The 72,089-nt window shown below is 39.9% G+C and overlaps 1 protein-coding gene and 1 long non-coding RNA gene across 3 annotated transcripts in view; both read right to left on the bottom strand.

Annotated features, from left to right (window-relative positions):
- VAV3 (vav guanine nucleotide exchange factor 3) overlaps window positions 1–10,110 on the bottom strand; it is a 362,499-nt gene extending 352,389 nt beyond the window's left edge. Inside the window, exon 1 of the mRNA XM_058716351.1 lies at window positions 9,793–10,110. Coding sequence (XP_058572334.1) covers window positions 9,793–9,996 — 204 coding nt within the window. The 5' untranslated portion in view covers window positions 9,997–10,110. The remainder of the gene's footprint in view (window positions 1–9,792) is intronic.
- Window positions 10,111–21,350: 11,240 nt separating this feature from the next.
- Window positions 21,351–40,550, bottom strand: LOC131504274 (uncharacterized). Of its 2 annotated transcripts, none has more exons than XR_009257895.1 (5): window positions 40,450–40,550; window positions 39,313–39,405; window positions 38,154–38,446; window positions 37,416–37,485; window positions 21,351–22,040 (listed from the first exon to the last, which is right to left on the bottom strand). It is a non-coding gene; the product is annotated as an uncharacterized LOC131504274 (long non-coding RNA). The 2 variants fall into 2 exon arrangements; XR_009257896.1 differs by lacking the exon at window positions 21,351–22,040 and adding an exon at window positions 35,936–37,097.
- Window positions 40,551–72,089: the final 31,539 nt, after the last annotated feature.

The raw sequence follows: 72,089 nt of genomic DNA, 5'->3' as shown, positions 1-72,089 counted from the left end.
CCACAAAACCAATCTGAGAACATTCCTCCAAGCAAAGGCTACAAAAAAAACAATGGAGGGGGGTGTCGGTTCACTGCAATTCACATTCATATGTACCAATAGCCTTACTAAAGGAATTCAGTTTGCTTTTAAACATTCTAATTCTAATCTTGTCTTCACCACAAGACTGTTCAACAACTACCTGTTAGAATAAGTTACTAAACTCTTAGCCTTGAAGAGTAGCTACCTCATGAAGATAAGTGATTGTTTCACATTGGTGTGACAAGGAGATATTTCATGGAAGGTGTAAACACTCTGCCTTGTATGTTTCTGCAGAAGTAGTAGTGACAATCATAGTAAAAATCATTCAAATTTATTGAGTATTTGTTATGTGCCAGTCACAGAGCTAATTCATTCATTCAGCCCTTACAGCCACAGTAGGGGGGCAGGTTCCTGTATTATGCCTCTTTTAGAAATGAGGAAGCAGAAGAACAGACAGGTCTAGACACTTTCTTTAAGTCACTCAGGTGGTAACTCATGAAACAATGTTATCTGTTGTTAGTAATGTCACTCAATGAACACCCGTTTTGGTTTTTTTTTTTCAATGTTTATTATTTAGTTTTGAGAGAAAGAGAGAGAGAGAGAGAGAGAGAGAGAGAGAGAGAGAGAGAGAGAGAGAGAGAGAGAGCGCTCATGGGTGGGGGAGGGTTAGAGAGAGAAGGAGACACAGAATCAGAACGAGGCTCCAGGCTCTGAGCCGTCAGCACAGAGCCCAACACGAGGCTCAAACCCACGGACCGTGAGATCATGACTTGAGCTGAAGTCAGACGCTTAACTGACTGAGCCACCCAGGTGCCCCACACGTTTTTGATTTTTAATGACACAGTGCCAAGTACATCTTATTAAAGATGTATACATATATTTGAAAAGGTAGTAAACAAAGTCATCATTTCCCATCCATCCATGAATTTACTTTATGCCTATTTGGGTGTATCATGTATGAGTCCTGGTGTCAATTTCTAGAGATGTACATAAATGAATAAGCCTATGGCAGCCTCAAGCAGGTCACAGCCTGGAAAGGGCCACAAAATACTCCAAGATGGTACAAGGAGGGCTATGCTCCACCTGTGTACACTATACAGTGGGGCACAAAGCAGCAGATGATCAGCCAGGGGGACTCTTGAATGGAATCTTCAATCACACAAATAAGGGCATTTCAAGCAGAGAAATGGGCACATGCAGTAACCCAGGACATTTAACAGCACAGTTCATTTGAGAAGCCACAAAAAGTTTACAAGTACAGAGTGGAAGAAAACTTTGAGAGGTGGAGCAGGATTAGACGACAGGTCCTTGCATGCTTACTAAGGAATCTGGATTTTATCCCATTGTCCATAAGGAATCATTGGACAGTTATAAGGAGGTTGACTGACCACTTGCCCCAGTAGTTCAGGTAAACCCTAGGAAACCTCGGTCACTCTCCATCATCACACCCAATATCCAAGCAAGCTTTTGCAGCTCTACCTTGAAAATACATTCTGAATCAAATGAGGGAAATAACAGCACATGTGCATTCAAATGGAAAGGTTCAGCAGAGAACTGAAGATGTAGGAAAGTATGGGGACAGAGTGATGAAGGGACTGACCATGGCTGTGGGAACGCTGATAATCTGCCCATAGAACATGAGAGAAAGCCCCATCTATAGGCACAGATGCAAGAACCTGAGAATCTGAGGAAGCGATCCTCTGTTTTCTCAGTTGAGCAGGAAGCAAGGTCACCAGAAGAGAGGGAAAAGTGGAGACAAAGGTGAACGGGTTTCCACAAGAAAAGGTACCAAGGAGGTGGGAGGATGGGCAAAATGGGTGAAAGGGAGTGGGAGATACAGACTTGCACTTGTGAAAGGAGTAAGTCACAGGGATGAGATGAGAGGTATAGTATAGGGAATATAGTCAATGGCATTGTAATAATGTTGTATGGTGACAGATGGTGGGTACACTTGTGGCAAGCACAGCATAGTGTACAGACTTGTCCAATTACTATGCTGTACACATGAAATTAATTTTGTCAACTACAATTAAAAGAAGGAAAAAAAAAAAAAGGTACAAGTGGTCATCTGGGTGAGTCTAAAAGTGAATGGTCTAGGGCAGTTCCCAAACTTTTTGGTCCCAGGATGTTATTACACTGGCCATTATTGATCAGCCTCAGCAGCTTCTGTTCGTGGGGGTCACATCTATCAACATTTAACATATTAGAATCTTCAACTGAGAAATCTTTAAAGTATCTACAAGCCCATAATCCATGGTCCACCTCAGCAATGACATCAGTGGCGTCATGCAGCCTTTGAAAAACTCCACTATACACCTGCGAGAAAATTAGAGAAAAGGCAAATCATGTCTTAATTATAAAAAAGACGTTTAACCTTACGGAACTCCTAGAGTTATCTATGGCCCTGCCAGGAGTCCCCAGACCGTCCTTTGAGAACATCTGGTCTAGAGCACTGGGTAAAGCTGGGTAGCCTAGGTGCCTGCTGTGGTTAGGGATGATGAATTTAAAGTGAGAATAGTCTGAGTGATACAGGTTTTTCCTCCATCAGATCCAGCAGCCAAGTTGCAGGCAGGAGTAAGTGGAGAGCTGGATTTAACCAGGGTTGCACTTTACTCAAATGAGTATTGCAAATCAAGAGAAACTGGTATCATAATGGCTGCAGTATTTAAAATCAGGAGGAAGGAAATGAAGACATGAAGGCAGGGAAGAGGTGGCAGGAGCTCAAAAGTTTGTTGGAGTTTAGGTATTAGAATAAGCCAGAAAGAAAAGAGTAGTAGTAGAATATGACACTTGACACTGAGAATACAAAAGGTAACTATTAATAGTTTCTAACTCATCATTTAAAATTGAATGTACTCCCTCTCCCTCTGAAATCTGTACCTCCTCTATATTACCCTCCCTCCCAAATCCCCCCAGAAAGAGAGGCTCATCCTAGATACTCCTGACTCTCACTGCATTGAAGAGTCCCCAAAGCCTTGTCCATTCCAACTCTCCATCATGTCCATCTTTTTGTCCTTCTCTAGCCTTCCTGTCCTGCCCTTTCTCTGCCACGGCATTCACCGGCCCCTCCCTCCCCTGACTGAACTTCAGCAGCAGCCCTGTTCATGCCCAGTTCTGCTCCATCAAGCTCACCCTTCACTCTGCTGGGGGTGAACTTTGCACAATGAAGTTCATCATGTGATTGTCCGCACTCCATCCATGAAATGATTGTACCAACAGAGGTGGAGGTGTCAAACAGGCAGGTACAGGCTATGTGAATTTGGAGTCCATCGAGGTACGAAAAGTAGGTAACACTACAGTGACGTGACAGGATACAGGAAAGAGAATATGAACAAAGACAATGAAAGAGGCAACTCAAATTTCCTCAGAATGTTTAAAGAGAAACCAGCAAAGGAAACAGGAGATATTAAGTCATGAGAGAATGAGGAAATGTGTAGTGTGGTGGTAATCAAGGGAGTTTCAGAAGCAGCAGAAAAGGCCATGTTAAATGCCATAGAGAGTTTTAGAAAAATAATTTTGAAAAGGGTTGTATTTGAAAATGAGGAAATTGGTATCCACACTGAATCAAAACTGCATTACTAACATGATATAATTTTCCCCACCAAAAAAACAAAAAACAAAAACAAACAAAAAAAAAACACCAAACTACTTTCCCATTTTCCTCACCCTGGTAGGCATGGGATTACACCTCACCACCAATAATGTCTCAGCATTTTAATCCTTTATCTCAGGCTCTGGTTCCTAGAGAGCCCAGGTTAAGCCATCAAGTATCCTACAGAACCAGTCCTTAAGATGCCTTAATATGCCTTAACATTGGTATCAAGTTTAGCATTATGCTGACAGATTATCCAAAAGAATAATCTAACAAATGGCAAAGAGGTTAGGGACTTCTGTGAAGCCATGACATTATTTTGAACTGATTGACCAAAACCGTAATAGAGCACAGCACTCTTTTTGGACAACGAACGCCATTTTTCCTCCCTTCAGTATAACCCAATCATCTTCACACAGCACCATCTGGGGGGAGTATAGGCATGTGTTTGGAATGTACACCTTAATGCTAAAACTAACATAATCATGGTTTTTCAAACTATGTACAGTTATGTATAGCAAAAATAGAGTTCTCTTTGCCTTTTTTGAAAAAGTAGGAACAGCATTAAAACCCAACTGCAGGTTAATAGCCTGGAAGGAAATCCTGGGGACAATACTAGTATACTCTTTTAGAAATGCTGTATCACCAACACTTGATGCTCAAAGATTAAAAAAAAAAAAAGAAAAAAAAAGAAAAAAGAAAACTAACAATGACTGAGAGGAAATGGGGATATGGTATTCAGAAGAGGAGCAATCAGTGAAAATTTTTAGGAACACAATAAGTTTTATATTTTCTTATACACATTTTTTCACACATACATATACAAGACTTCCATATGATAAAATTTATCTAAATCTAAAAGAGCTCTTTTAATAGGTATAGAATTAAAATTCTACTGGACAAGAAAATAACCCTCTAGATCTCTTTTCCCTAAAAGCCACCACCGTAGCAACAATACTCCTGGAGAGGGGTATAGCCCTCTGTACTGATCATCTCCTCCTACCTGTTCTTCTCCAATGGGGTGTTTGCCCATCACACACCAAATCTGTTTCTCTCAAATCACCAAAATATTTCATTTGACAGTCCATCTTCCATCCTTGTTTTACTTCATCTATCAGCAGCATTGACATGTCTGCTCACTCTGTCTCCCAGAAACACTTTATTTGCTTGGTTTCCTGAAACCACACTCTGCCGACTTCCCTCCTGCCTCATGGCCATTCTCTCTCAGCTCCTTTTTGGTTCTCATCTTTCTACCCTTGACACACGGGTAGGCCCAATAGCTTATTCCTTTGACCTCTTCTTTCTAAACACTACTTTTTGGGTGATTTCATCCAATCTCATGATTTTGAATACCACCTATACCCGACTCCAAAATTCACGTCTACATTCCCAACTTCTCCACTGCCTGCTCAGTCTCTCCACCTACATGTCTACAGGGCATTTCAAACATAACTAACTCCAAGTCTCCCCCCTCCTCGAACATCCACCCAGAGCCATCCTAGCTCTAGTTTTCCCCATCTCAGTAATAGCAACTCCCTCTTTCCAATTTCTTAAACCAAAATTCTGGAGTCATTCTTGGCTCCTCCCTTCTCATACACATAATCTGGTTCCATCAATAAACTCCTAGGGCACCTGAATGGCTCAGTTAAGTGTTCAACAGTTAAGTGTTCAACTCTTGATTTCGGCTCCAGTCATGTTCTCATGGTCATGAGACTGAACCCTGCACCAGGCTCTCTGTTAAGTATGGAGCCTGCTTAAGATTCTTTCTCTGCCCCTCTCCCCCACCCACACTCTAAGATAAATAAACATTAAAAAAATAAAATAAACTACTGCCCCTCCCTTCAGAATATATCCAGAACTTAATTATTTGTCACCATCTGCCCTGCTATCACTCTGGTCAGAGTTGCCGTCATCTCTTGCTAAAGTGACTATATGAACCTGACGGCTTCCATTCTTGCTGTTCTACAGCACAGTGGCCGGAGTGACCCTGTTCAAAGGTAAGTCAGGTCAGGGGACTTCCCACTTCACTCAGAGTGAAAGTCAAAGTCCTTACAATGTCACATTAGGCTTAAAAAGCTGGCTCCTATTTTCTCTGACCTCATCGTGACCACTCTTTCCCACACTCTCCTCCAGTCACAATGGCCTTGCTTTTCCTCCAGTATACCCACCATTTAATTGACCTCGGGACCTTTGCACTTGGTATTCCCTTGCCAGGCATATTCTTCTTTCAAAACATCCATATTCCTATATTCCTTCATTCTCTTCAGGTCCCTGCTCACCTGTTACCCCCTCAGAGAAGCCTTTCTTGACTACCTTCTAAAAAAAAAAAAAAAAAAAAAAAATCAAATTATATTTTGCTCTAGTCCCTTACTTGGTTGAAATCTCTTCATATGACATATTACATAGCCATTTCATTTTTTATTGTCCATCTCCCCCACTAAAATATAAATCCTTTCAGGGCGGGGATTTTGTGGTGTTTGTTTATTGCTCCAAGCCAGTATCTACAACAGTTCCTAGGACACAGAACCAGGTATTTGTTGAAAGAACCCTGGAAGCCTGAATAATTCATTTTAAGACAATTCAAAGTCTACCCATACAGGGGCGCCTGGGTGGCACAGTCGGTTAAGCGGCCGACTTCAGCCAGGTCACGATCTCGCGGTCCGTGAGTTCGAGCCCCGCGTCGGGCTCTGTGCTGACAGCTCGGAGCCTGGAGCCTGTTTCCAATTCTGTGTCTCCCTCTCTCTCTGCCCCTCCCCCGTTCATGCTCTGTCTCTCTCTGTCCCAAAAATAAATAAAAAACGTTGGAAAAAAAAAAATTAAAAAAAAAAAAAAACAAAGTCTACCCATACCATACACAAATGGTCAGTAAATTCAAATATATTATCATCCCAAGACATAGAATAAAGAAAAATTTTAAGTTACAAAACAGTAGGATTAAGATAATCTCATTGATAGATCTCGGGGCCCCTGGGGGCTCAGTCAATTAAGCATCCAACCCTTGGTTTCAGCTCAGGTCATGATCTCATGGTTTGTGAATTCAATCCCCACATCAGGCACAGAGCCTGCTCGGGATTCTCTCTTTCCCTCTGCTCCCTCCCCTGTGTTCTCTCTCTAAAACAAAGAAAAATGAAAAATATATACATATATTTATATGTATTTTTGAACTGAAAAAGATCCTCCTCCTCCTCCTAATATAGCAAGACTAAAAAGACGGGTAGCACAGCCAGGAAGAACAATTGGAGACTGGGATCCCATTTATATTCTATTTTGAAGGATTATTAATTTAAGACCTCAAGATTCAAACATATAATTGAGCAGTTATTTGCAGGGTTTTTTAATGCAAACAAGGCAGAAGGCTAACAAGAGAATGGAAGAAATCGCACTCATTGGAGATAAATACTCTTATCAAAAGGGGCTACTCACTGTATAGCCTGTTACAGGATAATTAAAAACAGCCAATAAGCAAAACATCAACAGACTAAAATTCCCTTTGTCAACATCTGTTCATCACAGTCTCAAATGTGACAAAACTCTGAGGTGAGACTTTATAGTTATTTCCTGGCTTGGAAGATCATGTGCTATAAAGAAATTCAAATTAATATCATCTTCAACAGAACCTAAATCAGGTGGACAGAAGGACTCGTAGACACTAGTAATGGCAAAAGCCTTTATAGTAATGACATCTCTAAATTCAGAAGAATAAAGTCTGATGGGATGCAGGTCAGGATTTCACTGGGTTACCAGGTTATTTACCATACCATGAATACTGCTGATGGGGTAGGAGCCTTAGAACCAGAAATAGAGAGGTCTGCCCAAAGGGGTTTATGGACCTTACAATTGTTTTAAATTTTTCATTGTAACCTTCTAACTCTTTATATGACAATAGCAAAAAAACAAGAAAATGTTTTAATTTTACTACTAGTGAACACCTATAGGTGAGCACTGTAGGCATGTTAAATAGATCACCTTGTTTAATGAAACCGTTAATAAGTGTCACTTAAGGATTTAACAACAATCTGTATAATACAGACTCAGCTGTTCAGCCACCTTCTCTCTCTGCAAAGTGGTCAAGAACCAAGAAGGAAGCCACAACAGACATCACCATATTCAGGCAGTAGCCTCCCAGGGTTCACTTTTGAGAAAAGCCCTCACTCGCAGGACATTACAGAGGAAACTGCATTGAATTTGGAACCAGAAAGCTCAGGGCTGGACAGACTTAAGAATCCAAAAGCAAAATAGCCTAAGGAAAGCCATTTAGCTGTTTACCTCATTATAACCCAGTAGCTTATCTGATAGCACAGTGCTGTAATTCCTTTACAGGGCAAGGATCCCGATGTGTTCACTGTGGTACCCCCAGTAGGGATTTCAGTTCTCAGAGCATCATCTGTGCTCCATTTTCATTAGTGATACTTACAATGATTATCCTCAGTCACCAAAAATTTATATTACAAATATATTCTACAAAGACCAAAATTACATTTGAAAATATTTTCATCCATTGTTAACAATCAAATAAAGGTTAGAAGATCAAAAGAGGGAGATTCTCAGCTGCCCAGAGAGATTGATTATGGAGAACAACTTATTGAACAGCCCCTGAGGGTTCCAGGAAACTGAAGTTTCAGGAAGTGCACACAATACTGTATTCCCCGCTGGTGGGCCAAGCCATCCTGACCCACACTGCCTCCTGAGGCTACTGGCCAGGTGGAAAATAGTGATCTGTAAACTCGATAGCCAAGTGCAGCTCCAGTAGAACTTTGCTCAGAATAACAACTTCCAGCTTAATGAAAATGTCTGTTAACCCCTTAACAGGATATCCAGAATTGAGACAACTTTGAAGAGGTCCACAGAGTTAGCAATCACCACCCAGGATTATGGGAAAGTATGAAATAATTTATCCACTTCTGAAATCATATGGTTCTCACCACTTACAAGCCTGTTTTGTCTTGGGGACTGCTAACCAGCTGACTGAAGGCAGATAGGATAGGCGAGGAATATAGAATTTGGGGTGCAGAGGGCCCCTGATGAAACACCGACATCAAGAAGAAGAGATGAATGTGTGTGCTCTAACTTTAAATCCACAATTATTTAATCTTATGAGTCAATTATACTGTAAAAGGCACTGTTCTAGTTGCTAAGTGGTTGAGACTATCATTCAGGAATAGTGATAAAATGTCATGGAAGGGGGCTCCTCCTCCCTGTTAAGTTGAACGTGGTTTTTTATATAATGGGAAAAAGCAAAGAGATGTGCTGAACCGTGTTCAAGATCTGTACGCATGGAAACTTTCTGACGGGACCAAAAAAAAACTACTATTCCTCTGAGCCGTGACTTTTGAGTGGACTCGGACGCATGCAGCCTTCCAGAGTTGTTTTTAACCCCTCGAAGAGGCACCGCCAGGCAAAGCTCCAGCCACAGGAGCCAAGCGTGCACCAACCACACCACCTCAGCAAGCACCGAACGAAGGAAAAGCAGAAGGTCTTAGCGAAACCTGTTTCCTGTCGCCGCTGAGAGGCTGGACTCGCTCCTTCTCACATGGCTTCGGAGAAGCTGTAAACACAACCTCTCTGGCCAGCTGGCCACAAGCTCCGGGGGCTTTCGGGAGCAACCGCTGCACGGTGCTCCCTTTTCCTCCCTTTGACCAGTGTCATTCCCGTACAGATAACGGTACCGGAACGCCCTCCACTTCCTAGAGTCATCATTTATGTCATGGTTCCTCTTTCAAGAAAACATGGGGACGGCACGCAAAGCAAAAGAACAGAATTTAAGAGCAAAATCACCCCCATCATCTCCCTGTATCCCTCTCCATTGTTACTATAAAAGAGCTGGAGCAAATTCCTTTTGTTGTCCTACACGCACACACACACACGCACACACACACACACACACAAAAGTAGGTGAAGGGCACCCTAAGACAGTTTATTTTTTCCCGCCTCGCAGAAAGCCTTTACGAAATCCTCATTACCGTCTCCGGACGCAAGACTTCAGCATTCAGCTGAAGACCTAAACCACCCAAACCATTCCAGGCCAAGGTACAAAAAGCTGAAGCGGTTCCCAAAGCAGAAGGCTGGGAGGCAGGGCAAGCTGAGCGCACCTAGACGTTTGCATTTACACAAAGAAATTAGCCGGATGATTAATGGGAGATGCCGGCTGGAGGCGGAGGCGCCCGCGCCGGCTTCCTTACCTGGGACATCTGCGGCCTCAGGTTGATCTCCTTCAGGTTGATGGAGTGCGCCCGGAGGTTGTTGAGCAGCTGGCAGAGCAGGACTCCATCGCGAAGGGTCTGCGCCAGGTCAAACACCTGCGCCGAGTCCCAGGTCACCCGGTGGTTGGCCGGCAGCACCTTGCAGTGGATGAGCCACTGCGCGCACTGCTTCCAGGGCTCCATGCCCGACGGCTCCGGGACACGGCCCGGCCGGGGCAGGCGGCGAGGATGGGGCCGCCGCCGCCGCGGTTCCTCCGCGCCCCGCCGACGCCAGCCGCGGCCCGCCGCTGCCCTGCGGGGGTGCGGGGAAGCAGGCGCCGCGGCGGGCGGGTCGGGGGCTCCGCGCGGGGCTCGGCTCCAGTCCCGGCCCGGCTCCTCCGCCGCCCAGCCGCCGCTGCAGCTAGACCCGCGCGCTCTCCGTGCGCCCCGGCCGGCTCGGCGGCGGCGGCGGCGCACAGGCTTCCGACTCGCGAGCCCGGCGCCGGGCGACTGAGCATGCCCAGCGCGCCGGCCGCTCTTGCTGCCGTCTGCGAGTCCCAAGAGGCGCGGTGGGAGAGCGCCGCCGCCCCGGCCTGGGGTCTGTGCCCGCGGCGGGAAGGGGGGGGCGCCCAGCGCCCCCTACCACTAAGAGCCCGCAGGTGTCCAGGGAGTTTTCCCTCGGGCTGGCTTCCCGGTTTGGGGAGAGTGGGGCTGAACACTAATACAGAGGGGTCTCCTACTGAGACCCCTCGATGGCGACAGCAAATTTTTTAAAGGGTCCGAGGGGAGTAAAGGATTGTGGCCCCTGGACTCCCCAGAGAAACGAAAAAAGGGCCCAAAGCATCTTGAGAGCGCAGTGCTTAAAGTTTTAGAGATCGTCACCCCCTCACCCCTTTCTGTTCTAGCCCCTGAATTCTCTTCCTAGAGATAATTACTGTTTCTCCAAGTTAGTTGCTGGTAAGGATGTTTTGGCACCTTGAAAGTGTGTGGGGAAACGCCTGCGGGAACCTGCCCCTAACCCCTGAGCCTATTTCGATGCCAGGTGTTTTTCACTTAGACGGTTTCCCTCTAAGACTCGTAACTGCTCCTCGTCGCAATCCTAACGCTTTTCTGATCGCAAAGAAACCTTCGGGGGAGAAATAGGCGGGTGAGACGCCCCCGGAGCGCAGGCGGCCACACTGCGCATGCGCCGGTGAGCCAGGCCCAGGTGGCTGGGAGAGCAATTAGCATCAGTCCTCAGCTGCGCGGGTCGGGCTAAGATCTGAGACCCTTAGCAAAGTTGTACTGTGTCCCCCCGAAACTCACAGCTGACTCAAGCAGAGCAGTCACATTTCTTAAATCCTCTGGGGACTCCTAACTGGGCCCCGTTTACTCCCGCTGCCCCTCAAAACCAAAAACAGTGTTTAAACTATTCATGGCAAGATACCACCACATTGAAATCTTACTGTTTTATATAAATGTGGTTGGGGCTCACCCTTTCGAGACGTATCCTTTGGAAATTTAAAAATAAAAAGTAATGAAACCCAATAGGTGGGATTTTAGATTTTTTTTTCTATTGTATTACATTTCCGTAGCTCAAATTTCTATTATGAACCATATTAATTTTATAAAAAAGGTCAAAATGCTTTTTAAAGCATATCTGATCTGTTAAGGACAGGGACTGTGTCCTTTTCCATTAGCCTGTGAAAATCGTAGCACACTGTGTACGCTGAGCATTAAACAATAAATCAGCCTGAGGATTTCCTTTCCTCACATGCATCCTTCCCCAGCAGTTTCCCCTTGTGTTCAACCCAGATTACATCAATGGCACCATGTTTCCTAAACTACAATTTTGGCAAATAAATCATACTAAGCTTTACATATCTTTAGAAACAAAACCAACACATCTGAATCACCATGTAATACACAATCTTGAATAAAGAGAAATTAAAATGAAAAAGAAGTTGCACTTGAAAAAGAATAACAAGGTATAAATTCCATTTCAGGTAGCAATGGATCATTCTTGGGTTTTGTAGGATATTTCCAAAGCCCAGGTAATATACACTATACCAAGAGGCAGACCTGGGTTTAGAGTTTGAGCTCGGCTGGTTTCTAGCAACATGACCTTGAGAAAATTACCAAATTCCTCTAACCTTCAGTTTCCACGTATGTAAAAGGGGAAAAATAATACCTCATAGTGTTGGCAGAATCTAATGATACAACGCCTTGCTCTTCAAAATGCAGTCCATGGGCCAGCAGCAGCACCACTCAGGAACTCGTTAGATATGTAAACTCTTGAGCTCTACCCCCAGACCAAATGAATCAAAGCCTACCTTTTAACAAGATCCCCAGGTGCTACATATTTACGTTAAAGTCTGAGAAGCACTGATATAATGCATAAAACGTGTGCTGCCTAACACTTAGAGCTCCATAGTCATTAACCAATAGCCTTGAGTTCACAGATAGGCAGCAATGACCAAACAAGTTCTATTTAACTTTTTTTTACAATTAATATATACTGTATCATAATATATAATATGACTTCAAAATATAAAACCAGAGAGTAGAGAGAAGGGCAAGAGGAAAAGATATGGAAGGCCTAGAAGGTAAGGAGGCTAGAGAAATAGAGTTACTCAAGCAAACAAGGGGCTAAGTGGCAAAATGTGAATCATGTGGAACTCATTAAAGTGTCAGAAATTGGGCAAGAACAAAAATGACAATGGGCTTTTTTGAGCTGTCAGCCAAATTCCTTTTCCTTTAAAATCTTACCACCTAGTGACAGTGAAAGCTGGGAGATAAGGACTAAATTCCATCAGTGGCACTCTTTGCTAGTCCAGCGCCCCAGCTTTCGAGTGAAGGCCATTCTTGCACGTGTAACTTGTGACTAGGACTCAGCGGACCCACTGCCCTGAGGCCTGCATTAGTTCCTGAGGCACATCCACACTCTACCATTTACTGAATGCCAAGCCCTCTGTTGGCCACTTCACAAACATTAACTGCAAGTTAGATGTTCCCCTTTCCTAACAGATGAAGAAAGGATATCAAAGGCATTAAGCACCCTTCTTCTGGGTTACTAAGCTCTCAAAACAGGGTGAATTTGGGCTCCACATCTGTGTTGTTTCTATTCAAAGCTGCTCCCCATTATAATAATCACTTTAGTGAATTTAATTACTAGTTTAAATCTCTCCCTACTAGACTGAAACACCTTGAAGGTAAGGGTGGTGACTTATTCATCTCCACATTCCCAGAACTAACCTTGGTGATTGGCATACCATAAGCGCTCAATAAATATTAGTTGAGTAAGTGAGTAATGAGTGAACAAATGAGCCATGTTGCCTCTTTCTACTCTCTCTGTCCTCTCTTCCTGGTAGTGAAAAGATCAGGAAACATTCATGGTGTTACTATCAGGCCACATGAAGAGAAGGTCTGCTCCATCCTGTGTGTCTCGCTAGCCTTTCTGGGCCCTCCAGCATATCAGGCGCCCTTTCTTCTCTCTCGCATTGCTCTGAACTTTGGATCTTTGCTTCAGCCTTACTTAGTATAAAAATGGGAAACAGTATGGGTGGCATCTGAGCTTCAGGAAAGACAAGACAGCAATAGATGAAGGATATCACACTCCAGGTCTCTTTCCACGTTCAAAATTACCCCATAATCAGAAAGTAAGGATTAGAGAATTCACTAGGTTATGCATCAGTCCTAACATACCACAGAACTATAAAGTAAAGGAGATGGGAGCCACATAAAGTCATTTCTTGCTACAATCTGTGCTGTCACTCAGTCTTTGCCAATTTTTTTCTTTTTATTCTTTCAACTGTTAAGTTTACAAAAGCACTAAGATCTACCACCAAGAAATTCTGAAACCTAAATTTCTTATTCCTTATTTTATTTGTTTTGTATCACAGAAGTGAATCACTGATGCTATAAAGCATATCAAAGGTAAATCGATTTGCAGTGCTTAGGTGACTCAGTTGGTTAAGCGTCCAACTTCGACTCAGGTCATGATCTGTGATCTGTGAGTTCGAGCCCCACATTGGACTCTGTGCTAACAGATCGGAGCCTGGAGCCTGCTTTGGATTCTGTGTCTCCCTCTCTCTTTGCTCCTCCACCACTCACACTCTGTCTCTCCCTCTCTTGAAAATAAATAAACATTAAAAAAAAAGATAAAATCTATTCATGAAAGCATTAAAAAGGCAAAAACAGAAATAATGTAGACTACAAACTGAATTCCAGACTCTGTCTGTTGGGTTAATTTTCTTCAGCTACAATCAAATGTAGTTTTGTTTCACAAACATTAGGGATGTAGGCTTTAAGTTTCTAGTAATGATAATGTTTTAAAATAAACACCAAAGAACCACTGCAAAGATAGGATGGGTTAGAGTGACATTTCTATAACAACCATTCTTCTAATAAATATGAATGTAGGTATTCAAATAAGTGTTTAAATATTTTTAGGTATAACTGAGCAAGATCTCATTAGGATCATAGGATTTTCTTTTCTCTTCTAACATGTTTAAGCCCTGGTAATAATAATTACAACAACAACAACAACAACCATGATGTTGATGATGAAGATAACAATGATGATAATGGCCCTTATTCAAACTGTCACTTAGCATCTAACAAAAGAAATTTACGTGAGATAATTTATGACACAGATAGGCTCCATAGAAGCAGCCTAAAAAGGAGCATAAGAACATGACTCAAAGTCTTTGTGTTACAAGGGATAGACCAATAAAATGCTAATTAGCTAACTCATGTCCAAATAAATGAAAATATAAGTGTTCTCACTCTCTCCACTGTGGATACACACACACACACTCACACAATGAAGCTCCAAAGGTTTAATTCACCAAATGAACCTCACCTCAGCTGCATCTTCTGGTTCACATCAAACATGCTGCAGCCCTCACGCCCTGGTTAGACAACAGTCCACTGTGGAACATTAGCAGTAACATGTGTACACATTATGTTTTAAATATGACTGAGAAGGCTGGACTTGCAGGGGAAAGCTCACTAGCTAAAATAGCTATGTGATCAATTAGGGGCCTTGATCTAATTTGTGGAACATTTCAATTTTATTTGGGTGTTGATATAAATAAATTGTCAAAGAAAGAGCTCTTCATACTGAGATGGTGAATATCAAAATCCAATGTGGGAAGCCTGTGGTGTCCCTTTTTCCAAAAAACCCTTATTCATATCACGATCATAATACTGAGTTAGTTGTAGAATAATTATCTAAGTGTCTGACATCACAACTACCAGCACCTTCCCTGAACCTCCACCCTGCTCCTCTTATGAGCTCCTCAGGAACAGGGAATAAATATATCTAATTCATGTCATATCTCCGGTGCCTAGCACTTAGTAGGGGATGGGTGGATGGACGAATGAATGGATGGATGGGTGGGATGGATAAATGAAATGAATAGGATATAAACCACATGATGATAGTAATTCTGAGAAAGGAGAAAGCAAGGCTAAAAGTTCCATTTGCCATTTCCACATGTCACCCAGATTTATTCCAGCCACCAACAATGTCCTTGGGAAAATAAAGCAATACTGCAGGACTGACTGACTTTACCCACGTGAAGAGACTACAGGAATACTAGAAAGTGTCCCATTCCCCATTCCAAATAATTCAGAACACCTATTTCATTTATTTTTGTTTGAATGTTTTTTAACAATTAAAATCCATTGTCACACAATTAGGAACTACCTGAGAAAGCTAATATATTTACTGATGCCTGATATAGCAACAGCTACTATTTATTGAGTTCTTAGAAGCACTGACAGCTAGCTATTGAACTATGTGCTTTCTATGCTTCGTTTTATTTGATTATCGTAATCTCTCTAAGACAGGTGCTATTATTTATTTCATCTTATAGATGAGGAAACCAACACTAAAGAAGCTCAACTGTCTTTCCTAAATTCAAGCAGCCAGTAAGGGGCAGAACCAGTGTGAGAACCCAAACACTGTGATGCTAAGTTACACACATATCACTGTGATGCCATTCTCCCTCCCTGGAGACTGAAGGTACAGAGAGATTCCCAAGAGCAGACTCCAAAAAGATGGCTTTATACACAGCCAAGTTTGAATGCTCCATGCCTATGCAAACCCAGTAACAAAGTACAGTTTCAATATTTACATAAATGAAATTCCCTTCTATTGCCATTCAAATATCAGGAAAAGAAGCGAAATCTGTTTGATACAGTAATGTTGTTTTAATTCTTTATTTGTTTTTTTAAAATATTCCAATTTTGGGGGTGCCTGGGTGGCTCATTCGGTTAAGCATCTGACTCTTGTTGGCTCAGGTCATGATCTCATGGTTTTGTGAGTTCGAGTCTCACATCAGGCTCCATGCTGGCAGGGCAGAGCCTGCTTGGGATTCTCTGTCTCCCTCTCTCTCTGGCCCTCCCTCACGCCGTCTCTATCTCTCAGAATAAATTAACTTAAAAAATAAATAAATAAAATATTCTGATTAATGTGTTTTAAAGTTTGTTAAGTATTCATTTATTCTTTTCAGATGTAAGGCTTTTGTTTTATTTTGTTGTGTTGTGCTATGTTCCAGAATGACATGAGGTTTTTTTGTTTTTGTTTTAATCTGGGGGGGGGGGTGGGGAGAGGGGTGAGAGGGAGATTTAGAGAATCTTAAGCAGGCTCCATGCTCAGCATAGAGCCCCACACAGGGTTCAATCCCACAACCCTCGAATCATGACCTGAGCTGAAATCAAGAATCAGATGGTCAATCAACTGAAACATCCAGGGACCCCAACATGTGATTTTGAAGTTTAGAAGGTTTAGAAAACTATCTTTTTTGATCATCAGACCCACAATGACAATGCGGGAGTGATTTAACAAGAAAGCTAGCCAGTTTTGTGGGAAACTGACATGAGAATGCTAAAAAGCACCAAAATAAAAATCTAATGTGCCTTATTAACCTCACACATGTGCACCCAGACAGACATTCTCCCATTTATGTATTTTCACAGACTGTTTATGCTCTACTTTGCAATCCTGGCATTAGGTTACCTGTAAAATCACACACTTGTTTTTATTGCACACACAAATACAAAGGGAGTCTCACTGTCAGCACTAGAAGAACACCATGTATCCGGCCAGAATGAAAATACAATAACCATTTCTGTTTCAAACTGTTTGGTTTGTTGCTGGCCAAACTTTTAAGTTATTCTCACAGAAATTTCCTAGATTTAGGAAATAATTCATGTGTTCTTCCTGCTTTCTTCTCTCTTCTCTCTGACATTTCTCAGGAACTAAAATTTAGGGCTGTTTAGATCATAATATAGAATTAGGGTGTAAGAAAGAAAGGGATAAATCTAAGGAAGACTGCTCTGAGAGAACAACGATAATTGAGATTATTTTAAAGAGAGAGGAGGATGAAATGGTAGACCTAAAAAAAATAGGAAAATTATTTTCATGTTTCCAAAAAATGAAAAACTATGATTCACCAACAATGAAGCAACAGAAAGAGAAATCAAGGAATCAATCCCATTTACAATTGCACCAAAACCCATAAAATACCTAGGAATAAATCTAACCAAAGAGGTGAAAAATCTATACACTGGAAACTGTAGAAAGCTTATGAAAGAAATTGAAGAAGACACAAAAAAATGGAAAAAGATTCCATGCTCCTGAATAGGAAGAACAAATATTGTTAAAATGCCGATACTACCCAAAGCAATCTACATATTCAATGTAAACCCTATCAAAATAATACCAGCATTCTTCACAGAGCTAGAACAAATAATCCTAAAATTTGTATGGAACCAGAAAAGACCCCGAATAGCCAAAGCAATCTTGAGAAAGAAAACCAAAGCAGGAGTCATCACAATCCCGAACTTCAAGGTATACTACAAAGCTGTAATCATCAAGACAGTATTGTCCTGGCACAAGGACAGACACTCAGATCAATGGAACAGAATAGAGAACCCAGAAATGGACCCACAAATGTATGGCCAACTAATCTTTGACAAAGCAGGAAAGAATATCCAAGTGGTGCTGGGAAAACTGGACAGCGACATGCAGAAGAATGAACCTGGACCACTTTCTTACACCATACACAAAAATAAATTCAAAATGGATGTAAGACCTAAACGTAAGACAGGAAGCCATCAAAATCCTAAAGGAGAAAGCAGGCAAAAACTTCTTTGATCTTGGCCGCAGCAACTTCTTACTCAACATGTCTCCAGAGGCAAGGGAAACAAAAGCAAAAATGAAATACTGGGACCTCATCAAAATAAAAAGCGTCTGCACAGTGAAGGAAATAATCAGCAAAACTAAAAGGCAACGGACAGAGTGGGAGAAGATATTTGCAAACAACATATCAGATAAAGGGTTAGTATCCAAAATCTATAAAGAACTTATCAAACTCAACACCCTTAAAAACAAATAATCCAGTGAAGAAATGGGCAAAAGACATGAATAGACACTTCTCCAAAGACATCCAGATGGCCAACCGACACATGAAAAAATGCTCTACATGACTCATCATCAGGGAAATACAAATCAAAACCACCATGAGATACCACCTCACACCTGTCAGAATGGCTAACATTAACAACTCAGGCAACAACAGGTGTCGGTGAGGATGCAGAGAAAGAGGATCTCTTTTGCACTGTTGGTGGCAATGCAAGCTGGTGCAGCCACTTGCAGTATGGAGGTTCCTCAAAAAATTAAAAATAGAACTGCCTTACAACCAAGCAATTGCACTACTAGTATTTATCCAAGGGATACAGATGTGCTGTTTTGAAGGGACACATACACCCCCATGTTTATAGCAGCACTATCCACAATAGCCAATGTATGGAAAGAGCCCAAATGTCCATTGATAGATGAATGGATAAAGAAGATGTGGTATATATATATATATATATATATATATATATATACACACACACACACACACACACACACACACACACAATGGAGTATTACTTGGCAATCAAAAAGAATGAAATCTTGCCATTTGCAACTACATGGATGGAACTGGAGGGTATTATGCTAAGTGAAATTAGTCAGAGAAAGACAAATATTATATGACTTCACTCATGAGAACTTTAAAAGACAAAACAGATGAACATAAGGGAAGGGAAACAAAAGTAATATAAAAACGGGGAGGGGACAAAACATAAGAGACTCAAATATGGAGAACAAACAGAGGGTTACTGGAGGGATTGTGGGAGGGGGGATGGGCTAAATGGGTAAGGGTCATTAAGGCATCTACTCCTGAAATCATTGTTGCACTATATGTTAATTTGATGTAAATTAAAAAAATAAAAAATAAATGAAAAACTATGGTCCATTACCAAAAACATCTGCCAATATATCAAATCTGATTTACTTCCTCATTTAACAAATGTTTAGCACTTCCTAAGTGCCAAACTCTCTTCTAAAGTTCATGTGGAATTACAGAGTAAAAGTAAAACGGGATCCCCTACTAAATCTCTGTGAAAATTTAGTTACCGTTGTAAGACAAGGATATGAAAGATGGCACAAAGATCCAGGATGTTTCTATGCAGTGGTGGTGTTTTTATATTTAATGTTAACTGCTTATGACAGTTAGTAGTTAGTAAAATAACAAACAGGTACAGAACTGGAAGGATTGCTAGATAGGCAGAACACAGAATACCTTTCTCTTGAGGTCTGCCCCAGGCCTAGAAGAGCAGCCAGCTAAATGAAGTCTATTCTCTTCTGGAATCCTGGTATCTCCACATTTGTGGCCCCTTCCCTCCCTCTTCTTAATCACTGCAAGTGCCCAGGACAGAAATAACTTCTGGGGTGTCCCCAGGCCCCAAAAGAGTTAACACTGATGCAACTTAATAAAGCAAAAAGAGCTGAAAGCATTAATTAGAAACTCCAAAATATTGAACATCCTGACTAACCAAGGTAATTCACAGTGAACCCCCTCCCGCCCCCCACCCCAAGTATCCGCATGAATCTCCCACACTGCCCTGCGTCTCTGCTAAGTGGTTCAGTTTTCTCACCAAACAATGGGAGAGGAGCTGCCATAGGCTGCTAGCGAAGACAGGTGATCAATACGAGCACAAGGGCTGTGGTCTCCCAGCCTGTTTCCATCACATTGATGGTGAACTGAGTTACTTGAATCAAAGCGAATGAGATTTGGCTGCTGGCTGTCTATCAGTGCCTTTCATTTTGATCTGTCCCTTATTTGAAAGTGCCGGGGAGGATGTGGCTGCTGGCTGAAATCTCTCTTTACAGCTGCTTGCTGTGATGTGCATGTAGATGGTAGAAACTGTGGCCCCACACCTCTGTGGAAGCTACCAGTTTAATTTTTAGTTGAGGTGAAAAAGAGACAGATACTGCTGACCCAAAACCAGTGGTTCTCTGGCACTGGAATGAGGATCATCAGGAAGGTCTTTGCTTTGCAACCACATTCGATTTGGACATTCTGTATCAGATCTCTGCCTAATAAATTGCTTTTCTCATACTTATTACATCTCTCACATTCAGAGATTAAAAGCTTAACTGTTCTTTAATAATGTCTTATAATTATGTCTCAATAGTTATAATTCCATTATAGATTAAAAAGTTTTTTGCATCTCTAAAGAGCCAGAAACTAGTATCAGTGAGGAAATTCTCATGTAGCTTTTAAATAAAATCTAATTATTTGGGGAGTCAGCTTTAACTACCCTTTTTTGCATTTAAAGGTATAGGTAATACTTTGCTATTTGGGGAAACTGATCCAAACGAGATACAGGTTTAAAAATATTCTCTACTTTTGATCTGTCTTTCCCTCCAGGTTTTCTATACAAAAGTTCTCCACAATGTTCTCATACTCTGCAGATAAACTGGAGAAAATCCAAGCCTTGAATTTCACTTTTCAAAGGATCTTTCAGGAATGAGCTAAGCAATGGTCATTTTGCAACAGGATTAAAAACCAAATTGCCATCTCATTCCAGTTACACACTGTGGCAAATGAGAGCAGCTGTTAAATAAATGTTGCCAGTGTACTCAGATCCTACATCAGCCATGCAAGCCCTGCTGTGCTCCATGGCCACAAAACGTGGCTCTAAACTAAGCCAGGTCTGTAGCCAATGCATATGATGAATGGGTAGGAGGGTTCCGGCACATCCCTTTGCCCACATTAGATTCCTGCAAGCCCAGGTAAAGGGCCACCTCCTCAGAAAGGCCTTCCCTGATAATGAGGGACAACCCCATCCTCAAACCACCCCCACCAGTATAATTTCTACTTCGTCTGATAGTTATTTTTATTGGTCTTAAGAAGAATCCTTAAGGAAACAGTGTCTAGTTCATCTGGGAATTCCCAAGAGCTCACTAAATAGTGATGAATGAACAAATGAATGAGCAGTCTCTGACCTATCACTGTAGACATGCTACCTTTAGTCTTTAGCTACGAAAAGCTTTCATATTACTTACAGCATTCTTGTGCATATTTAACTTTCTGTTGCCTAGACTTTACCTTCTTGAAACAGTTTTCTCTAAAAGTTTTGAGTAGAGTGTAAGAAGCAGTCTAGAAGGGGTAAAGTGTGGGTGTAGAGGGGGTAGTGGTGACTGGAGACAGGGGACAAATATAACTCAGGAATGGTGTGATCCATTTGATTTTAAAACAAATTCATTCCAAAAGTGCTGAAGAAGATAAAGTATCTAGTACAACCATCGTGTTAAATGCTATCTATTTAGTTATCAATAAGCGATTACTATGAGCAAATAAAAATGTGACCTAAAACAAAAATATGTTCAATAAAAGTCTCAGAATTCTTCCTCAATAATCCTAAATCACACTTCACTTACAGAAGGTGTATAGTCTGTTTGTTTTTCAGAATGATTTTCTCCATAATGTCTGAACTATACATGATTTATGTGTGAGAGGTAAGTCCTTCCAGCTGTTGAAAATTAGCTTAGTCACCAGTCTAGTGAGACCAGCCATGAAATGCCCTGGTTATTGGCAATTTGTTATCTCTGAGCTCTTCAAATTAAGTCTGGTTGCAGGTCATTCCGAGAAGGGGTCAAATCACTTAGCAGAGCATGAGAAAGAGAGGACGTGTCAGACTACTCAATCAAATTCTTTCACTTCTTTCATTCTTTTTCATTCTTGGCCTTGGTTGTCTAAATTAATCTTCTGGGTTATAAATGGTCATTGGCCATTTATGAGAGCAGAAGTCCTTCCTAACGGGTCCAGGATAATGTTATTTTAAACATATACTGGGCTTCAGATTGTGAGCCAGGAACTGAACTTCATGTTCTTACACAGCTTATTTTACTCACAGTAGACCTGCGGAGTAGATATATTACAGGTTAGAAAAAAAAAAAAAAAGGTTCAGAGAGCTAGAGCAATGTTTATAACAGCATGACGTCAATCCACAAAATCAGAATTTATAAGGGATATCTAGGAATCTGTTAAATCAGAATTTCTGCATTTTTCACTGCTGCTCCAGGATGATGATGATTGCCTTTTATTATGAAAAATTTTGAACCTATACCAAAGTGGAAGGGATAGTCACTACACATCCTGTCCCCATCACCAAGTTTCAACAGTTATCACCCAAAGGGGTGAGTATCTCTTCAATGTTTTAGACTCTGACCTGTGATTTCTAGGTCCCTTGGATGAAACAGCCAGATGCTTCTCTGAAAATAATAAAATTTGAGAATCAGTGGAGTTGTGTGACTCTCCCGTATTACATGGCTATGGAGCAGCAGAGATCAGAAGCAAATCTGAAATCAGAAGTTTCTTTCCATTCCATTCCATTCCATTCCATTCCATTCCATTCTGAAAACAGAAGTTTCTTTCCATTAAACCACAGCGGTATTCATCAAGTACCTAAGTGTTTATTGAGTTTCTTTACGTTTATATAGCACCAGACTGAGGACTAGAACATGTATAAAGAAGTGAATAATGTATAATGGAAATGATGAAATAGAAACATGTAGTAATTAAATCATATTGCGAAATGACCTGTGAGCAATGACCAAAATGAATTATACAGATAATAAACACATTATTGGAAATAGGAGAACAAAGAAACATGAAACCATTTAAAGAGTCTTTACACAAGAGGTAAGATTTTGTAGCAAGGAAGGGCTCTCCAAGTGAAGAATCACATGAGCAAAAAAGAAATTCAGAACAAACAAAGCTTTTTGGAGGAACAGGGAATGAGAAGCAGGCTGGCTGGTCCAGAGGGATGGTATCAGGAAGCCACATTGGATTGTTAGCAGGGCCACATCATGGAGGTTCTCAAAGGCAAGATAGAATAGGGATACCAGGAAGCCACCAGGAATTTTTGAAGAGAGAAATGTGAATCAAAGCAGGAACTTGGGATGGAAACTCTGACCTCGGTATGCCTGAAAATGATAGTTTTAGGAGGCCGGGTGTCCAGATAAGAAGTTACTGCACTGAACAAGCAGAAGACAAAAAAGACCCAGACTGAGAAACAACTATGGAGCATTTTATAGAATCAACTGGACTGGGGCGCCTGGGTGGCGCAGTCGGTTAAGCGTCCGACTTCAGCCAGGTCACGATCTCGTGGTCCGTGAGTTCGAGCCCCGCGTCAGGCTCTGGGCTGATGGCTCGGAGCCTGGAGCCTGTTTCCGATTCTGTGTCTCCCTCTCTCTCTGCCCCTCCCCCGTTCATGCTCTGTCTCTCTCTGTCCCAAAAATAAATAAAAAATGTTGAAAAAAAAAAAAAAAAGAATCAACTGGACTTGGTGGAGACAACAGGCAGGAATAAGTTAAAAATGCTCTGAGGCTTTGTAACTGGGGAGTTAGAAGAAATGAGGAATACCAAAATGAGTTTTACTGGAGACAGCGGAAGATTTTAAATTTGCGTTGGAGGAGAATTAGGGTAGGAAGCAGGGGCCGAGAGCATAGGGAACAGTTGAGAAAGCAGTAGATACAGGATCAAGGGAAAGACTCTTTGGAAACTAATAACAGAAATTACGAGGTTGGACAGCCCAGTGGAGCTGCCACTCTGTATTACCTGAATCCACGGCGGTGCCCACCAGAAGACCGGTTGGACATTAGTCCCTGTGAAGATGCCCTTTATTTATTTATTTAAAAAAAAATTTTTTTTAACGTTTATTTATTTTTGAGACAGAGAGAGACAGAGCATGAACGGGGGAGGGCCACAGAGAGAGGGAGACACAGAATCTGAAACAGGCTCCAGGCTCTGAGCTGTCAGCACAGAGCCCGACACGGGGCTCGAACCCACCAACTGCGAGATCGTGACCTGAGCCGAAGTCCGACGCTTAACCGACCAAGCCACCCAGGCGCCCCAAGATGCCCTTTATAACACTGCCCCCGAGTGAGGGGTAGAACCCCTGCTACAGCACTTCTAAGTGCCTTCCAGTTAGTCAGTTAGGGCCAATCCGGATTCAATATCTGATTTACAGAGCATAAAAATGTCTTATTAAATTTGGATGGTAGGGGTGCCTGGGTGGCTCAGTGGGTTGAGCATCCCACTTCAGCTCAGGTCATGATCTCGCGTTTGTGGGTTCGAGCCCCACATGGGGCTCTGTGCTGACAACTCAGAGCCTGGAGCCTACTTTGGGTTGTGTCTGCCGCTCTCTCTGCCCCTCCCCTGCTTGCACTCAGTCTCTCTCTCTCTCTCTCAAAAATAAAATAAAACGTAAAAGTTTTTTTTTTTTTAATTTGGACTGTAGAGGGAAAAAACACTAGTGAAAAATTATTGAAGCAACTTAACAGCAGACTTATACATGCTTCATAAAATATTCATTGAGGCCCATTCCATATGTCTTCTACAGGTGTGGTTTTATGGAAATGTAATCCCTCCTTCCCCAGGGATTATGAAATCTACAATGGGAGTATCTAGAGGCTGGTCTCAATTCCACTTTAGGGATTTACTTTCCTTATCTGAGTCCGTTTGTTCCCCTTCTAAGGTTCCAAATTGGTCTTTGATAATTAACTCATTTATTAAACAAATATTTATTGATCATCCATTTTTTTCTAATGCTAGAGATTCAGCGACAAATAAGACAGACAAAAATCTTTACATTGATGGACTTTATAATGATTTATAAAAGTGTGCATCCAAAATGAAGTATGCTATTCTTAACTGTACAAATTGTATTTGCTATTCTCACTATTGCCTTTTTGGCCATGTGCACATTTAAACTCTGTGTCCCCTCTCAAAGCCCTACTTCCCCTCTACCTGCTAGAAATAACATTATATCTAATGATTTCTAAAGCATCTACATGTAGTTACACTGCTATAGGGTCAGTAGCATCGCATCCCCAGTCCCCTGAGCATCCTCTCTTCTGTTAATACCAATGATACCAACTACCCCCTGACCCCTCATTGTTACCACACCTTGGTGCTTCTCTCCCTCCTCCTTCCCCCGATTAACCCCCTACCCTTCACCCTCCCACCCCTATGGTCCCATGACGTCTATGGTTGTCTCATGCTGTCACCTACTAGAACAAATAGTCTCTGAGACCTCAGTGGAGCACTACTAGGGAGAGTAACACCCACCAGCAAACCCTTGTCGTATTCTGAGCCCATAGGAGAGAATTTAAAATCAAAGTTTCTGGCTACAAACAACACAAAGAGTTTATTTGTTTATTTCTTCTAATATATAGGTTGCAGGGACTCAGAGAACTCGTCTCTACTTTAGCAGGGCTCTCTGGCATCATCCCCACTTTCCCACCCATGTATTAAAATCTACAGCAAACCATTCCATAGGCTTTTTTTTTTAAAGGTTTATTTATTTTGGGGAGACAGAGAGAGAGAGAGTGAAAGAGAGAGAGAGCAAGAGGGGGAGGGGCAGAGAGTGAGGGGGACAGAGAATCCAAAGTGGGCTCTTTACTGACAGCACAGAGCCCCATATGGGGCTCAAACTCACAAACCCGGAGATCATGACCTGGGCCAAAATTGGATGCTCAACCAACTGAGCCACCCAGGTCCCCATAGGCTCTTTTAAAAAAAAAACCAAAGAAGTAGTGTCACTTTTAATCAATTGGATTCTGTTTAGCCAGGAAAATAAATATTGCCAAAAAAAAAAGCACAGTACTTAGGATGTCTACCCACCCTGCTAATCCTTTAAAAAAAAGAATGTTTCATTTTAGTAAGGATGCATTTTTGAATCTTATAATTTTAGGAACAAGCATTTATATTTTTTCCTATTTTTCCTAATCATGAATGAGCTAATATTTTTGCCACTCACTTAAGGAAGATTCCCTGCTTAAGCTATCTAGATATATTTTCCTTTCTTCTAACCAACACTGATTAAAAAATCATAGAGTGTTTCTAATTAATAAATGATGAATAAAAATCCTAAAAAATATTACTGAAAAAAAACCACATTATTTTATGCTGAAAAAACAATAGGGCTAAAATCCAAGTCCAATCATTCTCAAATGAATGGTTTCAAAAGGAACAATATTTCCTTTCAAGAAGCACCCATGAGAAGTAAGTGGTTTGCTTCAAAGGCTCCGAAGGGAAAAGGATTGCCCACAGATCTTAGGTTTAATATGGAAAATAAATGTTGTTTTAGACTTCAAGTTTTGTTCTTTTTTTAATTTTTGAATAAGTTCAGAAGCTTAAATTTTTTATTAAAAATGTATATGGCAATTGTTACTATCTTATCTCATCTGTTGTTTTCTTTTTCTCTTATCTTTCATAAATTTTGTATGATGAGGAAGCAAATTCTCTGCTATTAACAATTCCTTTTAACAAGAAAGGGATATTATCAAATATAAGAGGAGGAAAGCAAATGATAGATTTAATTGTAGTGTGGACAGGAGAGATCTTGTGGTCAAGAAAAGTAACCGTTTAAAACATAAAATCATATGGTATCTGTCTTTCTCTGTATGACTTATTTCACTTAGCATCACACTCTCCAGTTCCATCCACGTTGCTACAAAAGGCCATATTTCATTCTTTCTCATTGCCACATAGTATTAAAAAAAAAAACAAAATCAGTTTTGCTGTTCCTGTGGCTTTACACCAGTTAGGCTCCCATCAATAACATGTTTTACATTAGAACTTATAAAGTTCACAGCCCAAGATAAAAAGGTTTTTTTCCCATAAAGAAAAACCAGTGCCCAAGTTCCCACCAACACATGCCAAAAGGATACTTTCATGTCAACATGGAATACTTTATCTTGATTTATTTCAAAGAACTTGTAACTTCAATTAAATAAGGAATAAATATTCAATTATGAAGTGTTTTAAACCCTGAGGCTTCCATGAAGAAGAAAAGTAATAAATTAATCTTGTAGAACCAAGATTACACATTACTGTCCTCTGACTCTACCTAATTATCTTAGAAGATAAAATGTATTTGAAATTCAACAGAGGATTATACAGAATTATCAGGAAATATAGAAAATCATTCATTAACATCCTCTTCAAGTAAAAGTGAATTTTGTAGAGTCTCTAAGTGAATAATTGTCTCATCAATGCTTAGTAAAATTTCATGCAAAACATCTAAAGTTCCTAGTCTCCAAAATGAAAAGAAAAACATTCTCCCTTAAAAATAAACTAGTTTCAGTCAATACTCATCCAAATCTGCTTACTTTTGAGAACAAACTATAACACAGTTGACATTTCTTTTCTACATTCAAAGAAACTATGAAGTGCAAAGTCATTATCCACAATCTATTCCTTCCTCTCCCATCAAAAAATGACCTGGTTAAAAAATACACACACACACACACACACACACACACGTGCACACACATACATACATATATGGTAAGTTTTCCCTAAAATGGCTCCTCTTATCAATTTCCCACTTCAGTCAAACTGCTGGTCATGACTGTAGCAAGTACGGTCCTAAATGCGTCATGGGCTTCACACACAGCCCGCCCATCCACACGCATCCACTTGCAGCCATGTTTTAAGTTCTAGAGAGCATCTGCTAAGCTATAGAAGCTCAGTGTCTGGGTAACACACTGAACCACTGGCAGAAAACCAGGGTTCTACCCCTAATTCCCCACATCTGCCCTTGTGCCCTAGGGCAATCTCTTGGGCTTTGGTTTTTCTTAACTGGTTAAGTGAGTTGGACTAGATTTTTTTCTAAAGTCTCTTCCAACTCAAAATTCTGATTCTAAAGGCACCCACACTCTCTCCCAGTCCATCAGATTCAAAACCATGAAAGATTTGACTGCATTGTGTTCATCTTAATTATCATCAAGCATTTTTGGATTGTTGGTTTTGTTTTTTCGTCTTACCTGGACCTTATCCTTTCAGGTGTGATCTGTAACCTTATTAATTCATTCTCCCACGGGATCAACTTCTCATCATGTTTCCTAGCCCTGAATCTCCAGGAATTCCTTATAACCTATCCTATTTAATACTCTTCATAAAAGACTATAATGTCACACATTTTGAGAAATAATTTGTCTCCAAATTGTCAATCCAATCTTATTTTTCACTTCTCCAATGCAATAGAGATCATCAGCTCATGTCACCCCCATGAAACTACTCCATTCCCACTTCCACCCCCAGCTTTGCCAAATTATTTATTCAAGTACTCAAGACCTAGTGTCTTTAACTAGTGTGAGGTCAAATAGCCCAGTGGTTACAAGTGCCTTTGCTGAAGTCAGATTGTGAACGTTCAACTCCCATGTCTGTCACTTGCTAGTTCTGTATCTTTGGATACATTATATAACCTCTCTGTACTTCGGTCTATGGAATGGGGATAAATTAGTATATACTGGATTGAGTTGCTGTGAGGTTACTAAATTAGTATGTATAAAATACCTAGACCAGTGCCTGGCACACGGGAGGTACTCTAAAAGTGTTAGCAATCACTACTACACCGGCTCTTTGCAGCGTACTTGGTCAGTAACATATACTTAGACACATATATTTAAAGTTCATTTATTTTGAGAGAGGGCAGGTGGAGGGAGAGAGAGAGAGAGAGAGAGAGAGAGAGAGAGAGAGAGAATCCCAAGTAGGCTCCTCACTGCAGCGCAGAGCCTGACACGGGGCTCAAATTCCCGAACCATGAGATCATGACCTGAGCTGAAACCAACAGTCAGACACTTAGCCTTTGACTGAGCCTACCCAGGCACCCCTAGGAACATATATTTAAACTGTCCTCTGCTGCTCACTTCTCTTTCTCTTGACTAATTACAGAGAAGGAGAGAGCAAGAGTGATGTCATTCTTATTTCCACTGTCTTCATGGGCATTGAGGACTGTTCAAACTCCCAGTATCCACACCCAGAGAGAGACGTATGAAACTACGGGAGGAAAGCCATGACGATTAAGGGGTTGAAAATGGAGGTTGTGAGGAAACACTAGTTAGGAAAAACTAGTTAAAAGAACAAGGACTAGGGGCGCCTGGGTGGCGCAGTCGGTTAAGCGTCCGACTTCAGCCAGGTCACGATCTCGCGGTCCGTGAGTTCGAGCCCCGCGTCAGGCTCTGGGCTGATAGCTCGGAGCCTGGAGCCTGTTTCCGATTCTGTGTCTCCCTCTCTCTCTGCCCCTCCCCCGTTCATGCTCTGTCTCTCTCTGTCCCAAAAATAAATAAAAAACGTTGAAAAAAAAATTAAAAAAAAAAAAAAAGAACAAGGACTAGTCATCCCCCCAAAAGGAAAGTTAAAGGTTATTTAAATAAAGATCTTTAGAATACAAAGAGCCTTTGAAACCCCACTGGGAATAGTTTGCTGTTCAACTACCGAATCTTCTTTCCTCCTTCGTTTCCCTTCCCATGACTGCTTTTGTGCTGTTTCTCATTCTGTTCCTCTCCACTGGCTTTACCTCCACCAAGTGTCAGATACTCACATGCACTATGTTCACTCCTAGTCTGAAAGGTGGATTTTATTAAGCTTTTCAGTAGAGCTTCTGACAACTAAATAAACTGCCCATAGTCACACAATCGAGCCAATAAGTAGCAGAACCAGAATTCAAACCGATGTCTGTCTGATGCCAAAACCCAAGAGCAGCCCATGACACATGCCATCACCCCAATTTGTTCTGCTGCCTTTTGTTTCCAGTTTTCCTAACTCCTCCAGCCTTGCATAGTAATAGGAACATAAAATATATTCACTAAGAGCTTGTTACTTCAAAAGAAAATAATGAGAGTTGGAAATACTGCAGTATTCAAGAAGGTGAAGTTGAGAAATCTTTTTTTGAATCGTCAACATTAATAAATCAACTAATTAACTAGTTAATTGGCTCTCCTATGTGTCAGGCAGATTAAGGAAGGGTCTCTCTAATAGGGGAGCATCTGGCCTGACAATTTTTTAAGTATGGTTTGGAACCAAAGCTTTTATGTTCATAAAAAATCCAAGTTGTACAACATTCTTTAGCCAATAAAATGCAATGGCTGAAGAGGTCACCAATTTATAAAATCACGTGAGCTCTATTAGGAGTTGACAGAGATAATTAGTAAAAAAAATGTCTTTTAATCTAAGTATTTTAATTGTCTTAACAAGAACAACAGAAAGCTGATGAATAATCTGTTTATGATAACCACTCATGCAAAGGCTAGTAGGTCTGTGAACTATAGTGCTGTCTCAGTAAATCAAATATTTATAACCTTTGTTCAAGTTTCAGGAAAATCTGTGTAACAGTTACAAAAACACATGCCAATCTGAGTAGGTCCCACCATTTTGTTTAATGACCACAAAATAAATAAAATGCAATGGAAACCTTGATGCTCTTTTATCATATGTGAAATTCTGAGTCCACTAACTTCTTTATATTTAAAAGAAGCCAGAAAACATCTCAACACAGGAGGTCCAGATAAAGTGAAAAGCTTCCTTTATTGCATCAATGTGTGTTGACTTGATCCTTTGACCCTCTGTAAAATTGAAATTAAATTAAACATACACTGTATAAACTCAGCAGAAACCTCCCAGGCCCTACAGATCCGACCCTGTAAAAAAAAAAAAAAAAAAATTTCCTTGAGTGGAACATAGAACAAAATATAACCATTTTATTGTTATATAATCAACAGGGGAAAGAAATCCAACAATGTCTTTTACTACCTTGGCTTTCAAGCATTTTCTTCCTGTACTGTTATTTTAATTTTATTTTACAAAAGTAATACATGATCAGTGCAGAAGAGTTCAAAAGATACAAAATATAAAATAACCAAGAATTCCATCCAAAGACCTTCTATTCCATTTAGGTATGTACTCTTTCCTTTTTGTGTGTGTGGTAAATATTTTTTTAATGTTTATTTTTGAGAGAGAGAGAAAGACAGCAGGGGAGGCGCATAAAGAGAAGGGGAAACACAGAATCTGCAGCAGGCCCCAGGCTCCAAGCTGTCAGCACAGAGCCTGATGCAGGGCTCGAACTCATGAGCTGCGAAATCATGACCTGATCCAAAGTTGGACATTTAACCGAATGAACCACCCAGGGGCCACATTTTTTAAAAATAAAAGTGCCACTTTGTTCTATACCCTATTGTATAACTTATTTTTTTCATTTAGCACTCTATTAAAGTTTTCTCAGATTTATATAACCTATAAATAATTTATATAATTATTCATTTCATAAACTCTCTTGATTCATTTAATAGGATATATACCAGTAGTTGCATTTTGTATTTTTAATGTATCTTATATGTGAATGTCTCAATAAGTTGTTTAGAAACACAATTAGCTTAGCAGCATCAAGATTCTCTGGTTATTTATAAATACTCCATCTGGCTTTTAAATCTGGGGGTATCCTCCTTTAAGCAAACCCACATATCATGAGATGGGAAAAAACCGTTATAGTCTGAACATCTAGAAGGAAAATATATTTTAAGTACAGCAGGCCAGCCTGGGGCAAAAGTACAAATAGAAGCCACACATCATATATCTAAATATTTACAAGTTATAAATCAGACTAACAAGCAGTTGAATAAAATATACTCTACACGTCTACCTTGATAAATGCACTTTGTTGATGATCTGGGAGTCTAGGTTAGAATTAAGAACTCTCAGACAATTTGGAGTTTCTCAACAAAATGTGAAGGCCCAGGAGATCTGGCCTGGCCCCTGTTCATGACCCATAGCCTATGGCCCACTTCTTCTCACACCCCTGGCTCTGTGCCATTCCACAGAGGCCTTACTCACATGGATATCTCAGTTCTGTCCACAAGTCTGCCCACACAGCTGACCCCTGACCATCCACCAGTCCTGGGAATGAGCATATCAGCAGCACATCAGCCCTCGAGAAGACAAAAGATGTGAGCCAAAGAGCCCGTGCAGGCCTTTGGAAGCAAGCCAGAGGGAGTTCTGGCAGGGTAGTTGGGGATCCTCGGTACCTGAAGCACAGTGTAAAAGAAGGGGATGCAGATTCCCCAGTGACACATCCCCTGGCTCTATGACTTCCTGCCCTTCATGTGGAATGCAGCCACAGAAGGGCCAGGATGGGCCTGTTAAGCACAGGGCCTAAGGCAAGCCCCACTTTTTTTTGAGAAGATTTCTTGATAAGTCCATTTGAAGTAGAAGCCAACACCCTAAAGGACAAAGTTTGGGGAGAAAAGAACTAACAGAGGGAGAATGATTAAAAGTCTTAGGGCAGAGCCAATGGGATTAGGTGATATATCACAAAACCTTCTGTTACTCACAAAATACTTGCTGGAAATGGGAATTTTTTTGCACCCAAATGGAAACCCATGAAAGAGTTTGACCCTAGTTGACTTAGGGATATATTAGATTGACTTAGAATAGGTCAAGAGGAAATAAGCTCTCTGGAACTTTCAAGCATCCTAAGGAAATCTGGGACCTCAAAGACCATGAAACAGTGGGCTGCAGGAGGGAGAATGTTGAACTGGTATTATCTGACCTAATGAGGGACATAGACATGCCACCTATACAAAAATCTGCTTTTGAATAAAGAAAGTATGAATGCTTTTTTACTTTGTGGCTATAATAATTCTGTGATTATTTTAAAATGGGATGGTTTAGTGCTTTTAAAGTGATTACATTTTAACGTGAGGATGCCATGTAAGTTACACGCAGAAATGTCAGAATCAGAGATAAAGAGGACTCTGAATTCCTTTGTGCTGCATTAAATCCAAACCTCGCTCTTCCTCTTCTCCCTTTAGGGTACTAAAACTTTTGCCAGCTGAAGCTAAGGTTTTCCAAAAAACTTCAAGAAGCAGTTTCCAAGATTTAAATCGAAGATAAAAAACCATCTGCATTCTCACGAAACCGGCTATCTCTAACAAGTTTTTAGGGATGCTCTTTCCTTTCCTAGAGCAGAGTCGTAAACCACAGAGTGAAGGGTTAGCTCCAGCAGCAAAGTGGGAAGCACAGTATGTTGTTCACTTTCTTTAATAGTACATTTTGATTGTGGCCATCACGGACATGAGTTTTATAGCACCGACGGCTGGGACTTGTTTCCATTTGTTTCTCAGCCTCCAAACACAGCTCCTGCAAAAGAGCTCTTAATAAATACTACTTATTACCAAAGGCAAAAAAAATACAGGACACATCAAGCTCCTGAGTCAAGACATCTCATTTCAAATACTGTTGTCACTAGCTTTGGGTTCTGACAATCACTCTGGACCATTCATGACTTCTACTAATTTATGTTGACTGTATTTTGCCTAAATGCTTTCCCACTGTGAGCATTCGGAGTTACTGAACATGTGCCATGTGCCCAGGCTCATTGTCTAGTGGAGGAGGCAGCCCAAAAGCATGATTATGAAAAAAGGAGTGTCAGGGCAGGGGTAGATTCAGATTGGTACAGAGGCACAGAAGAAGGGAGCAAGTAGCTGCTGGGGCAGAGGTGGGTGATGGATGGGGTTGGGGGTGGAGTGATGGGTGAAGAGGTGGGAAGAGAGGAAGGTGTGCACTTAGTGGGAAAGCAGATGGGTGGGCATTAAAGGAATAAAACAGTGGGGTGCCTGGGTGGCGCAGTTGATTGAGTGTCCAACTCTTGATTTTAGTTCAGGTCATGATCCCAGAGTCCTGGGATTGAGTTCTTAAGATTCTCTCTCTCTCTCTCTCTCTCTCTCTCTCTCTCTCTCAAATAAATAAAAATAAAAATAAAAAAGAATAAAACAGCATATACAAAAACTCAGAGGCCTAAGGATGTACAAGAAGATCAGAGACCATTAAGTTTTGTGGAGGGACAGAAATACTGTGTGTATGAAGTGAGCAGAAAGGATTGTGTGAAGCTAGTGGTTAGAAATGAGGGCAGAAGACACGGCCAGACTGTAAAAAGGTCTGCAGAGGAATCTGAAGACTCACAAGAAGGTTGTCCTCAAAGCCCATGCCTGACAGGTAAAACCACCTTAGAATGAGATTCTTTAGACATCTTGCTAATGAGACTTCTTAATAGAATTCAAGATTTATGCTTAATTTCATTTTCTAATGAATTGTGTTAGAACGAGTTTCCACAGCCCTTTCAGAGGAGCCGGCAAACTGCAGACTGTAAGACCTCACTACGCCTGGCTTCTTAGAGGAAGAAAGCTGAACAAACCAACTGTTAAAAAGACCTTTGTTAACTAACTCGGGAACATAGGGGAATTGATAACAGAGCTGGAGAGGCCCACAGCCAAGATCCTGGGAGAGACTCCAGGAAGGGCAGTCCTCTAATAGGTTGGGGGTTTTTTTTTGTTTTTTTTTTTTTCTTTTAGCATAAGGCCATACTTGCCCAAGGCAAAATTACTAATGCAAACAGTGAGCATGTGCGTGGGCACTCATGATAGATGGAGAAATTCAACATCAAGCATGTCTGTCTAAGCATCTTCAAGCTGTCTAAACTAACAGGATACAAAAAACTTATGCAGGCAGCCCTGGAGCACACAGGTTCTGACATGTCCCTATTCAGTTATGCTCATAAATGCCACCAGCAATCTTGAAATGGTCAAATATTAAATTTTGAGTTAAAGCCATAATTCACTAGCAAGTTTTATTCTTAGAGCAATTTGTTTATTTTTACTACCAAAAAGTTGAACCCTAGGTTACGAAGAAACTAAAGCTAGGGAAAGTTTTCACAGTAACGTTTAGAAATGCTTTGGAAAGAGATCAAGGTATCTCCACTTGCCTTTGGTGGACATTTGTGCCTGGGCAGCATTCACCTCCCTTTCATCTAAAGACTCCTTTAGTGCATGTCCTATATCCCATAGCACATGGTCTTGGTGGATGGTCAACAAAGGTGTCCTACCAAGGGTATGTGACAGACCAGTCTCCTTTCTGAAAACTAAGTATCTAGTAGAATAATAGAAAATAGCACTGGTTGGAGTTTTCTCCTTCCCTCTCCCTTCCTACTCCCTCTCCCTCTCTCTCCAGACAGTCCCTCTCTAGAGTATTCATGGTGTTACATTAGCCAGGTTTAGGTTCTTTGCTTGCAACCAAACAATCCTAAATCATACATTGTAGTCCATGCATCTCTGTAATCTTGTGATTCTAGTTTAATGGTCAGAAAGGCAACCGCAAGGGAAAGACTGTCAAGTCTTTGGGACAAAGACACCAAGTTTATAGCTTTATGCAAAGTTCATTAGAATTTCCGAGTTGCTTCAAAATGGTTTGAGAGGAGAAGGAGGCAGATGGTAAGGACTGGGTGTGGAATGGAAAGTTCTGCAAACATGTGCTAACAGAGGTTCTCTCGGGTGCTAATCCAGGTTTTGAGAAGCATTATGGGCAAACCACAGCAGGCATGTGGGGAGGGCAATACCATGGACCAGCTGAGTCACCACTGAGACCAAGGTAAGGGTAGCAGCAATAAGGTGGAGTCCATTCACCAAAGTGGCATTCTGGAATTATTCAGGACAATATCAGATGGATGAGGCAGAGTACCCTGGAGCAGCCACCCACAGCAACCAGAGGACGCGCGGCAGTATTTGCTGCAGCAAGTAGCAGCCGCTGAGGGCTACTGGAACCTTCCTGTCATTTGACATGGTATCCCCGCTGGCAATTTTTCCAGAGAATGGCAGAGTTCTAAGGCAAATGCAGGTGCCTTGGGTGGGTCAGGGGGGCTCTTCTGCATCACTGCTGTTGCCCTCCAGTGGCTAGGAGAGATTCCAACCTCAGGACTTTTCTGGTTCCTCCACAACCCACATGTTCAGGCTTACAAACAGCAAGATTTCCTTGCACCTCACATTCTAGATTTTTTCTCTATAAAGGGAAGTAATACAGCACAGTGGACCTGGAGTTTAAACCCTGCCTTTCCTGCCACCACAATAAAGTCCAAAGGACTTTATAGTAGGTATATTAGTAGGTATCTCCTAGGGTTGTTGTCAAGGTAAATGAGATGATGCATACCCAGGAGTTAGCACAGAGCCCACACACAGTAAATGCTCAACGATGTTAGAGAACGTGCCCACAAAGATGCTCACTGATGTGACTCAGAGTAACTCCAGCTCCTTCATTGTTACTTTCAGAGCCCTATAACATTCTGCATGAGAGAAAAGCCTGCTGCTGTACCCTGAACGCCCTGCGACAGTCAAGTGGCCCTAGAAGACATCTACTGCAGGTGGAGAGGTCAGGAGGGAATTTGGCCCTCGCTTCAAGAAGGGGGAAGGGGAGTGAGCATCTGGCAGCAAAGTCCCTTGAGGCCAAGTGGCAGCTGATTCACACAAATGGCATTTGGATCTAGGCGAGGGGAATAAGAGAGGAGCCTTCCCCTGCCTCCCGGAAACTGACTCCTCTCCCATCATCTCAGCTGCCATCTTTCATCACTCGGGCCTCCCCCAGATGTGGCAGCCAGCTTGCTCACACAGAATCCCCTCCCACACCAGCAGCATGTTGAGACTTTGCTGGCTGCCCAGCACTCACAGGGGCTGGGCTCTGGTCCTTTGTATGAAAGGCGGAGAGCTACAGCAGAAAAAAAGTGGGGATGAGGGAAAGGACTAAAAATTGTGGGTTTTTTTTTAAATGCATCTGGAGAAAAAAATATACCTCACATGTAGGTAGTTTGGGTATTGTGGCAAGAAAAAATGCCCATGTTTAGCAGAGACTAGGACCCATGTTCACAGAGAAAAATCAAAGGTTGGGACAGCTAACAATGCAGAAAGGCAAAATTCTTCCACTTAAACAAGTGCTCCCAGTGAGTCATGGTTGGGGCAGCGTTGGCTCCAGCATCAGTGAGACAATGATGTTTAGCTGCACACAGTGGGAATTAATTGGTTTCATTCAAAGTCACAGTGTAGCCACAGGGGAAAAAATTAATCTTCATTTAAGTATTACCACTACATTTTTCAAAATACAGAAACTTTTTTTTTCCTCTGTTCACATGCAGTTGTTTTCACATGAGCGAAATCCCACTTGGAAATTGTTCTGCCATCACACAACCCTTCTGAAAGTGGTCCATGGTAAATTAGTGTTGTTGAATTCCCACCTCATTCTAAAATGTTTTCTGGAAGAACTTCAGCACTCATTTCCAGTGGCTTCATACATGGACTCCAATACCAATGTTCACTTTTGGTGCATGGATGGGAAAATAAATGCTATTATTTACTAGGAGTCCCAGACCCCGTGCCTAGCATTAGAGGGTTTGCCTAATTTTGCAGATTACAAACATTAATCTCAGAGAGGTGACATCACAGATCTGGGATTCAAACCCGCCCTAGTTCTCTGCAACTGTTATGTGACCTTGATAGAAGGTCATGTTCCACAGCTCCAGTCTTTATATTACTGCCTCAATGGCCAGAGTATCCAGCAAATATTAGATTCTCAATAAATATTTATTCTTGGTCATCGGTTTTACTTCTTTAGGTAGGATGCACCTGAACTTACCTCCTCCTGGGTATTTTATCTTAGGCTAACCAAAGTAAAGCACTCAGCATCTGTAGTTCTCTCCAGAATTCTAAGAGTAAGATTAGAGTATAAAATGAGAATTATATAAAAAACACCAAATGAATCCTATTTATTGGTTACTGAGAGAAGTAACAAAACTTGTGAATTCACATTGCTACTTGGTTGTCCTAGGTTTCTTCATAGCTTTTCAGTAGTCTCAAACGTGGGAAGGGAAATACACTGAATTACTAAGGATGAGGAGAACCCAATGGAGAACTATTGGGTCTAGATGGTGGCTGGCTGCAAGCATTGGGATGCAGGTGCCAGCCATCCAGGTATCCGGTCATTTAGTTGCATGTTCTCCTTCCAGATGCCAGCACAGGCATTAGAGTCTCTTCCCGCCTCATCCCTGCCCATATCTCATGGCAATCCTAATCCTGTGAGGATGAAAATATTGTTACCCCTTTTTACAGATGAAATAACTGGCTTAAAGGACTCAAATAGTTTGTCCAAGATCTCAGAGCCACTGAGTGGCAGAGCTGGGTTACAATCAATTCCCTCTGAGCTCTTAGACTATTAGCTAATACCCTGTTCCAAATAAAACCTTATCAAAATTACACCTCAGGAACCTTCCTGGCTGAGATGGGTAATGACCTACAGAGACTGCATTTCTGATCCAAATCAAACTTAGGCTGAAGGAGACAAAGCAAGGGCCAAAAACAATGATTCATTGCCTACCTTGTGAAAGATGATAGTAATTCTAGGTCAAAGTCTAATGAACGGATGTCTGCATAGCAATTAGCACTGCCAGGCACCCTAGCTGGCAGTCTTGGCAGAACGGCCATAGATTGTCATAGAAACCGGACTTCTCTCTGTCCCAAAGAGGAATCCACTTAGCTGGTCCAGGACAGAGCAGGCTGCTGCTGAGGGCTACACTTCTCTCCCAAGCTGGAATTCTGCTCCTTTAATATCTCCCCAGAGAGAAGCAACTCAAGAAGTTGGGGGAGGGGGATCACAGCAAGACAGGATAGCTGTCTATGAGTATATTAGTAAAAATATACTAGTAAAATGTATAAAAAATATATATTTATATAAATATTTGTAATATATATTTTATGTATTATATGTTACAATGTATATATTACTTTATAATATATTAATTATTATATATTTTATTAGTATATAAACTAATATAATAATATATTAAATTATTATATTAGTATATAAATATTAGCATATAAGCTATATTATTATACTAGTATATAAATATTAGTATATAAAATAATAGATCATATATAATATATATTTATGTAAAATATAAATTATATGATTATATAAATATATAAATAAAATATAAAATATGTATTATATATAAAATATATATAAAGTATAATAAAATATATTACATATAAAATATATAAATTACACATGTTATTATATTACATATTACATATAATATTACATATGTTTATTATTATAAAACATATAAATTATATATATTATATAAAATATATAAATTATATATAATATAAAATATCTACAAAATATGTATTTTATATTTAAAACATATATATAAATTATATATAAAAGATATATTATATATAAAATATATAATATAAATATGTATCGTAAAATAAAATTATATATTATATATAAAATAAATATATTATATATAAAATACATTATATATTATATATAAAACATATTATATATAATATATAATTATACATAGTTATTTTTATTTCTTTATTTTATTATTAATTTATTTATATATTTATAATAAAATATATAATACATTATATGTAACATATAAAATTATTATATATGAACTAATATATTAGTTTATATATGAATATATAAAATATAACCAATTGCTTTGAAACTTCAGACAACTCACACATGTCTTCAAGGGCAGCTTCTCAAAAACTACCAACTTTGTTCATGATCTCCCCTGCTGCAAGATTCCTCATTTATAGTCAAGATGACAACACTAATGGAACCAAAGAAGATATCTCATTAACATTTTGTCGTATCTATAAAATGTCTGAGTCTTCCTAATCCCTTAAAAAATTTTCAAGCAATTTAATCTAGCATTCTAGTTGAGCCATCAGTTATATACAAAATCAACATTATATCTTTTACCATTATTTACAGTATGTGTCATTACATTATAAACCTACCTTCTATTTTACGGGGAAGGTAAATCCTTCACTCCCTGTGAAGTGAAGGATTTAGGGAAGGAAACTACAATTTATAGAATTCCTAGCATGAATTGAGCATTTTATTTAATCTACATGACACCTCTATGAGATACTTACTATCTCCATTTTACAGGAAAGAAAATGAGATTCAAAAAAGTTAAATAACTAGTCCTACATGTCACACACAGTGTAGAGCTGAGATGCAAAGTCAGGGCTGTGGGACTCCAAAACCTCTGCTCTTTCTACCAAATTTCACATATATTTATTCTACTTTGCGTGCATCTGTATCTGGGATTACTCTTCAATAAACAAATTATAGAAAAATTCCAAGATTTAAGCTAGTCAGAATTCAATTAATTAGAATTTTGAATTAAATGATTCTTCCTCTCCCATCCCCCCAATTCTCTGCTACCAATGTGTGGGAACAATAATTAAATAGTGACCAAACAACCATGACTGTTTTTAATCCTTAAGGTGTTCCATAGAGTAAGATAAAATTTAGCTCATCATCCTAAACCAATTCCATTACACTGCTGGGCAGGAATTGTTGATATGAGCCCAAGGCATTATGAGATTCTAAATTATTGAAGTAAGATTCAGTAAAGTTCAGAATATACAACTTAGGCAGGGAACGGACTGATGAATTTACCAAAGATTTTTGGTAGCAAGCTGAATGAAAGATAATTCAGGGGCGGCAACGGGGACTATCAAAAACCTTTATTTCATAGTTCCTTGAATGTGTCAGTTAGTCTATGTAATTAAATGCATTTTTAAAAGAACCCCTTATTTCCTTCCAAAGGCCCAGATTTTATCATGTGGATGACCACAAGTACCGTGAGCAATGAAGCAAAATGCCTGGGTTTGAATCTCAGCTCCATCATGACTCAGCTTCCAGACCACTGGCAATGCCTTAACTCTTCACATATCAGATTCCCTGCCAGTGAAATAATGGTAAGAATAAGTTAGAGTAAGATAATCTCTAACTCCCCATCTAAGGGTATGTATTAATTCCATAAGTATAAGTAATCTTACAGACACAATGTTCCAGTGTTTGGAGATACCATCTTGACATTATCACTACCATCAATATCACATATTTATATTTTAAAGCACCTGTCATTTTAGACATAGTCAATACAAAGAAATGACTCAGCCCTGTCCAAGGAGATCACAAGGGGAAACATGACATACACACAACTGCAGAAGGTAGCCCAAGGAAAGCACCAATGATTAGTGTGCCCAGGAAGCACTATAGGATTTCCCAAGAATTATTTAAATTTTTTCATGGTTGGGGCGCCTGGGTGGCGCAGTCGGTTAAGCGTCCGACTTCAGCCAGGTCACGATCTCGCGGTCCGTGAGTTCGAGCCCCGCGTCAGGCTCTGGGCTGATGGCTCGGAGCCTGGAGCCTGTTTCCGATTCTGTGTCTCCCTCTCTCTCTGCCCCTCCCCCGTTCATGCTCTGTCTCTCTCTGTCCCAAAAATAAAATAAAATAAAATGTTAAAAAAAATAAATAAATAAATAAATTTTTTCATGGTTTCAGTAGTTATGTTGAGACAAAGATGATGATCTATGGAGCACTCTTTAGCCTCCACATTGGATGTGAGACTATACTTGATATTTCGTCTGCATCTCCACCTCATTGTAAAAAGCACACATATCCAGACTAGTAACTACACACAATCAGAAGCAAATAGCTATATGCACATAGAGACTCTGCGTGAGAAATGTAAATAATTATGTACTGAACATTCATACACATTTGCTTTCAATTTGGTACTGAGTGGGCTATAGAGGTAGAAAAGAAAAGACCCTGTCCCCTAGGATCTCACTATTTACTGCACTTATTCAGGAAGACAGAAATATAAACAATTGCAACAGGTGCAGTTAACAGTGGTCCTAACAATAATGCTCTGGACTGTAAGAAATGTGAAACACTGCTGCCTGAAGAATCTGGAAAGAATCTGGAGAGAAAAGATAGGACTTTATCTGAGCTCTCAAGAAAGAGCAGGACTTTGACAGAGTGATGTATATGCAAGGAAGCAAGAAGACTTGTCCCTTCAAGTTGCAGCAATAGGTCCTAGACTCTGTGTCATGATCGCTGTGGGCCAGAATAAGTAAATCCATATGACTGCAGCAGCAGGTACTTGAGGAATTCAGTGAAAGTCAAGGTTAGAAGTAAAAACCAAATCCACAGACCTTCCCTTCATATTGAGTAGCAATGAAGAGCATGGGACCTAAAGCCAGACTTTATGAGTGTGAGTCCTGACTCTAGGTGACCCTGGGCAAGTTACTTAACCTCTCTGTTCTGTTGTGAGTGTTAAATGAGTTTATGTGTGGAAGTTAAATGAGTTTATGTGTGGAACAGTGCTTGGCACTTACCAAGGGTCATATAAATATTTGCTACTCAATACACAAAGGGGAGCCACTAAAGGTAATGAAATTAGCATGCGAGCTGGTCTTACAGTTATCCTTACTGTGAAGTGGCCATATTAAGGGGCTGAAAAAGTAGTTTGTAGTTGTAATTGTGTTGCAAGGTTTAGAGGACTATATATTTAATCCATATAACTAGTTAATGAGTCTCTCAGCCTTGGGAGCTCTCAGCTTCTCTGGATTCCAAAGACATACCATAGAGGATAGTTCACATTCTCAGGAACTCCTGGGATTTGGAAGGGGCATTTCCTTTCATTAAAACAGTCAGGGTAAGTGCACGCTTTAAAATGAAATGATTTTCCTATTTCTCATTTACTTTTCCATTATTTTTATTAGATTTGCTTGGAAAATACTAATGTATTGGAAAATAAAGATTATGACTCATAAAAAAGAACATAAGATGTCTAGGCAGATTGGCACACATGATTCTTTTAAAAGATGCCAAGGGCATTTTCCTCTTAAGACAACCAGGAGCAACAGGCTTAAGGATATTCTAGAGATTGTATCTATAATTATAAAGACACTCTTCATCCCTCTGTTCTCTATGCACAGGTGACCAAACTTAAAGAGAAAGGACATTGTCACAAAAAGGAAGAAAAGAGAACTTAAGGTTAGAATTGTCTTGGAAGGCTCCAAAAATGTAATTTTCTTTCCTTTGAGGAATAGTAAATATAGGTATTATAATTCATAAGGGTTATTCCTTTAGAAAATTCTGAATCAAAATCCCATTATTCTCATCATCACATTTTCAACAAGAATCGAATTTCTGGATTATGTAAATTTTAACCATAAACTCTGCTCAAAGTTCTGCAGGTTGGGAAAAAAAAAAATAGTAAGTAGGGCAGCATTTCTATTCCATGCACTGAAGGAGGCCTGGAAAAGGAAGCCAAAAAGCCATCGACCTCCAGGAACTGTAGCAAGGCAGTATGACCTAGTTGTAGACCCAGACACCTGGTATTCTGTTCCAGTCTTGCTACTATTGGGGCCACATCATTTATTAGCTTCCCTGGCCCTGGTTTTCTTTCTCTGTTGAAATGTATATTAATGTAGGGGATTTACTATTGTGGTTATGCTCTTGTTGCTTTGGAAATACCAAAGTAGTCAGGTTGGTTCTCTCTCTTTCTCTTTCTCTCTCTCTCTAGTTCCTATTTTGCTTTATAAAGGCTCAGACTGGGAAGACGTTAGATTTCACATATACAGTTACAAATATGTGTGTATGCATTTATGATGAAAGTATACCATATATGGTGATCATATTTATCATTACCATGTCATATATATATATCGTATATAATCATTTTGTAGATGCTTAGGAACCATGCTTCCTCTATGTAATGTTATTGTCTAAATGTTGAGGAAAGATCATTTTACACCAGGGAGCATTGATGGGATGACAAGGTCCAGCTCCTTTCATCTCTAAGATAACTTTCTAAAAAATTCCATTGATGCAGATTAAGGGGGTTCTTCTCCTGCAAAAGTCTGCCTAGGGAGCTACGGCATTTCCCTTGTGTTTTCTGGGCTCCCCCTGCTCCATGAGCTCCTCATCAGCAGTGGCTCTCAAAGAGAGCCTCTGCACCAACAGCATTAGCATCAGCATGACTTGAGAACTTGTTAGAAATGCAAATTCTCATATCCCACTCCAGATCCACTGAGTCAGAAACTCTAGGGGTGAGGCCCAGAACCTGTATTTTCAGAAGCCCTTCAGCTAATTCTTATGAATGCCGAAGTTGAGAACCTCTGTTTACAGTTTTAAAATGCACAGCCAGACATTTGGGGAATACAAGAAACTATTACAGGGGAATAATAATCTGCTGGTACAAGTCATATACCAAGTATGTTATTACAGTGCATTCTCTTCAAATGTTATTGTGGCATCCTCCATTTAAAGCCAAAATTTTGATACAATTTTATTCATAGTTTTATTTCATTTCTTAAGTCAAGAAACATTTATTGAGCCCCACCATGTGCCAAGTATTGGGGGGATAGAGATTAAAAAGACACAGTCCCTCTGTTAAAAACTGAGAACAAACTGAGGGTTGATGGGGGGTGGGAGGGAGGGCAGGGTGGGTGATGGGTATTGAGGAGGGCACCTTTTGGGATGAGCACTGGGTGTTGTATGGAAACCAATTTGACAGTAAATTTCATATATTAAAAATTAAAAAAAAAAAAAAGACACAGTCCCTGTCCTTAGTAACTTACATTCTCCTCTAGTAACCCAGAAGAAGGGGGACAAGTATGTAATGAATATTTATTAAATCCTTGCTACATGTTCTTAGCAAGTGTGATACTAGTTAGCAAGGCAATTCTATAAGGTTTCTACTATCACTACAGGAAAGGAGATAATCTTGGTGAGGTTTAAAAGCTTTCCCAAGGTTAGAACATTTTTTCCTTCCAATTTTTTATTAAAAAAAAATTCAAACCTATGGAAAAGATGAAAGAATACTATAATTAGACACTTCACCTGGATTCACCAATTGTTAACATTTCATCCCTAAATACATCATCATGTACCTTCTTAGACATCCTCTTACATACCACAGCACCATTATAACACCCAGGAAATGTATTTTTGATTCAATAATATGTCTCATAATCTACAATTGGCTAAAATATATCCTAGATAGCTGGGATATTTTCCCAAATTGTGTTCTAATCAAGAATTAAGCATTCTTTTTGGTTATCATGTTTCTTCTGTATCAGTTTCCTTTAATCTAGAATAGCCCCCTGCTTTTTTTTTTTTTTCTTAATTTTTCATGACCTTCACTTTTTACTGAAGTATAGTTAACCACACAATGGTACATTAGTTTCAGGTGTACAACATAGTGATTACATTATGCTGTGCTCCACAAGTATAGCTACATCTGTCACCATACAACCTTATTACAATATCATTGACTATATTCCCTATGCTGTACCTTCCATCCCCTATTCATTCCATAACTGGAAGCTTGGACACAGCCATCAGTTTGTTCTTTGTATTTAGGAGTCTGTTTCTGCTTGTTTATTCATTTGTTTTGATTTTTTAGATCCCACACATAAGTAAATCCTACGGTATTTGTCTTTCTCTGTCTGACTTACTTCACGTAACCTAATACCTTCTAGGTCCATCCATGTTGTTGCAAATGGCAAGATCCCATCCTTTTTATGTCAGAGTAATATTCCAGTGTGTGTGTGTGTGTGTGTGTGTGTGCGTGTGTGTGTGTCTGTGTGTGTGTGTGTGTGTGTGTGTGTGTGTACCACATCTTTATCCATTTATCTATTGATGGACATTTGGGTTGCTTCCATATCTTGGCTATTGTAAATAGTGCTGCAGTAAATATAAGGCTGCATATACCTTTTTGAATTAGTGTTTTCCTTTCCTTTGGGTAATACCCAGTAGTAGAATTACTGGATCATATGGTATTCTGTTTTTAATGTTTTGTGGAAGCTCCATACTGTTTTCCACGGTAGCTGTACCAATTTACACTCCCACCAACAGTGCACAATGGTTCCTTTTTCTCCACATCCTGCTAACACTTGTTTCTTGTATTTTTGATACTAGCCATTCTGACTGGTGTGAGGTGCTATCTCATTTGCTTTTCATTTCCCTGATGATGAGTGCTGTTGAGCATCTTTTCGTGTGTCTTTGGAAAAATGACATTGACCTTTCTGAAGCATCTAGGTCAGTTGTTTACGAGAATGCACTATATTTTGGATCTGGCTGATTACTTCTTTATTTTGGCAAGAATTTTATATAGATATTATGTATTTAATTTTATATCAAACTTGGTACCTAATATCAGTTTGGCCCAATACTAGACATGCTAATTTTGATCCTGTGGTTCAAGTAGTATCCAGTAGACATCTCATTGCCAAAGTACCTTTTTCCCTTTGTAATATTTAAGTGATCTGTGGGATGATGTTTCCAAATACTTTCTGTTCTTCAGAAATGTTTTTTTCAATGACATTCAGTACCCATCAATGACACTTATCTGAATAACGTATTACACTGTTGGCTACCAAATGGAGATTTTTCTAGTTCTATCATTTCTTCTAAATTTATCAGCTGTCATTCTTTTATGAAAACACAGCTTTCTCTTTCCACCTCTCACTTCCTCTTTAGAGTATTGTATGGACTTGATTCTTTTTTTTAAAATCAATATATTATAACTCAGTACCACCACTTTTTTAGTGCTCAAATATTCCCAGACTGGGCTTCTTAAATGGAGCCCAGGGCAGTTCCTTACCCTTTGGCCACGTCCTCATGTTTCTTTCAGCCTTTCCCTGCTTTCTGGCATAGTAACTCATTCCAAGAGCATCTTTCCATGCCCCATACCTGAAATCAACCATTTCCCCCAATAAATTCTGGTTCCCTTTAGTAGTCAATGGTCTTTTGAAATCAACATCTGGGAGTCACAGCTGGAATTTGAACCCAGACCATGGAACCCTTGAGCTTGAGCTCTAAATACTCTACTGTATGACTACAGTTAAGTATGGTGCCCTCTAAGGAGTGAGGGAAGGAAGGGGAAGGAAAGGAAGCCAAGAAAGGAAAGGAAGGGGAGGGTTTGTCAGGGAAGATTTGCCTTAATAATCCACCTTCACTGTTATTTTCATGCAGATGCCAGAGCTGTTTCATTTAACCACCTGCTCACTGTGGAAGCCAAGTGTCTCTTATCTGGGCCCCAAGTCTGTAAGTTTTGGTTTTCCTGTTCACTCTGGTCCCAAAAAATTCTCTGAAAGAGCTCTTCTTCCTGGGCATTCAGAAAGGTCTAAGAGAAGCCACTCTTCTCTCTCATTCCACTCCTGCTCCTCCCTTGACACTGATTCATTCATTCTTCTGGGACTTCACTGTTCCTGCCAAGCACATATAGTTTATTTTCTAAGTAATTCTCTTTCCCCAGAGTCACCTTTTGCGAGCTTCTAATTTCTACCCTCCTGATAATAGAACTCTCCAGACCTCACTGTCTTAGCACAAGGGTTAGTACAGAGTTTTAGCATGCTCAACACTCAATTCCATGTTTTCACTATCCTGCCTCAGCCACGCAGGGGTACCTCTTACACTACATATATTTTAGGAGGACAATTATTATTACCCCAGCTAAGTTTATATTTGCATAGAGAGGGAGTATAGGAAAAAGTGGGCAGCTTAGAGTTAACACCAGGCCAGATTTCCTTAAAAGGGGCAGCAAAAGTAAGCCAGCTGAGAACTCACCTGGACTAACAAAATACACAGTGTTGGTGGGTTTGGGCGCTTCTAGATGGAGCCTCTTCCCAGGCATCTTTCATTTGTGCCGCCTTGCACTTCTTTATCACTGTGACTACTGTTGCTACTGCTACCACTAATGAAATTAATAACACCATCTTGGGCTCTTCAGCCATCTCAAATGTCTGTCCATTTTAGCCCACAGGAGAGACGGTCAGCCTGTGACACAGCAGTTGAATAGTAATTAAGTGATCTTTCAATGGCACAAAGGAAAGAATCAAGGGCCTGTTTAAAACCATTCCATTAGATTTATTTCAGATAGAAATCAATAAAGCATCCTTGCTTAGGATCACAAATTGGCCTGGAAAACAGATCCACAACTTAGAAGCCTGGCCTGCACAGCAGACCAGATCTCTCTCTGTCTGCTAATGAACTCCAAGAGCCAGGGTAACCCATTACTCACTCCTAACCTGTTTTTTTTTTTCTGTTGCTTGACCACAAGCCAAGCAAAATGAACATTCATGTGGTGGATTTGGCAGCCGCCCCGCTCCAGACTGTGCTTTTCCACAGGCTGAGAAAGGCTTTGAAGCTGGTCTCCCCTCCGCTCTGCCTCAAGCTGGGGAATCACCCTTGGAGGAGCAGAGATCAGCCAACACTGAGTCACGCCGCCCTTCAGGTCAGGCGACATTCAGGAAGGGCCTGGCCTTATGGCCTCATGACTGAGCAGAATGACTCGGCCTATTCCTTGTGTTTCAAAATGGGTCAGACATCATGCAAGAGCTTTTCTGCTGCACCTCTAGGGTAAACAGCAACATTTTATACTCACACTTTAACATAAGAATGTTAATCCTTTTGCCCGTATGTATTACATCAGAAGAGTGCCTCGGTGCAAAGGTTTAGAAATGTTTTGTAAACTCACAGCTTACCAATAATTAATTACAGAATATGGACTCATATATGGTCAGGATTCAATACAAAAGAGCACTGGAGTGAATGGATGGATAAATGAACAGATGAAATTAGAATACCAAATGAGGGAATAGAATAAATCAATGGAAACTGAATGAATGTGCAGAAATCTGGATTTTGGTCCTGGCTTTGTCTCTCCTTGGCCTTTCATTTAACTACTTGGATGTCAACAGCCCCATCTAGAAAGAAAAAAAAATGGGGAAATGATTGCTTGTATCTCTTCCAAGCAATTATTATTTCACTTGTGTGCACACACAGGTCAATAGTCAGGAATCAAACCAATTTATAATTCATAGCCATTAATGACATTCAAACAGCTTCTGAATAAGCCACAATCCAAAAGCATCCCCAAATTGAGTTATACCACATGATCAACAAATTGTGAATTTGAATTTTGATGCTGTCACAGGGTCAAATAACTTAATCTCTGTGATACATGTCATCACATATATTCTAGACACACTCACTCCCAAAGGACAGTGTTTAGAAAATGGCAAAAAAAGTTTACTCCTTAGCTTACTGTCCCAAGATGGACACAGATAAGCTCTTTAAAACTGGTTCCTATTTGAAGACTCTAATGCTGGAGGAAATAATGAGTTTGAGTCATACTAAAGGTCTTCCAGTTAAGGAACAATTAAAGGAGTCCTCTACAAAATGCTCATATGCCACAGTTAGCATGAATGCTTACGGTTACCTAGATTGTGGTTTTTCTACTGCTATTACAGAAATGCTACTGCTTCTAGCTATCCTTTTTCCTCTATCTTCATGCTCTGTTAATATAAATGACTCTCAGAGTTGACATTTCAAAGAAGTTGAGGATAAAAACGTCTTCAGGGCACCAAAAAAGATCATCAATCTATAAAATGGACCTTGGACTCTCCCACATCTTCCAACTGATGTTTCCTTCTTCTGAGTTGTCCTACCTATAGTTAAACCATGAGAGCAAAAGGGCCCCCTGCATCAAATGCACAACCTTTCTTGGCACATCCAGGTCCGATGGAAATCCAACCAGTTATTGGAAGGGAATAGGAATGGAATCTATCTTGTCTTCAGGATCAAAAGCCTCCAGCACTTACTGTAATAAGAACTTTTTAGCAAATATTAAATTGTTAAATTTTACCTTCCCTAAAATGTTTCACTTCATTATTCTACTTTTGACATTAAGTCACAAAAGTCCTGTGGAAGAGTGGTGCCTGGGTGGCTCAGTCAGTTACGTGTCTGACTCTTGATCTCAGCTCAGGTCTTGATCTCTGTAAGTTCAAGCCCTGCATTGGGTTCTATTCTGGCCATGAAGCCTATTTAAAAAAAATCTTGGGGTAGAATAAAGCAGGCACACTAAAGGAATTTAGACATCCTCTCTTATGCCCACACAAGGCCATAGCCCTTGTCAGAAGATGTTTGAAATTTCTTTATGATATCAACAACCAAACCTGGAAGACCTAGGTCATATAGTTTCTCCAATCATGTATAGGATTCTTCTCCACCAAAGCATAATCACAAGCTGCAGCTGGAGCAAAGGAGGCATTGAGTTGAGAAGGCAAGAGTGAAACCCTTCCCCTCTGGGGACTGTGGGACTGTGGCTGGATGAAGGAAGGCAGTTAGAGGGAGGAGATTCGGGCAGTACAGAAACCATAATAAAACCTATATTCTCTGACTCAGTGTGTGTTGAAAGGACAAGACTGAAGTGCAGGTAGGAGTGACATAGAGTGAGAAAACGTAGGAGGAAAGAATCCTTTTGTCACACACACGTTAAGTTCTCAAGGAGGTATATTCTCAGAAGATAATAGGATGCTCTACAACACTTAACATGCTGTGCCCATGGGAACAGAGAACAAAGAGCCCTAGTAAGAGACGAGGCAGGTGAGGAAACAATGTGAATGGGAACAAACCTTGACCTGTGAGGTTTGTGGAGAAGCGAGATGCCTCCAGAGATAAGCAACTTCTAAGCACAGAGGTTTTGTTTAATCCTCCAGGGAAGAACCTTCCATTGCAAAGTACATGATAACCACAAAGCTTGTAGAACATATTGAGTATGGATGCACATTATGGGAAACAGAAGCTATTCATCTGAAGTGTAAATGTAATCACCAGCTTGAGTCAACTGACACACCACTATGTAAATTACGTAGATTCTTTTATAAATGAGAGAACATTTCCCTCGCAGATTGAAGGAAATAAATGTTCCTTCCAGACATTTCCAATCTTAATACAATGTGAAGCTCTGTTCTCCTTCAATGGTTTGTGTGTAGAATGAACCACTTAGTCCGGGAGGCCAGATGGAGGATACGGAAGAAACCCATAAGTAAGGCATATCTCACAAGCTGGGGTGTAGTCAAGTGGCAGCCCCAGAACATAGGGCCCTAAGAGAAGTGAGCAGGAATAGCTGAGTTCACTGGCCTCAAACATCTGCACCAGGTGCTAGGAGGAGACCAAATCAGCCAAACTCCACTGTACCTGAGCTATCCTCTCTGCCACCCTAAGTTTACACAAATCACCCCATGCTTGCAAATATACCCAGGAGCCATGGATCTTGCACTGTGCACCTTCAAAGAGGATATAGAAGTGAAAATATAACTGAGTAAGCAATTATTCCAAAGAGAAAGACTGAAAATTACCCAAAGGACTGCTTAAATTATTAATAAGACTAAATTTTTTTTCAGGCCAAATTTAAAATGATTGAGGACTAAAAGTTAATTCAGTTTTTTTCCCCTGCTACGTAGTAAATGGGGATCACCAGGAAGGCTGGATCAGTTATAGACAAAAGAAAGAATATATTTACTTTGCAGTTAGAGAGTGAATGAACTTGCAACCTGACTACATTATTTATGAAATTAGAGACACAATGACCCATGAAGCCTCACCTTCCTCCCAAATCTTCTTTATTAGCTTGGTACAGGGTAAGCAAACTCCTTCTTATCCTGGCCTGAAAGAATAATCCCCTGAACTTTTCAGTAAGTAACAAAGGTAGATGCCTTAAGTCCAGGCGGTGGTGTTGAAAATGGATCTCGGAGGGTGGGAAATAAGCCCAATTAATTAACTGAAATTAGTCTTAATCTGCAATTAATTCAGGAGAATTGTTATCCAGCTAGTCTCTGTGAAGCCCTGCCCCAGAGGAACAAGATATAAGGAAAGCAATGAATTGTTGAGCACCTACTGTGCACTAAATGCTATCCAATAGAACTTTCTGTGATGATGGGAATGATCTATCTCCACATTGTCCAGGATGTTAGTCATGGCCACATGTTGCTTTTGAGCACTTGAAATGTGGCTACCATAACTGAGGACATAAAGTTTTAATTTTAATTAATTGAAATAGCCACGTGTAGCTAGTTGCTAGTGCTACTGTACTGGACAATGAAGGTTTATGTCAAAGTTAAGGTATTTGAGGCTTTAAAGTTGTAAGGATATTCGGGGATGTTAACAACAGATCTTTGGTATTTGAAAAACAAAGCATAGATTAAGTTTAAATCAGAAATAGTGCCTTTTCCCAATTTGTATAAAGCTAGCTCTCCCCTAAAATACTAATACCTTGGTTTAAGAAGTAAGTGTTTAGGGCAATTATATGAATCTCTTATATGTATTCATTCACTGAATTCTGGTTATGAGCAGAAATGGGTTAAAGTTCTGCTCTTGAAATTGCTTGAAAATGCTTAGAGCTGTAAAATACCACAAGTAGCAAAGAGATGCTTTTGATTCTGAATTTCAAATAGTTTCTTCTTTTTCTCACCCCTGCCTCACTCCTTGGTGTTTGTTTTTTCTTATTCCTTTGCTTTTATTTTTCAGAAACTAGTTAGAAATAAAATAAGAAAAGCTAAGCATGTAAAGTTTATCATACAGCTTCACGTAGCTCAAATGATAAAGAGCCATTTTGAATATCACCTACCGAGCCACGATGCTCCTCTATCCTAGAATTATATTTTACAGTCTTGGTGACTCTGAACCTTTACAGTTCAGTTTGGATTTGGTAAGTAAAATAGGCAGCATGGGAATGTTAGCATCATGTTTGATAGGCCAGGACATGAAAAGGGAGATATTCAATAAGAAGGCTGGCATATTTTTTCCTTCTATATTTGAGAACCAAAAATTAAAGTAAAAAGGCAAAATGGGAATAAGAACATTCTAGAAACAATAGTACAAGTACTACCCTGCATATAATATCGATCATCCAATTAAAACAGTCAAAGGAATTTCATTGATCAGCAAAAGGAATTGGGGAACATATTAAACAATAAGGGCTCTGTATGTAAATTTGTAGCCCAACTGGGTGATGGCCTCAATTAGACAGAAGCACCCTAATGTTGCATTTGATATTTACTCCATCTGTCTGGTTTCTGGGAATTTTCTTTAAGTGTAGATGGAGAAATTATTCTAAATAAATAGTTGGGGCTGGGGCAGGTAGCACCTGAAATCCATTTCCTACCATCTGGAGAACTTGGCCCAGCACAGATTCTAGTGTTTCAAATAGGATCATCAGCACATCCTTGACAGAAATCTACCAGGAATCTCAGTAAAGATAGGGAGTTTTCATTGTCTTAAGCAACACAGTCACAGTCTCCATCTATCTGTGCGTTCCTTGTATCCTCCACTACAGGAAACTGCAGCTCACCCAAACACACTTGCTCAAGATCCATCACTCAGTGTGTCATTCCTAATTTTCACACCATGCCTTTAATCAACTCTGCATCAAAATGACTCAGGAAGTAGGTGGATTAAAATGGTTCATGTGGTGGAAAATGTCATGGGTTTTGAAGCCTGCGATGTGGAGGAAAAAATACACACAAACACCACACACACATTTTACAAAGGATTTTCTCTCACATTTTACAAAGGAAATCTACTAGCCAAGTCTTTATTTATAATGTTCATAACATCATATTTTTCTGAATATATTCATGCCGCCCCAAAGTTCCAGAATAATAAAAGTAAAGGTTTGCTTCAAAGTCTTTTCAAAAATGTAAAAGTTCAAAGTACCCACTGAACACTGATCTATTTGGTTCCTTCTTAGATATTCCATTTAAAGAGTGCAAGCAGAGTCCGGATAAAAGACAAATGGAGGAAGTAAAGGAAACCTAACCACCACGTCCATGACCTCCAATGGTGTGTGTGTTCTCTCCTATTTTCTTTGATCAGGAGCACATGCTGCCAGCCTAGACACTTAAATGCAACTGATGGTCGAGTTGAGATATAAATTTAAAAAGGTAACTCTTTGGGGAAGAAAGTGGGTAAAACACCTCTAGATAATTTAATTAAGAATAAAGATATAAAACACATGGATTTAATGACAGATTTAAAAAACATTTTAAAAGAAATCACAAATACTATGCAAAATGCTAATCTAAAACTTTTAAAAACTTTGATGAAATTGATGATTTCCCGGAAAATTTGAAATTAAAATGGACCAAAATTTATGAATCCAAAGAATAGACTACCCCCCAAAAAAGTTCATGACTCTTAGTCAATAATCAAGAAATAAAGAGAAAGTGTTTAAGATTTCTCTTTCAAACAGGCTCAAGGACTGTATCAGTGAGTAAATAATTATGATTACATTTATTAGATATATTTTTTAGACACTTACCATCTGCTTGAGATTGCATTAAGTGATTTACATGCCTTATCTCTTTAATTTTTCAAACAACCTTATGATAGGAATTATTACTTTACAAGCTCCATAAAAAAAAAAAACTTGCAGCTTATATACTAGCTTATAAAGCTAGTATATACCTCATCCTGGATCCAAACTCAATGTACAAAGAATTCCTTAATAGATAAATTATTCTATAACATGGAAACCTATGGAAAGCTACCTAACTCACTGGTTGAAATACAAACGCCTGAAAAGAATAGCTTGCTGCTGGAGTACTCAGACTGGCTGGCCTGGAGCCTGAATCAGTGGGTGGACAGGCTTGTTGTCTGGGTTCACATGGGCCAGCCTAGTGCCTGTCTATGGAGATGGTCCTAGAGCCTGGAGCCGCAGGGATCATCCTGATCCCTGCATCCATGGGGGCCAACCTCACACTTAAGTGGGCCTTGAGTCTGAATTTACAGGGGTCAGTCTGGTGCCTGGGTCCATAGGAATAGGCCTGGTCCTAAGTCCATGGGGGTCAGCCTGGCACCACTAAGATCCACTTGGGAGGGCTTGATGTCTGGGTCCATAGGGATAGGTCTGGTGCCAAGAATCCCAGTTTTGGGCCTGGAGCCTGGGTCCACAAGGACATGCCTGGAATCTGGGTCCTGCGGTCTGGGCACGTAGCCTTGGTCTTTAGGGACTGACCTAGCTCTAGGCCTGGAACTCTGGGCCATGAAGGCTGGCCTGGCACTGTAATGTGTCTGGAGTCTGGGGCTGTAGGGTCAGCCTGGTATGGTGGCTGGCCTGGAGCCTGCGTCCATGTGGACTGACCTACAGATGGTCTCCTAGAATATCTACCTTGGTCTCTCACCATGGCCTAGGCTTCTCACAGTATAGCAGCTGGTTTCCAAGAAGGACCATCTGAAGAGTGAGTATTCCAAGAAACTAAGGCAGAAGCTACAAGGCTTCTCTGACTAAGCCTTGAAAGTATCACTTCTACCACATTTTACTGGTTCCAAACTAATCATGAGGGCCAGGCTAGATTGAAGGGGAGGGGAATTAAACTCACCTCTATACAGGAGGAGTATCAAAGAATTTGTGACTACCTTTAACCTACCACATTCCTTTAATATAATAACTTATTTCCTTAAACAAGTAGCCAATATCATACTTAGTGTAGAAACAATATTGTAGAAACAATTCCTACTGAAAATCAGAAACAAAAACGTGAATGTTACTACTATTTTAAAAAATGCTCTGGAGGGGTGCCCGGGTGGCTCAGTCAGTTGAGGATCCAACTTTGGCATAGGTCACAATCTCACGGTTCATGGGTTTGAGCCCCATGTCGGGCTCTGTGCTCAGAGCCCACAGCTCACAGCTCACAGCTCACAGCTCACAGCTCAGAGCCTGGAGCTGGTTCAGATTCTGTGCCTCCCTCTCTCTCTGCTCCTCCCCCATTCTGTCTCTCTCTCTCTCTCAAAAATAAACATTAAACTTTTTTTTAAAATTGCTCTACAAATAATTTCCAGAATAATAAGAAATATAATGGAAATGAGAGACATGGAAAGGGAGAGATGGAATTTATCACTATTCACTAATGGTATACATGTTATACTTAGAAATTTTCGGAAAATCAATGAAAAGTTAAATGAGAGAGTTCATTGAAGTGTCTGAAACAAAAGGATCCTAAAAATCAAATGTTTTCTTATGTGCTTGAAATCATTAATTATTATATATAATAGAACAAAAAGATTCCAGGTCACAACAGTAACAACAACAAAAAATGTAGCTATAAATAATATTAAAAAGAATATACGCCCAGTATTAAGAATACCATTGATATACACATTAAAAAAGACTTGACACAGAAAAACATGATATCCCTAAATCAGCAGATATAATAACTAAAGATGATAATTCTCCCCTAATTCAGTTATAAACAATGCCATGCCAATCAAAATCACTATAGAATTGTCTGGAACAAGAGAAAACCACTGTGACAATCATCTGGAAGAATAAATGAATAAAAATGCCCAGTAAATTTTTAAGGAAGAAAAGGGGGGAAATATACTGTAATATTGATTACACTATGAGATACAACAAGAAAATTTCAAAGTTGGGAAACTTCAAAGGACAAAAAAAAACAAAAAACAAAAACCCAACAATATTATTACCAAGTTAATTTCAAGAAGAAGAAAAGAGAAAGACGGAGAGGGAAAACTAGGGTTAGGAGAGACTTAAAAGATATTAATTAATTGCAAAGTGTGGACTTTATTTGAATTCCAATTCAAACTTTTATATTGATGTTAAGAAATTATTATAAATTTTTAGATGTGATAAAAATACTGTGATCATATTTTTAAAGGTGTTTATCTTTTTATAGACACATACTGATAAATTTGCAGATGAAATGATATGATGGTAGGTATACAACAAGACAGCCCAAGAGTTGACAATTATTGAAGTGGCACAATGGGTACATGTAGATTTGTATAACCATACATGCATGTGGCTCACATTTGTCATAATAAAAAGTTTTTTAAAAACTACTATGAAGTGATAATAATTAAAAATCCTATGCCCCTGGAATAAGTAGAGATTGAAGAATCAACGGAACAGATCTGTTCAGTAACAGATCCAAGCATGTTTGCTGTATGTAAAAGGATAAATTAATGATCAATTCTGAAAAACAGATTATGTAATGCAACTTGTTGGGGAAGCTGGCCAGCTTTTTTCTCCCCAAAAAAGTCAACTTAGATCCACCATTCACTAAAAATTAGGTACAAGTGGATTAAATAAAGAAGAAATGCAAATGATGGGATCTGATATCTGAACAAGGAATGACTATCCATGTACAAAAGCAATAAAAGAAATCATAAAAGAAGTCAAACGATTTGAACATGCAAAACTTGTAAATGTCACCATTTACAAAGATGATTGTAAAATGTCATGATGCACCCAACGAACTGAAAAAAATGCATGGTGAAATAGCAGCTAAAGGGAAAATATTCTTAATATATTACACACTTAATCCAAGTTAAAAATAAAAACATAAAACCACTGCAGAAGATGGACAAAGCATGTAAACAGACAATTCACAGAAGAGAAATTTTAAATGTCTACTAAATAAATTTTTAAAAATCAATCTTACAATGTAATCAAAGTAAAAAATTAAAACATTAAAGAGATATTAATTTGTCAAATTATCAAAATAATACGAATTCTGATGAGACTATGAGGAAAAAGAAGTTTCATACATTGTGAATAGAAGTCGGTATAATTTATCCAAAAGCCATTTGGCAATGTAGCATGAAATGTTTTAAAAATGTTTGTACATTTTAACCCAATAATTCCAAGCCTGGGTTTATCACCAACAAATAATTTGAAATGCAAACAGAACTTTATGTAATACATATAGCATTATTTATGACATACACCCATATGGTGTAGCTATTACAAATTATATTCCAGGAAATATTTACTAACACCAAAATCTTCACATCATTAAGTTCATGTTCACACTATAATGTTCATGCTATAAATATACAGGAAAAGACTAGAAAGAAATCACCTGAATGTTTATAGGATAAAAATCAATGAAATCAACTTAAATATTATGAATAAATTTTTAAAGTTTATTTATTTATTTTGAAAGGGGGAGAGGCAGAGAGAGAGGGAGAGAGAGAATCACAAGCAGGCTCCACGTTGTCAGCACAGAGCCTGACAAAGGGTTTGATCTCACAAACCATGAGATCATGACATTAGCTAAAATCAAGAGTGAGACACTTAACCGACTAAGCCACCCAGGGACCCCATGAATAATTTTTAATAAAAAGAAAAAAAATACTCATAATATGTAGTTTTTAAAAATGGAGTATAAAATATGTACAAATAAATGCACAGAAAGATGATCATCAAATTCAGTCTCTAGCTACACACAGATCAAGCAGCAATCCAAATAGCTTGGGATTCCAGGTAGCCAAGAAAAAGGCCTAGGGGACCCAGTTACCCACGTCAGGAACAGGTGAGGAGTTTGAATCCCGGAAGGGACATACTAGAGATAGATATGGGACCACACTGCTTAAGAACTGCCTGACACCAGAGCAAAGGGCATCTGGGGTAGCAGCTCCTAATATATTATTTCCTGTAAGGGCAAGAATTGGGGTCTGTGTGGGGCTAAGTCTGAATGTGCAGCTGTTTGAAGAATGAGAGAACCGATACTGGATAAGACACACACAAAAAGAAGAGGTTTACTATTGCAGGTGGTCTCTGGCAGATATAGAAAGCAAGCTTTAAACAAAAGGCTTAAACTTTCTACTGAGAAAAGAGAGAATTATTGATACCAGACAGTTCAGCGAGCCTTGTAGTGCAGCCAAGTAAATCAGCACAGCTCAGGATCAGAATGAATCAGGCCAGGTGTGCCATGAAATAAACAAATAGCCTGAACTAGCCTCACAGAACTGGCTCTGTGAGGCTCCAGGCTCAAGGCTGTCCTGGTGAATATGGAGTGTGCTGATGGAGAGGCTACAGACTGGCTGTTTTTTTAATCAATAGAATAATTTTTTAATGCTCCTTTAGTGCTGTCATTGAATGCCTAGCAGGCATGACAGCTACAGGTCCCTCGATCCCAACACCTAACAGGTAGGAAAAATCCAATTATTATCCTGCTGAATTACCCTGAATAAGATTCCAATGGCTTACTTCAGAGTCAGTCAGAAAAAAATGAATTTACCTGTTTTGCTCAAACTTTTGAAAGAAAGATAGAAATGAAAATATCTGTAAGCAAAGAATTGCTTAATCCTTTCTTCATCCCCATAGTATAGAGACTGAATTAATTTTTTTTCTACCACACTTAAGTCCTTTCTATACTGTAGTCTTTTCTCTTTTACCTTTTGAGAGACAGAGAGCGAGCAAGGGAGGAAGAGAGAGAGAATCTCAAGCAGGCTCCACACCCAGCAGAGGCCAGACTTGGGGCCGATCTCACAGCCCTGAGATCAGACATGAGCTGAAATTGGACGCTTATCTGACTGAGCCACCCAGGTGCCTCTATACCATGGTCTTTTAAAATGTATCTCAGAGGGGTGCCTGGGTGGCTCAGTCAGTTAAGTGTCTGACTTCGGCTCAGGTCACGATCTCACAGTTCGTGGGTTCCAGCCCCGCATCAGGCTCTATGCTGACAGTTCAGAGCCTGGAGCCTGCTTCAGGTTCTGTGTCTCCTCTCTCTCTCTGCCCCTCCTCTACTCACGCTCTGTCTCACTCTGTCATTCATAAATAAATACATACACACATACATACATACATACATACATAAAATGTATCTCTGACCCACCACATACCCGGGGGGGGGGGGGGTGGAGGAGGAGGTAGGCCGACTGTTTACCTTTATGAACTTGTTAAGAGGTTTGTGGTATTATACTTTGGGGAGTTTAATCTCAGCAGCTATTGCATACAATTGCTATTGACTGCAATTGTATCAGATAGTGCTTTACCTTTTATGGGACCAGTTATATCATTCCTTTCTCCCCGGGATGATTTTTAACATTTCTTATGCCCAGAAACTAATAGGCAACCTTGATAAAATGCCAGGAAATGCCTTGCTTTGTTTGTTTAGATTTGCAGATGGTACTGAACCAAGATAGCAGACATCTCGGGGGTGGATTACCCCAGGGGATGCTACGACCACCCCTACCACCCAGCCACTTGCTTTTAGAAGTAAGCGAGTGACTTTAACCTTATAGATGATTGACTCAGAAATACAGAATATATGGTTACACCTAATATAACCTGTCTGGTTAAGACCTGTCTGGGCAGTGGAGAAAACTGTAATAACATAAAGCTTCAAAGTGAAATTACCCCCTAGGACTCACTAAGAGCTCATTGTACATAGAACCAGAGTGGAAGGGGCCTTACATAACCACATAATCTCACTTTCTGTGCCCAAGCAGAATTGAAACTGAAATTAAATAAATGTAGGCATTCAACATTTAATAGGGAGTTTTGCCAAAAAATTGAAACTAGACCACCCAGAAACCTGCCATAAAGAGGATATTTCTTTAACTAAAAGGCTTAGGTACCCATAACACCTAAAATTGGATCCTTAGTCTTCTGTGAAGTATCAGCATCTCCCCTAAAATGAGCATTTATAATGAGCTGTCTACCCTGTATTTATTTATCAGCACCTGTGCAAGAACCTGAATCATGTACTCTAATTACAATCAATGGAATAACTGTCTTACCCACTAGCCCAATGTAGTATCTATAATGTTGCTAGAAACGTCTACAAGGGAGGAAGTTTTACCTTTTCTCTGATAAATGAAAACATGTAAGTAACCGTAAACATCCTAGAAGTACTGTCTTTTTTTTTTTTTAATGTTTATTTATTTATTTTGAGAGAGAGAGAGAGAGCACATGTGCATATGCATGCATGAGCAGGGGACGGGCAGAGAGAGGGGAGAAAGAATTTCAAGCAGGCTCCACGCCTTCAGCACAGAGCCTGATGTGGGGGTCAATCCCACCAACCATGAGATCATGACCTGAGCCGAAATCAAGAGTTGGATGCTTAACCGACTGAGCCACCCAGGAGCCCTTGGAAGTACTTTCATCTAACCTAAAATTTCTACCTTCTTATTAATAAATACTAATTTACAATACATAATTCTGAGTTAAGAAGTATAAAGCAGTAGTCTTTATTATTACTTTATAGTCAAAATACTCACAGGAAAAACAAAGAACAATAGTGGTTTTCCACCTTTCCAAGTCATTTTCTAGAATTACTCATTCACTCACTCAAGTATTTATTAAGCCAGGCACTATTCTTGTAGTAGAGACAAAATAGTAAACAAAACAGCTTATGTTCAGCAGGGGTTAGGGTGGGTGTGCTTTATTCAATCGATTGCAATGTATACTGTATACCTTTTCCAGAATGCATTTACTACTTAAAGTACAATTCAAAATTACAAAATGATCATTTCTAGAATTATAAAGGATAAAACTGCTCATGAGATCTGTCCAGCTTGGAATGTGGTAACAAATGGCAGGAATGCTCTCAATGTAGTCCTTCTCTTAACATTATATAAATGAGTTCTTTTAACATGGAAATTTATTTCCCAGAGTCTCTCCTGGGAAAGTGGGAGCCTATGCTGGACCTAAAACATCAGTATTTCTGAGTCAAAAATAAGCACATTTTCAGGTTTATAGTATACAGTCTGAATCAATTCTAACAGCAGCTCATGAATACCCAGCTCACTCATAGATGTGCCCTCACAAGTACTGGATGTTTTTCACTGGATCTTTTTCATTATGATAGGTGAAAACAGTAGCATATAGTTATCATGATTTGCATATAGCATGGACAGTTGTTGCAGACAGACTTAGCTTTTGAAGAATCAGACAAAAGTGAGTGAGCTTTGAAAACTTCAAAGAAAGGTCGAGGGAAATCAATGGGATATGCACTTCCCTGATGGTAGCTCCACTTGCCTTTTCCCCAAAGACCCACCCCAGCAGGAGCCCTGAACACTCTGCCCTAAGCAAATGAGGGAGCATGAGCAGGGGAGGGGCAGAGAGAGAGAGGGAGACAGAGAAGTAGGCTCCTTGCTGTCAGCACAGAGCCCGTAGCAGGGCTCCATCCCACAAACTGTAAGATCATGACCTGAGCTGAAATTAAAAGTGGGGCACTTAACCGACTGAGCCACCCAGGTGCCCCTAAAAAGTTGTTATTTTAATTCCAGTTAGTTAACATACAGTGTTATATTAGTTTAAGGTGTACATATAGTGATTCAACAATTCCCTATCTCACCTGGTGCTTATCACAAGTGTACTCCTTAACCCTCATCACCTATTTAATCCATCCCCCACCTACCTCTTCTCTGGTAACCATCATCTCTCTGTAGTTAAAAGTCTTTCTTGGTTACTCTCTTTCTCTCATTCTCTCTCTTCTCTCTCTCTCTCCTTTTTCCTTTTGCTCATTTGTTTTGTTTCTTAAATTCCACATATGAGCAAAATCATATGGTATTTGTCTTTCTCTGATTTATTTCACTTAGCATTATACTCTTTGGTTCAATCCAGGTCTTTGCAAATGGCAACATTTCATTATTTTTTTATGGCTGAATAATATCCTATCATGTATACATATACCACATCTTCTTTTTTATAAAAATAAATCAACTGGTATTTTATTTTATTTTTACTTATATTTAGTTTGGTTTCAGGAGTAGAATTTAGTGATTCATTATTTATACATAACAGCCAGTGCTCATCCCAAGTGCCCTTCTTAATGCCCATCACCCATTTAGCCCATCCCTCACCCACATCCTCTCCAGCAAGCCTTAGTTTGTTCTCGGCAGTTAAGACTTTTTTATGATTTGCCTCCCTCTCTGTTTTTATATTATTTTATTTTTCCTTCCCTTCCCCTATGTTCATCTGTTTTGTTTCTTAAAGTCCACATATGAATGAAACCATATGGTATTGCCTTTCTCTGGCTGACTTATTTTTCTTAGCATAACACATTCTAGCTCTATTCACGTCATGGCAAATGGCAAAATTTCATTCTTTTTGATTGCCAAATGATATTCCATTGTATATGTATACCACATATTCTTTATCCATTCATCAGTCAATGGTCATTTGGGCTCTTTCCATAATTTGTCTGCTATAAACACTGGGGTGCATGTGCCCCTTCAAATCAGTATTTTTGCATTCTTTGGATAAATACGTGCTGGTGCAATTGCTGGGTCATAGGATAGTTCTATTTTTAACATTTTGAGGAACCTCCATACTGTTTTCCAGAGTGCCTGCACCAGTTTGCATTCCCACCAACAGTGTAAGTGTTCCCCTTTCTCCACATCCTTGTCAACATCTGTTGTTTCCTGAGTTGTTAATTTTAGCCATTCTGACAGGTGTGAGGTGGTATCTCATTGTGGTTTTGATTTGTGTTTTCCTGATGATGAGTGATGTTGAGCATTTTTTGATGTGTCTGTTAACCATTTGTATGTCTTCTTTGGAGAAATATCTGTTCATGTCTTCTGCCCATATCTTAAATGGATTGTTTATTTTGGGGGTGTTGAGTTTGATAAATTCTTTATAGATTTTGGATACTATCTCTTTACCTGATATGTCATTTGCAAATATCTTCTCCCACTCCATAGGCTGTCTTTTAGTTTTGTTGATTGTTTCCTTCCCTGTGCAGAAGCTTTTTATTTTGATGAAATCCTAATAGTTCATTTTTGCTTTTGTTCCCTTGCCCCCCAGAGACATATCTAGTAAGAAGTTGCTGTGGCCGAGGTCAAAGACATTGTTGCCTGTGTTCTCTTCTAGGATTTTGATGGTTCCTATCTCACATTTAGGTCTTTCATCCATTTTCAATTTATTTTTGTATATGGTGTAAGAAAGTGGTCCAGTTTCATTCTTCTGCATGTCGCAGTCCAGTTTTCCCAACACCATTTGTTGAAGAGATTATCTTTTTTCCATTGGATAGTCTTTCCACCTCTTCTTTTTCTATTCATCAATCAATGGATACTGGGCTGCTTCCATATCTTGGCTATTGTAAATCATACTGCTATAAACATAGGAGTGCATGTTTCTCCATTATTTTTATCCTTTTAAATGAGGAACAAGAAAAAGGCATAGCCCACATTAACTCCATACCCCAAATGAGGGAAGCTAGATGTCCCTTCTCTGGTTTCCTCTTTTCTCAATGGCCACACCTCCCTCGCCCATCTGACACTTCCAGCCAGTCTCTGAATTGAGCCTGCCAGTACCCTTCAGTCAGTCAGTAACTCAACAAATGCTGTGTATCTACCAATTGTCAGGGCTGGGGTTTCAGATGTAAGCTCAGCTCATAATTACAAGGAATCCCCATTCAAGTCATTTTGACCTTAAAAACCCATTTCTGGAGAGATCATATTATTTGTAATGATCATATTACTTGTAATCTTACAAATGTGGAAATTGAGATACAGAGAGGTTAAATAACTTGTCTAAAATAACAACCCAGCAGAATATTTAGGTGAGGTATTTCTTCCAAATCCCCCGCTCTTTCCCTCCACTTAATAGTGCAATATCTTTAAATATGCAAGCTCACTGGAGATGGGTTGCATTTGACAGGGGCTAAGATTTTAATTCCATGTTTCTTTCTTTCCAGGTATTCTGTCTATAATTCTGTCACTGAATGAGGCAGTCTGCCAGGTTGAGGATAACTGAGAGCAATTCTCAAATCCCCCTGGGTTTTATCTAGAAATAAAACAATTCATAGTGATTTTCTAATATTACCCTTTAAGTAGCACATTGACATGTATGAATCAAAGGTTTAAGTAACACATTGATATGCCTGAGTCCAAGAAACAATTAAAAGAAATAGAAAAAAATTTCAGATAAGGTCAACAGAAAGAGCACTATAATTGGAATTAATGGATCTAGGCTTAATTCTTAGTTCTACCATTGCTGTGTCGGGCAATTTATTTCCACCTCTTGAGGCCTCTGTTGCAAAAAAAAAAAAAAAAAAAAGATAGAGACTTTTAATTAGATTCTCTCTAATACCCCTTCCAGCTCTAAAATTCTAGGATCTTGATATATACTTTATGAAATGTAATTTATCTTTCATTTCCCTTTTTTCTCCTCTAAGGAGAGACTTTCAACTTTTTCTCAGTTAAGGTACCTGGGACACTGACAAGCCTCAGAGTTTAAGGAACCATTTTCTCCCATTGGAACTCTGTCAGGTAGCAGCATTAACTGCCCCTGGAAAGATCATCACCTGTAAGTCCATCCCTTGTTCCACTGTCACTTACACACAAAGGTGTTCCCACCCCAGCAGCAGTCTGATCCCCTTAAAACATCAGGCGGTAAGTATGGAAGCAACCTCAGTGTCCACAGATAGATGATGGATGAAGAAGCCATGGTATACATACAATGGGATATTACTCAGCCATCAAAAAGAGCGAGATCTTGCCATTTGTGACAACATGAATGGATCCAGAGGGTATAGTGATAAGTGAAATAAGTCAGACAGCAGAATCAGACCTATAACTACAGAGAACAACCTTATGGTTGTCAGAAGGGAAGGGGGTGGGGGAGGAGCAAAATAGATAAAAGAGATTAAGAGGTACAAATTTCCAGTTATAAAATAAATAAGTCACAAAGATGAAAAGTACAGCACAGGGAATATAGTTAATGGTATTGTGTAGTTAACGGTATTGTAATAACATATGTAACACCATAACAGATGGTGACTACACTTATTATGGTGCACACCGAGTAATGTATAAAATTGTTGAATCAATGTTGTACACCCAAAACTAATATAATGTTGTATGCTTATAAAATAAGTCAGACAGAGCAGGGGTTCTGAATCAGCTACACTCTGCTATTCCCATAGCTGCAAGATTAACATATAGTAGATGTGGGCTCTCCACTCTGTCCCTCCCATTCTTCCTGGGGAAGAGATTGTGGGGAGATTGTGGAGAGATTAGGAAGAATGCTGGTGAAGTCTGTGGGGTTCTTTATATGCCCCAAAAGTGGCAGTTTTTCCTTTCCTGACAAAGGGGCCCTACTCTTTGGGTTTAGGGTTCTCCCTTTAATCCAGTCTATCCTAATAACAGTATAATTGAATTAAAAGCTAAAGGTTTTTAAACCACTAATTTTCTTTCTTTTTTTTTTTCATTTACCATTGTTGATTTAATACAAAATATATTTTAAAGGATTTGAATGAACAGAAAGATGAAGAGATATATAGGGCAAGGTCTGGAAGGTTGCCAAACCCATGAGTTTCTGTCTCTCTGGAGTTGGGGTGCACTACCTTCCCAACACATGGAGGTGTTCACCAGCCTGGAAGAAGCTCTCTGAAGCCTGTACTTTTGGGGATTTTTATGGAGGCTTCATCATATAGGAATGATTGATTATTGATTCCATTTCTAGCCCCCTCCTCTCTCTAAAGAACAGGGGCTGAAAGTTCCAAGTTTATAATCATGGCTTCATCTTTCTAGTGAACAACTCCCATCCAGGAGCCCACCATCAAGAGTCACCTCATTAGAACAAAAGATATTCCTATCACCCAAGAGATCCCAAGGGATTTAGGATTTCTGTAGTAGACACTCCTATCACTTAGGAAATTATAATGTTATCAGGAACCGGGGTCAAAGACCAAGTATCAGTAGGAAAGAGGGACAGAGACAAATATGTATTTCTTATTATTTCACAATATTGCATTCATCAAGTAACTTTTAAAACTGAATTATTTCTTTGGCGCCTGGGTGGCTCTGTCGGTTGAGTGCCCGACTTTGGCTCAGGTCATGATCTCCCAGTTCATGAGTTCAAGTCCCACATTGGGCTCTGTGCTGACAGCTCAGAGCCTGGAGCCTGCTTCAGATTCTGTGTCTCCCTCTTTCTCGCCCCTCCCCCGCTCGCACTCTGTCTCTGTCTCTCTCAAAAATAAATAAACATTAAAAAAAATTTTTTAAACTAGAACAAAACTGAATTATTCCACTTAGCATAATACCCTCTAGTGTATGTTAGCCAATATGACAATAAATTATATTTAAAAAATAAAAATAAATAAAAAATAAAGAGAGGAGAAAAAAAAAATAAAACTGAATTAGAAAGTCACCTTAAATTGTTTTAAGATAAGAAATATAAATGCCCATTCTAAAATGTTGTCTTATACTAATTTCCTTCACTTCTATGTGTTTTTTAATTGAAGGGTAGTTGACACACAATGTTACATTAGTTTCAGGTGTACAGCATAGTGATTCAAGAACTATATGCCTTATGCTATACTCACCACAAGTGTAGCTACCTACCATCTGTCAGCAGACAACAATACCATACCATTGACTGTATTCCCTATGCTATACCGTTTATCCCTGTGACTTATTCATTCCATAACTGGAAGCCTGTCTCTCCCACTTCCCTTCAGCCACTTTGCCTATCCTTGCCCTCTGCTCCTCTCTGGCAACCATCAGTTTGTTCTCTGTATTTATGGCTCTGTTTCTGCTTTGTTTGTTTGTTTGTTCATTTGTTCATTTGTTTTGTTTTTTAGATTCCGTATGTGAGTAAAATCATATGGTATTTGTTGTTCTCTGTCTGACTTATTTCACTTAAGCCTAATAACCTCTAGGTCCATCCATGATGTTACAAATGGGAAGATCTCATTCTTTTTTATGACTGAGTAATTTTCCTTTGACTATTTATATTGTGTCTTGTTTATCCATTCATTTATCAATGGACATTTAGGCTGCTTCCATACCTTGGCTATTACAAATAATGCAATAAACATAGGGGTTCATGTATCTTTCTGAATTAGTGTTTTGGTTTTCTCTGGGTAAATATTTAGTAGTTAAGCTACTCATTTTCACCTGAAGTTTCCATGTAAACTAGTATTATACTTTAAACATATGTAGCAGTTAAATTAGCCTAGACTTAACCAGTTGTGTCCAAACATGAGCACACTTAGGTTCAACAAATGTATTCCCAACTGGAAAAAGACAGCCACATTTGTAAAAGAAATTTCTTAACTTCCTTTAACTTGGATGCTGATCAGAAAATGGGACTGGTTTTAGGAGTAAAAAGAACTGAGGTATAAGAGATGGTTTACCTGGGGATACAGGAGTCACCTTTGGAGCTCTGAATCAGACCTCCATATTCAAATCTGCTGATGCCTTTGCCCAAATGCATCAGTTTCTCATCTAGCAAGTAACTTTCATATGACCTTAGTCCTCCAAAATTTGGTAGCACAGACCCTCACTTTAACATATCAAAATGGATCTCATGGCCAGTCCCCTCAGAACACTGCCCTTGACTTGGGAAAATGAGCTAATCTGAAAAATCAAGCAGGAGGCCACAGAGAGTACTAAGGGCTTCTCTTCCCCTCCAGTTATCTGAGTGCACTTCACCTTGGTCAACTCGGGCACTTCTACATGCAGTTGCCTCTGTCTGGAACAATTCCCACTCCCCCAGCCTGGACACTCTAATTTATCTTCCAAGTCTCAATTTAGATGTCATACCTTCTGGAAGTGTGCCCTGACTCTTTAAGTCTGGGTCAGATCCTGAGTGACCCTCTAATGTCCTGGCTTATATCATCTACAGCATGTATTCTCTGTTGCACCTGCATTTGACCTATCCAGACAAACACTGTTTAACGAAAGTTTCTGCAATAACGGAAATGTTTTATATCTGCACTGTCCAAAATGGTGGCCATCAACCACATGTGGCTATTGGAACACTTGAAATGTGGCTAGTATGGCTGAGTAAATAAACGTTAACTTATTTAAATTTACTTAGTTCAATGTAAATCACCACATATGGCTAGTGGTTGCCATATTCGATGATGCAAGTTTAGACTTTATGTTTCTTAAGTATTAGGGCTGTACTTTGTTCACCTTTAAATCCCAGGCAACTAGTAGGTACTGTGTAAATATTTGTAGAATGAATGAACTTAGGGAACAACAACAAAAAAAAACTGACTTTTTTTTTCTTTTTCTCACCAAAAGAGCTTTCACAATGGGACCTCTAAGCCAGGTAAAAAAGAAAGGCAATGCCTTGACTGACAAGGAGGAAGCTTTTAAAGGGCAAATAAGATTGTTACCTGGAGGCATCTCTAGGCAAAATTCTGAAGAACAAGAGTGCCCACTGGTGCTTCCCTCTTCTTCTCTCAGTGCCCTTTGCCAACCTCTCAATATGTTTCACTTGACTCCTTGATCTCCCAGGGTCTGTCCACTGCCTCCTGCCTACCCAAGCCCTCATACAGATGCATCCCAGTGTCAGGGAAATTATTTGGTTGCAACAAGCAAATGCTAACTCAGGCTTGGTTAGTCAAAAACAAACAAACAAAAACAAAAATCAACTAGAAGGATATAGGTTAATTCACATAACTGAAGAAGAATTGGAGGCTCGGGCTTCAGAATTGGTAGGAACTAGAGCAGCTAGGAATCTTGGGGATAGGATCTAATGAAGAACCTCTGAATGGTGCTCTTGGGATGAAAGGATCCAGGTGTTTCTTTCCATTTCCCCCCAAGATTCAAATCTAGGAAGAGTATATTTGATTGGCCCAGCCTTGGACAAGGAAGAGTAGGTACTTTCACTGAATGTTGTTAGACATAAACCCAATGGGAGGAAGGGGTTCCCCCAAAGCAAAATCAGAGTGCTCAGACTAGAATAGATGTTGGCAGGCAAAAAGGATAGACGTCCATGGTGACTTCCATTGTAATTAGTGCCCCATGGGAACGTGCTGCCAGGTCTTTCCTCTGCTGCTCCACCTTTACCTTACCCTGCAGCCTGGTCCACCCAAGAAGAAGACCCAAACATCCAGCATCTCAATTCCTCTTAGTTCATGGTGTTGAAAACCTGCCTATAAGGTCTTTGACAAACGTGGGTTTTTTTCTAGAAAACCTATGGTTAAAAAAATTAATCAGAGTATATAGTCAATGATATTGTAATAGCATTGCATGGGAACAGATGGTAGCTATACTTGTAGTGAGCATAGCATAACCTTTAGAGAAGTTGAACCACTATGCATACACCTGAAACTAATGTAAATGTGGGTCAACTATACTCAAAATTAAAAAAAAAATTAATTAGGGTACTACCCATACCAAGATTACTTTCATTTCTTAAAATTATCTTCTTTAAAATTCAAAGAGTTTTAAATATCAGCCATTGTGCAGGGCAAGGTGGATAAAGATGTGAGGACAGAGGGGCTCTCAGACCACTCCTTCAAATCAAGCACTTGGCCTACAATTAGGTTTCATCTTGGTTCTTATTTTTTCATCTCCTCACTATAAGGGGGAAAAAAATCCTATGTAACTATTTCTTTAAGGATAATAGCTACAAATATCAACTATAACATTTGTTACAGCATGTGGTTTACAAATAAAAGATTCTACACTTGTGCTTAATTTTGGTAATACAATGGTGAGAATCATTGGTCAGTGTAGGTGTTCCATCATCAGAAGAGAAGGCTGAGAAGGTTTAAGAGAAAAATCCAAATAGAAGGTGACATGTGAGAAACCAGGACAACTCTGCCAGGAGCGTGGTCTCTGCTTTATCAGGCAGAAACACTCTATATCTTTAAGTTCGGGAGCCCTCAATGTTGAGAAATGCCCAAAATAAATAGCGCCTTGAGCTCCAAAATTATTCTTGGGGACGCATCCACCCAGGTCTCTGCTGAAAGTAGCGGGACCATAAAAAGGAGAAAATGGTTCTCTACACTATGACCAAAATGATGGCTGACAATTAACAACCAATTCAGCTTCTGGCTTCACTATCCCAGCACTGGAATAGAGAAGCAGCAGGAAAGGAAAGGCTAGCAGAAGCCGATGATAAAAACTCACCAGACCATCAGATTTGCTTACACATTCACTGAAGATAATCTAAACCCAGCTGCTTAATCTCTGGTGGGGTGGCTGGCCTATCTCTCCTACCCACAATTGTTCCAGCTGTCAGTTATGGCCAGTGAGTCACCACTGCAGAGAGATAAGCATCCTGCTACAGACAAACCCAAGTGTCATCCTGGGAATGCTTATCATTTTTTTCTCACACCACAAAACGTTCCACTCAGCTTTTTCCATCTGGCATTTCAGCACCTGAAAAGTTTCAAACTTGGAGTGCAATCCACATCCAGCTTCTGAGAGCTTTAAATCTCTTTGGAGGCTTCTGATTCTTACAGTGCTACAGGGCAATCACCAAGAAGACCAGTGATCAATGCACAATAGTCAGCAAGGCCTGCTATGAGCAAAGCCCTGGGTTGTAGTGGGGATGCACACAGAATGGTATCCAGCATTATAATGTAGTAGGAAGAGATGAAGAAAGTTAATGAAACTACCTAACAAATGAGCATTAAATGAACAACAGAGATCTTGTATGCTATAGAAACTTAAGCAACAGACGGACATAATTCAGGATGAGATTATTAAGAGAAAGGAGAGTAAACAAAAGAAGAACATGACATACACTGAAACATACTTTGGCACGGATGACCTAAGAAAACATCACACTGAAAGAAGCTAGCCACAAAGAATCACATATTGTATGGTTTCATTTATACGAAATGTCCAGAATAAGCAAATCCATAGAAGAAACTAATTAGTGGTTTCCGGGGCCTGGGGAGAGGAGGGATTTGGGGAGTGATGGCTAATGGGTATGGGTCTCTCTTAGGGGGAGAGGAGAGTATTCTAAAATTAGATTGTGGTGATGGTTGTGAATATACTAAAAAAAACATCGACTTGTACACTTTAAATGGGTAAATTGTATGGTATGTGCCATACATATCCACAAAGTTGTCTGAAAATATATCCTGGCAAGTTTTTTTTTTTTAATTTTTTTTTAAAACATTTATTTATTTTTGAGACAGAGAGAGACAGAGCATGAACGGGGGAGGGGCAGAGAGAGAGGGAGACACAGAATCGGAAGCAGGCTCCAGGCTCTGAGCCATCAGCCCAGAGCCCGACACGGGGCTCGAACCCACGGACCGTGAGATCGTGACCTGAGCCGAAGTCGGACGCTCAACTGACTGAGCCACCCAGGCGCCCCACCTGGCAAGTTTTTTAATAGCAAATAAAAACATTTGCTAATTCCAATTGTTTTCGTACTATTTGTTTCATTATTCTAAAACTCAAATTAATCACAATTTTACTTTACATTTTCTATATCCAGAGCAAGGAAAGGTCTCCAGAGCCGCCAATTGTCCCTGGGCATCCCACCACACAGCTGCCAGATCTATGAGCTGCCCCTTCTAGCCCATAACACTCACGGTCTTTCATTCTTTCAATAACTTATCCAAGAAATCATGTGCCTGTAATACATGAGGTCCTGAGGAGAGAGTGCTGAATGAGAAACAAAGTCTCTGGCCACTCAGAGCTTCAATTTCAGTAAAAGAGAGGTGAGAAGAGGCAAAGAGCATGTCAAACAATCCCTTGGAATCTGAGGTGTGGCCAGCAGTGTATAGAGCATTCGGTAAGCCCATGAGTTTCATCATCCACTGTTACCTTCTGCTACAGATTGAATGTTTATGGTCCTTTGCTCTCACTTAATTCTCAGTGTGATAGTGTTTGGAGATGGAGCCTTGGGGGAGAAATTAGGTCTTGGGGATGGAGCCCTCATGAATGGTTTAGAGTCCTTGTAAGAAGAGACACAAGAGAGACTTGCTTTCTCTCTCTCTCTTCTCTGCCATGTGAGAACACAGCAAGAAGATGGCCATCTGCAAGCCAGGAAGAGGGTCCCCAGCAGAACCTGACCATGCTGGCACCCTGATCTCGGACTTTCAGCCTCCCACACTGTGAGAAATAAATTTCTGTGGTTTAAGCCACTCAGTCTATCGTAATTTGTTTTAACAGCCTGAGAAG

The sequence above is a fragment of the Neofelis nebulosa genome, chromosome 2, assembly GCF_028018385.1.
Source record: "Neofelis nebulosa isolate mNeoNeb1 chromosome 2, mNeoNeb1.pri, whole genome shotgun sequence".
Lineage (NCBI taxonomy): Eukaryota > Metazoa > Chordata > Mammalia > Carnivora > Felidae > Neofelis > Neofelis nebulosa.
The sequence above is the reverse complement of the archived record's forward strand: the minus strand, read 5'-3'. Positions and strand labels throughout refer to the sequence as shown.